The 72089-nt window shown below is 39.8% G+C and overlaps 1 protein-coding gene across 1 annotated transcript; it reads right to left on the bottom strand.

Annotated features, from left to right (window-relative positions):
* Window positions 1-11574: 11574 nt before the first annotated feature.
* Window positions 11575-51173, bottom strand: LOC130141902 (GTP-binding protein Rit2-like). The gene is made up of 3 exons (XM_056323195.1): window positions 51144-51173; window positions 29031-29222; window positions 11575-12175 (listed from the first exon to the last, which is right to left on the bottom strand). The coding sequence occupies exons 1-3, from the start codon at window positions 51171-51173 to the stop codon at window positions 11897-11899; spliced, it is 501 nt and encodes a 166-aa protein (XP_056179170.1). The 3' UTR covers window positions 11575-11896.
* Window positions 51174-72089: the final 20916 nt, after the last annotated feature.

Here is a 72089-nt window from a genome sequence, read left to right as displayed (position 1 = left end):
TTTAGAAATCAAAATTCATGCACCAAAATCCCTGCCCTGCTCCCTTGGCGTATGCTACATTTTAATCACTTTCATAGTTCTCTTAATGGGGTTTATTCCCAGGCTTCTAAGAAAACAAACATTGGGAGCCATCTCAGATGCAGAAATTTGAACCTATGGATGGATGAACTCTGCCTCACAACCCCTGAATCCTGAATTCAGAGTCATCACCACTTACTGTCCTAGTCTGATTTTCTCAGTAGATTTCAAGAAAGACTAAACACTTTTAGGTGCTTCAATACAGAAGATGCCAGCCTAAGACAGGTGTTTAACTCAGAGTTTTAAGCAGGCCACTAAATCATGAAATAAGCAGGATCTGATACACTTCCCTCTAACACTGCTTTCTGCTGAATAGCTCAATAATTTATCAGTGCTGGCCTTTAAATCCCATTGTTCGTCTCCCAGCACTGCTTACACTGTGATTAAAGAATTTAGAAATGCACTTTGGGCACCTGATTTAGCAGACTGGAAGCTAAACCTTCTCACATGAGGTCTGATTTGTTCTTCAGCTTTTGGTTATATGTGCTGAGGACAGGTCTGACATGAGGTGTTCATGGATATGGGTGTGCATGTGTGCTTTTGTCTAAGTTATTCACCTCCATCAACTGGTAGGACTTGTAGAAGTTGTGTGTCAACAAATGCATAGCTTTGCTTTTCCTTCTTTTTTTTCTTTTTATTCTTTTTAACTAGGATGCATGAGTGCTGCGGGCATTTCGGGCGAGCGGGAGTCAGATTCAAATACTCACAGAGTTCAAGATCTGATCCGTTTATTGTACAAACCAGGTAGACTTTTATAAGGCATTCTATAAGCGTGCAATAATGTGATTGGCTATTTTACAAGTGTATAATAATATGATTGGTTAACAATTGTTTACTGGGAAGATTTCTGTTTCTGCTTGTTCTGGCATGTAGGCTCCTTTCTGCGGTTTCCCAGCTCCTCTTATCACGTCCCGTTGGCCTTGGTTTTGTGCCAACATCTGCAATTTGCTCCTTTTTCTTCATCCCACTGTTCTGGCCGTAACCTCGTCTTATCTCTTCAGTATTTTTCCACTTGCTTCAGAGTTCAGTATAATCATTCAATACAGCAAGAGCCCCAACACCTCCCCCTTTCTTTTTAAATACAGCATTAATACTGCGTTCCACACAGCTCTGAAAACATTGTAAAAGGCAAGGGACTAAAAGCAACAAAAGAATAACAAACAACAATATAGACAGACCTTGTTTCAATAAATCCCTCAACCACCCTCAATTCTTGTTGAGGTAAATAAATTGATACATTCTATAACAAATCTGTTTTTTTGTAATAAAATGCAAATGTTTCATAAAATTATATCAAATCAGATTATAAAATTTAAATCCAAGCCTCATGTAATTTAGGGTCTCATATTTTTTAATAATACTACAGATGCCACCAAGTAATACAGAAATATATTAATGTCACTTAAAAAACCCCACTACAAAACACACACAAAACTGTTAGTTGGTGTAAGTAGGAGGCTCCTACAGACATTTTTAAGCAGGAACAAACAAAGTTTCTATATATCCCCTTTCTTTTAGTGCTTAGCAAAATATCTTGTGCTCAGAGACAACACCATGGGATGATGGGTGCCTTGTCTTATTTGGTGTAGGAGTGCACCTGTCTTTCTGGAAATGGTAGCACTTTCCATGAATTTTATGTTATCCTGCTCATTGCAGTTGACTCCACCCAACCTGTTAAAGGTTTCTCCAAATATCTAAGAGAAAGATTTTATTAAAGCTTGAGTTATTTAAATGCCCCCATTCACAATTTGATCAAAAGCTATATAAAGATAAACGCATTTTGGACAACTTCAGCTTTATAATTTCTTTCTGCCTTCAGTGTATGAAGCTGAAAATGCATCTACGGCACCAGAAGATCCATTATAAACTCAACTATATTACAGATTTGATAGTTGAAAAGTAGTGTGAAACAATAGGGATGGTAAGTAGTAAAAGCAATGCTTTCCTCCTGAACAATGGCATAAAAATCTAAGATATGTAACATCAAGGATGGAAGAAGTTTTTCATAATAAGCTTCCACCATTCTCTTGCATTTTGAATTGTCATTTAACCATATTTTAAGCCGCCAAATTTCTAACAAGCCCAATTAGAAGACATCATTATCTGTAAAAAAAACACACAGCCACTTTATAATTTCTTCATTTTCTTTAATATTTAAACACATTAGCCAAGCACAGAATTACTTAGGGCCCAAGGCTGTATTTCTTAGACAGTTGGAGGCAATCAAATTAAAAACTGCCGCAGCCCAGCCCTACTCCATGTGCTGGAAGATTTCAAGTGCTAAACTGGCAGAAAATTCATCATTTTGCTGCTTTTTTTTTTTTTTTGCTGGGTGACATTTCTACTCCACAGGTTTAGCTGATATGGTCCAGTTCACAAAGAGGGTCACTGAGTATCAGTTCTGCACAAAGCAGGAGGCAATTACTGTTGCTTTAAGTCCTGGCAGGTCATGTAGGAATATGGGGAATGTTACTGCTATAAAGAAAGACTGTCCAGACAAAGCCCTGGTAAATATGAAGACAGATTTTGCTGATTCCATGGCAAACATCAGTCAGCACAGATTTAAAAAAAAATAAATAAAAACAACCACAAAACAAACAAACAACAAAAAAAAAGGAAGAAAAGAAAACAAAAAGAGGGGTTTTTTTTCCCCAAAACCTTTAAATTCTGATGTGTTAGGGTTTTAGTTTTGGTTTTGTTTTGTTTTGTTTTGTTTTAATTTTCCATCAAAGCTGCCTTCAAGGGAACACGAAAACAATTCTTCAGTGTTGACTACATAAAACTTGAACTGGAAATAAGGAAAACATGCAAAGCATGTATTTTAATAATCAAAATTAATATTTTTTGCCAAGAGGTTACAGAGCCAGTTGATGTATTAATTTTATGTATAGATAACCTGACATGTTTGTAATTTTTATGTATGATCTGCAAAAATTATTTATGTTCTTAAATTCGTATGTCAGATAGCAGAAACAATGCACTCTAGGACTATGTTTAATCAGAGGAAAAGAGTCACTGAATATGGTACAGCCATGGGAAGCTTTCAAGACACCAATTTACAGCTCAACAATAATTTTTAAATCCTTTCTTTTTTCACAAAGTTTCCTAATTGAAATGGTTCTTAAGTCATCAAGAGTTGATTAAACCTGATTATTCCAGCTTAATTTGTATTTTGTAAAAAAAAAAATATATCTTCTTGCTGTGTCATGATAGTTTTGTGTTTGTGTTGTGTATGTGTTTATGGGATTTCGGGAAGGGGTGGGGGTGGGGGTAATACTGGAGAGCATCCTTGTCATAATGACTTGGGAGGTGACCTTTTTTAGACTATTGACCTCTGAGAAAAGTGATCAATTCAATGAATTTCCTGGTTTTATGTTATAACTGAATTTGAAAAAACCCTTGAAAATACGGTTTAGAGAATATTCCAGAAATATCCCTCAAGCTTAAATTACACGATGCTTCATTTTGTAATTTCTATGCTCAGATGAGAAAACCAGAGCTAAGGTAAAACAAATGTAACTGGAGAAAACCTGCAGAGTGACCCAGAGCCGATGTGGAACAGAATGTCCTTCTTAAAAGTTAAAGATCCATTCAAGTAAATGAGTAACTGCTTTAAACATTTTTTTCTGTTGGGGATGGCCTTTTTTTTAAAAAAAATATGATCTTGCTCAATGCATTGCTTCTTCTAGACTCTGTAGCACTCATTTCCACTGCAGACTCAAAGGTTACTCATGCTTCTTCCTGATGGCCTGTAGAAGCTGAACTTCTATCATATCCCAGATTAGCTGCCACAATTCTCTTGAACTTGTTTTTACATTTGCAAGGCAACAGAACATAAACATCTCTGACATAGTCTAGTGATGAAAATATGCCAGTAATAATTTTGTTGGCTGCACTGGTCCCATGCTACTTTGCTGTGTCACGCACAGCACTCAACATTCATCCAAGGAGGTACTGTAAGAAACGTGGAATAGCTTGCTGTCTTCAGAGTGGGGAATTACAGATTTTTCTATCATGATTCCTTTAGAGGGCAATCTTCTAATGTTGTGTTGGAGAAGAGTATGCAGCCCAAAGTCACAGAGCGAGGTGTATATATATGAACCTATCTGTAAAATGTATGTATCTAACATATCTCAGAGTACTGAGGGTGTTACCTGGCTTTGTATTTCTTCAGGGCAAACCCAACTACTCAGAAGCAGTGTCCTGGTGCTGTTTGGACATTGCCGTGGGTCAGGAATCATCCTGTGCAAGTATTTCACAACTGGTGCATTATGGTGGGATGGTGTTTGTCTCCTGTATTCTCAGGAACAGCTACCTGCCCAAGGAGTCCTCATGCTGTGGGGATGTCCCAAGGTATCCTGCAGGGTTTCTAGCTGCTGCTACAGAAAGACTGGGGCATCTTCATTGTGCTATATCTGCCAGCTCTCTGGGGGTCCTGCAAATGCCTTTGGGTCACTCAAGAGGCAAGAAAAGCCCACCTTTAGCTAATGAAATCAAGCCCTAGCAGTCCAAATGCTTTTTCTACAGATAATATCCAGAGAAAGTCTGTGAACTTTTATGGAATTTATAAAATACCTTTTCAACCACCAGAGAAGAAACGGAAAACCATCTGTGTTTCTCCACATTTCTCAGGAAGGTCTCATGCAATTTAGCCTGGATGCTGTGGATGCAAAAGCTTACAGGCCCAAAAGAAAGGTTTCCAGAACAAATTCATGAAAGAGGTGTGATTGAGGATCACTGAATTCACAGAAACAACTTCTGTGTCAGGAAGTTTCTGAATAATGGTGTCTGAGAGCCTAAAGAACATACCTGAATATGTTTTAGTCCTCTTTCCTGGGATTCTGCTTTGGCCTCAGCAGGAAACAGGTATTTGCTTGACTGCAGTATAAAATGTACATTCTTCTGTATTGTAAAACTTCATTTAAGATGAAGTAATCAGAAGTATACCAAAACAAGAATCCACTGAGAGTTTTTCCTCCTATAAGAACAGGGAAACCCATTACAGATGTTAGTCGTGTTATCTAAGTCATTGCAAGTGCTTAAACTCAGAAACCCAATCAAATAATATCCTGCAAAAATACTATTAATTGATCAGAACGAAGTAGATCATTATCCCTTTCAAGTTATCATTTTTTAAAGATAAATGCATTTTATTTCTAGGTAAATAATACTTGTACTTCTTTAAAATTCAGGCATTGTTTTGCAGTCGGCATCACAGCAGCCCCCTGTAGAAATGTGAAAGCTGCAGAGAGAAATGATCTATTAAGCTGGGACAGTTCTTAGTAGGACAAGACATAGTGCTTTATTTTGTCTAAATATAGGTGACTTAAATGTAAAGACTTTTACCAGTTCCCTTGGAAGCCTGGCCTGCCATCAAATGTGTCTCACCATTGGAACTTAGCCAGATATTGAACTGCTATTTACCTCTTTCTATTACTGCTGATTAATGTACATAGCCAAAGCCATCCCAGCAAACTCCTCTCTCTCTCTGGCCCACTTTTATTACAGAGAATACAACTCTAAGATAAGTCATATGCAAGTACTCCACTAAGTGCCAATAGCCTGCTCATCCTCACCATGAACTGTTATGCACTTGCACATGTTTAGTACTTCTTTTAGGTAAATATGGCCAGATGAAAGCTGTACATTTAATTTAAGCTAATTTTCCTGGCTTTCTCTACAATGAAAGTAAGTATTCTGGCTTGTAAGTTTAGGAAAACAGTAACTGAAAGACACCAAAGGAGGGTCATGATTGAATATACATGCAGTGGGTATTACCAGTAATACCATCAAGAGCATGGTCTCTCTTTTCCTCTGGTGACACAATGATGTAGAGAAAAAAATATTTTTCTTTTTATTTTTCACCCTAGCTTTTCTTCAGATACAGGCTGCATGATAGATGGGGACAGATGAAATTCTGGAGTTTTAACACAGTGTCTGTTGTGTGATTATACGTGTGTGTCTCTAAGATTATTGAGGATGTATAGAGTATATATTTTCCAGTGAGAAATCAGTCACATTGTGCCTGCCCTGCTTTACAAGATGAAAAGAATACATATAGCTCCAAAATGGCAAAAAGCATTTTATATTACTCTAGCATTTTGTCATTTTTTTTCAGGAAAAAATGTGTCAAGAAGACTTGTCATCACCCTGCTGTTTGATCAGCACAGCTGAGGGGTGGTTGGGTAAGAGCATCTGCCTCCAGATGCCTTCCCAGCGGTGCTGGTGCTCCTGCTCCTGCTCACACCCACCCCAGGGGAACGGACCAGCTGCAGCCCAGAGAGCTGTGATGGATGAAACAAGGGGAATTCCTCCTGTAGGATTCAGCTCTGTTAGCCTCTGTTCCCTAAGTGACACCCACAGGTGACCATGGGCCCAACAGCAGCTTTGTAAGGCAGAGCCTGAGGTTTAGTGCTCAGCATCAACGCAACACTGCCGGTGAAACACATGGCAACAAACAAATATATCTGGGGCTGCACTTTATATGGTATCTGGAAGGTGCTGTCCATGGAAGACAGTCTGCTTCAATATCAGGCTGAGGATCAGCACAGATACTTGTGTATCAGTGAAATTATTGATACTGATTTACGTCCATAGTATACCAAAGGCTTTTAACAGTGTTCTTCAAACCTGTTCTTAACTTACAAAATCTGACACAAGGTGGGCAGTCTGCAAGCCACTCAGACCTCTTTGGCTATGAAATGTGAAGGTCCTTTTGTGTCTTAGTGTGTCTTTTCTTCTCTTGTCTATTTGAATCACTGTGATTCCCTGTAAGGATTTTTATCACTCAGTGGCAAGTGTATTGAAAAGTCTCTGTCAGGTGAAAGAACTGATATGGTACTGACTGCTCTCAAATATCTCGGCAGTCCCTGGAGGTCTATCCTGGCTCAGAAGTTTTACCACAGCAATATTTTATAGCTTCTATAACTTAAGTCTTTCTGAAGTTTATTGTTGGCAGGTATAGCATATTCTCCTAGGCTTTGTGGTTTCATCTATTTTTCTTCTCATCTTTAATCCCCATCATGGTAATCAACTCCACACAGGTCGAAGAACTCTTCAAAGACCTCCTTTGAACAACTGCCTCCTTAAAGACATCCCTGCTGTATTCTCTGATAACTTGGATCTCATCCAGTTTTGCTAGATAAAGACTTCGGAGTAGTTGGTGAACACGTTAACTAAACAGGAGAGCAGAAACAGGTTCTTACATTTTTCACTAACATCTGGTCTGAGAGCAGTGGGAGGAAAAAAGCCAGCAGCAAATGATTTGCATGTACTGGTTGCAAACTGGTAGCTGCTGTCCCAGAGGAAACTATATATTTGAAGTACCATTTAAATTCTTCAGCAGGGAGCTATCATACCATCTTTTGTGTTAGTTATGAGGCATATAAATGAGGGGTTTGCTACTACCCTTCCAAATCACAGAGCTGAGCATCCTACCTTTCCCCCAACTTTTCAGTTGAAACCAGCTGCTCTCAGTTTCTGAAGCATACGTAATACAGGGAGGAGCCAGCAGACACCACAGAGAGATTTGTTCTCCTAAGTATCCAAAGAAGCTTCAGTGAAGGGGCAACTTATTCCATAGTCACCTATAGTCAGATTCTCAGAAACCTGATGCATAGTGCAGATCAGTTTCCCACTGACTTAAGTGAGTTTTTGTGTTGTTTCTTCCAGTTAAATTTTCCGTTCTGTGCCATGTTTTCCTATTTTTTCTTTTCATTGTGTTCCCAAACTGTCTTGCATATTCACATTTCTCTGTGAATTCTCTTCCCTTATTTTCTAGGCCAACTAAATTGCATCATCCACAGGATGAAGCAAATTATCAATTTCTATAGCTCTTAGTATCACCCATCTTCTCTTAATAGCCTCCATCAAACTCCTATGGTGTGTGCACTTGAATCAAATCTCTGGAGCTTTTCTTGTTCCTTTTTGCCATTATACCTCCTCTTAATCCCCTTCTAGAAGGCATTAAGACACATCCAGTGTGGAGAATGGTGTAAGGCATCCCAGGTTCACTTATTTTCATACATTCACTCATACTGTATTCTCCTTTACTGTTACTGTCTATCCTTCCCATTGCTAATAGTCTGTTTATTCTGTCTTCCTTAAATTGTGTTTTGCTTTGGGTTATGGCTTTTGTAAGTTTTCAGGGACAGAAACCTCACCTTCCTCTGTGTGACTGAGGTATATTCATCATCATGTGATAATGTGTAATTCTTTTCTGGAGACAGATGTGAATCAACTCTAAGGTTTTCTATTGCCTTCAGAAGAGCTGCTCACTTACACTGACTGAATACCTTAAGTGTTCAAGCTTTTTCATTCAATGTCCTAGCTAAAGAGGCATCTGTAATTAGTCAGCAGTGGAGGCAAAGTCAGTTTGCAGGAGCTGTCAGCTTCTTATTCAGAAAGCTGAGTGACTTCGCAAAACTTCATCATTAAAAATATTGCTCATTCTTCTCAGTATGAACATTGAATTAATGGGAAATTTATGAAGAAGGCAATAGATGCAGTGTCTTTAGTTTGTTAAAAGCAACCAAGACCATCTTTTACATTGCTGAGAGTGATGCAACAGACCAAGTGAAATAAAAATGAAAAAGAGTGAGTTTGTCTGGATGGAGCTCAAGGTGGAGAGGTTAGCCTTGATTTTTGAGGTTGTGGAGAAACTAATGGAAGAAACAGCTGAGGAATCTCTGTCAGGGTTGGAAGGGGCTGAATAAAGTCACAACCATCATTTACAAAACAAATCTTGAATCTAGCACTTCTCATTCTTTTTGAAGAGACAAACCTAGTGCCAAATATTTTTCAAAATATGGCATATAGAGGCTGGTTGTGGAGATACTCAGAACATGGAGATTTCATGGGCTTGGTACACCTAAAAATATGGCTATGTAACCTGTGTCTGTACTAGTAATTTGAAATTAAAATTTAGGCAGGCGCCTAAGCACATATTGTTAAATTGTTAAAATGATCCCCAGTTTGGTTTCAGACCATGGCAGATTGTCACTTTTGTAACCAGCTGCTGAGCATGGTGCAGAACCTAGCATAGTCCAGGGACCACTTCCAACAGCAGTTTGTGTGTGGTAAGCCTGCTGTGGAGTCTGAGAGTTTAATAGTATGGAAAGTTGTTGCTCCATGCCAGATGACCTTAATGTCAGAGAATGTGCATGCTTAATATATGAATCCATTTAAGGCTTAACCTCAGACTGTATCTGTGCCCTCTTCTGCAAGCTTTTCTGTATTGCAAACTGCCTTGGAGCAAGGTACCCCTGAAACTATGGAACCAAGCCAGTGTTGATACAGTATGTCCCTCAGTGGGTGAAATGACATAATAACCAATACTAAATGGTTTTCAATTGACTCAAAGCTTAGGCATCTGCCTGAAAAAGGCCAATGAGCATCCCTCAAGGTTTCTCAAAACAGTAATTTCTATGGTCTCTTACGCATGACCTTCATGACCTCTTACGAATGACTCCTTCATTCCCCCCTATGTAGTGTGCAGTATCGGAACAGTCACAGATGTTTCCCCTTGTTATTTATTGTCTCATAGCTGCCATCTGTTCAGTGCAGCCTCCTGTCATCTCTCCACCAATACTTAGCTCATAAACTCTTTGGAAAAACACATCTCTTTGTCTCTAGGATGTTTGACCTAAAATCTTTGGCAGTACAGGTTAAATAATAATAATAATTACAATACTGTAAATGCAGACTTCAACTGTTGGAGGCAGGAAACAATATTCACCTTAAATGTGTGCATGTGTTTGTATTCCTCTGAAATACTCTTTCCAAAATAGAAATATAGCCACATATTAACTAACTATATACAGTAAAGTAGTACTTTTGATGGAGAATTTTTGACAAGTCAAAAAATGTCACTGGATTTTGTTGAAAGGAAGGGAAAGTGGAGAACAAAACATCAGATTGTAATGAACTGAAATTCTTTATGAAACCATAAACTTTTTGAGTTTAACAGAGCAAAACAAATCAACTGCCCCGCAAATCATATAATATATAATTAGTTAAACGCATTCAAAATAGTAAAAGGGAAGTGAAGAAATGAACATTTACTAACAAGCATACATATTTTTCTAATGATATTAAGTGTCACTCCAGGACAGACACAAATGACACTGACTACTAGTATGGTTTCATGGAAATCACAATATTTATTTTTGACAAAATGTATGCATGTTTTAAATGTAAAATTGTAAATAAAGTCAATAGTAAAAGAAGTCTGGGAAAAAAAAGTCGATGAGACTATACTCTACTTCATGCCAGCTTTAAAAAGGGATATTTAAAAGATCTGTACAACTGCTTGATCAAATGACTCACTTGGATGGTTAAGGGCTATGAAATATGGTGACTGACCTGATGCAATCCTCTAGTAAGAGGAGAGCTGAATTCTATATTGCATGTTACAACAGGCTGGGACAGAGCTTCACTGCTCTAGGGAGGGCTATGGGAAGCATCAGACAGACAGTGCCTTTGTGCGCTCCTTGGTGGGATGCAGGACGGTGGCCAATGCTGAAACCCTGGCACAGGCTGCCCAGAGAGGTGGTTGATGCCCTATCCCTGGCAACATTCAAGGTCAGGTTTTATGGGGCTCTCAGCAACCTAATCTATTTGAAGATGTTCATTGCAAAGGGGGTGGACTAGATAACCTTAAAATTTCCTTTCCCGAAGAGGGTCCCCCGTGGAGAGTCGGCCAAGTCACGACAATCACACCAATATGGCTACATGCCATGCTCACTTTATTAAACAAACAGGTCATATTTATAACTTTAACCAACCACTCACCTGACTCTACACACAGGTGATTGGATAAAAGTCTCTGGTCACGCGGGCGTCCGTGTCACTGATTGGTGAGCATGCTGCATGTGCCTGATCAGAGTGTGCCGATGAGAGTGTGCTGATTCCGTGGTTCCCAGGGCTTGCTCTGCACCTGGCTTCTTGTTTGCGCATAGCTTGTTTTCTTTCTCACCCTGCTTGTTCCAAGGACAATTTGAAGTTGCTCTGCAGCTTCAACTAACAGGCCTGGGTTGTCCAACCCGGACAATGGTAACATATGTCCTCGGTCTTTTAAAAATCCCTCTACACTTTCCTACCCAAACTATTCTATGATTCCAATGCACTGCATGTCTGCAGGACATGGCACCTCTGCTAGCCAGTCCTGGTGAGTGGGTAGAGAAGACAGAGCAGCGAGAAGCCTGGGAGCCTCTGGATGGCTGGTGCATGACTTGTGCTATGCTTGCTAACCCTTCCTGCTAAATGAAAAGAACACAATGAGTATAGGGCTACAGTGTCAAAATTGGGAGCCCCCCAGCGTTCCCTTTGGGCCTGGTTCACACACATATTTGCACACAGACACACGCATGTGGGCTGAGCACAGTCTAATCCTAAACCTACATGTGAATGCAAAGCTGAAGGTCAAATACTAAAGTCCTTAAACAGTCAAAATGTCCATTGATATCAATGTTATTCATTCCTGGGATGGTGCAATGAACCATGCATGTAGAGAGGAGGCAATAAATGCATCCCTTGTCCTAGAGCTGGTGGAAGCTGCTTCTGCCTTGGATGCTGGCTTAACTCCTAGTGTTCAAAGACCAGCCAGGGACCACAGGTGAAAAACCACAGTATTTTCTCCACTCAGATTTGCAGAGAAGGGATGAAAGGGTATGCTAAGCGACTTTATCTGTAATACAGAGGAACCACAGGGCAACCATGAATTGGGCTTTCAGGGTGCTACTTCTGCATGAGGGCTGAAGGGAAGGAACTCCAGGACCTAGTCTGGAAGAAGCTGTGTCAGTGCTGTCTTTTTAAACTGTTACATGTTTCTGTGGTCAGCTCCTGATGGGTGGCTCATGGGGAACTGCCATAAGGTAGTACCTTCCTTTTTTTTCTTCAGAGATCCTTTTAGTTTCCACCACAGGCTATCTTTCCTTTTCATCTTCTTCTCTACCATGGGCAGTGAGGACTCTTTCCTTCGGATTTCCCTCACTAGTCCATGAAAGACATCATCAATGTAGAAGCGGAGGGCAGCTGAAGTCTCAAAAAAGGAGCAGGAGTATTCTCTGGCTAAGCTCATTCCTTCTTCAGTTGAGACCTATAAAGAAAAGAAAAGTCCATAAATATTGCCTAATGCCCAGAGCATGAATCAATACGAGAACATTACAGTATGTACAGTCTGACTTTTTGGATACTGCAAATCACTGACCTTTAATTTTATAGGAAAATATTCTAACAGCACCTGACAGAGAAGATTCAAGAGTGAAAGGATCAGACTGAATCCATGAGATATTTGAACAGAGCATACAGGCAATATTCATGTGCTCAGCTATATTATTTCCCTAATACTGATGCATCAATTTTTCCATGCACTTCCTCTCTTTAGTGCAGTAAACTTTTAGTTTGATAGTGCTGGTACCTTTATTCCATAGATTGGTACAGACTACATAGAATTAAGGTTATGGAAAATCCCTGTTCACCATTAACCTAATCCTCAAGGCAACTTGACTCTTTAAACAGAGCTTTCATAGCTTAAGTTTTTTCAGTCACATTAATTTCTGAACATGCCTTGAAGTGTTCTGGTCTTGGCAAGCCTGTAATCTTACCACTTAGTTCATGCCTGAGCTGTATGAAGATCCAAAATCTATTTGTTTTTCAGCTCACCTCCCCTAAGTGACTTCATGTACTTATTGTTCTCAGAGAACATGGACAAAATGTGTCTTTGTATTTTGAGGAGCTGTAAGGGGAGAAATCACCAGAAATCTAGAGGGAACCAAGGCAGCTGTTTTTAAATTTGCCTGCATGTTGAAACAGGGGTCTTACTCCTAAAATTTCCATATCAGCTACCTCTTGGCTTTTGACCCGCCAGCTTCTGAAATGGAAGGGTGCTCAGCATGCTGATTAACATCTGGTTTAAATAGTTTGAATGCTTATCATAAGAGTATAACTGCCGACCACTTAAGGTATTTTTCATGTTTCAGGAGTTCAACCAGTAACATGTAGCAAGGCTGCAGCAAAACAAGGAGCAAACCGTATGAGCTTCTAAATGCTAAGCCAGGTTTCCAGCTAACAGGCTATCCATCCTTTTCAGTCTCTGAACATAAAACTGAATGAATGAACTGTATGAATACCATGTATGGTGTATATTCATCCATTACTGGATGCGTCAGGGAACATCGCCACAAAGGAAGAGGAAAAGGCTGAGGTACTTAATGCTTTTTTGCCTCAGTCTTTAACAGCAAGACCAGCTTCCCTCTGGGTACCCAGCCCCCTGAGCTGGAAGACAGGGATGAAGAGGAGCAGAATGGAGTCCCCACAGTCCAGGAGGAACCGATTAGTAACCTGCTCCTCCACCTGGATGTGGGGCCGGATGGGATCTACCCAAGGGTACTGTAGGGAGCTAGACAAAAAACTTGCCAAGTTGCTTTCCATCATTTATCAACAGTCCTGGCAAACTGTGGAGGTCCCAGTTGACTGGAGGTTAGCCAGTGTGATGCCCATCTACATGAAGGGCTGGAAGGATGATCCGGGGAACTTACAGGCCTGTCAGCCTGACCTCGGTGCCAGGGTAGGTGATGGGGCAGATCAACCTGAGTGCCATCACACAGCACGTGCAGGACAACCAGGGGATCAGGCCCAGACAGCATGGGTTTATGAAAGGCAGGTCCTGCTTGACAAACTTGATCTCCTTCTATGAAAAGATGACCCGCCTAGTGGATGAGGGAAAGGTTGTGGACATTGCCTACCTGGACACTAGTAAAGCCTTTGACACTGTGTCCCACAACATTCTCCTGGAGAAACTGGCTGCTCATGGTTGGGGTGGGTGTGCTCTACACTGAATTAAAACCTGGCTGGATGGGTGAGCACAAAGGGTAGTGGGGAATGGAGTTACATCCAGCTGGTGGCTGGTCACAAGAGGTGTTCCCCAGGACTCAGTGCTGGGGCCAGTCCTGTTTAATGTCTTTATCAATTATCTGGACAAGGGGATTGAGGGCACCTTCAGTCAGTTTGCAGATGACACCAGGCTGGGGGGTGGAGTGTTGATCTGCTGGAGGGCAGAAAGGCCCTGCAGAGGAATCTGGACAGACTGGATCGATGGGCCAAGGCCAGCTGTAAGAGGTTCAACAAGGCTCAGTGCCAGGTTCTACCCTTAGGTCGTACCAATCCCAAACAGTGCTGCGGGCTGGGGGCAGAGCGGCTGGGAACTGCCTGGTGGGAAAGGGCCTGGGGGAGCTGGTCGACAGCTGGCTGGACATGAGCCAGCCATGTGCCCAGGTGACCAAGGAGGCCAACAGCATCCTGGCTTGTGTCAGCAATGGTGTGGCCAACAGGACCAGGGCAGCGCCCATCCCCTTGCCCTCGGCACTGGTGAGGCTGCCCCTGGAATGGCGTGTTGGGTTCTGGGCCCCTTGCTCCCAGACAGACCTTGAGGGGCTGGAGTGTGTTCAGAGCCAGGCAGCGGGGCTGGGGAAGGGGCTGGAGCACAAGTCTTATGAGGAGCAGTGGAGGGAACTGGTATTGTTTAGCATGGAGAAAGAAAAAGAGGTTGAGGGGAGACTGTCTTGCTCACTACAACTACTCAAAAGGAGGTTGTAGCCAAGTGGGGTCTATCTCTTCTCCCAGATAACTGGTGACAGGACAAGAGGAATTGGCCTCAAGTTGCACTAGGGGAGGTTTAGATTAGATATTAGGAAAAATTTCTTCCCTGAAAGAGTGGTCAAGCATTGGACCAGGGTGCCCAGGGAGGTGGTAGAATCACCACTCCTGGAGGTGTTTAAAAAATGCGTAGATGCGGTGCTTAGGGACATGGTTTAGTGGTGGGCTTGGCAGCGCTGGGTTAATGGTTGGACTCGATGATCTTAAAGGTCTTTTATAACCTAAAAGATTCTATGATTCTATATTCAAATTCTAGGACAGAAATTCCAGCCTTTCATTTTATTTGTGTAACATGATTTATTCAAGTAACTTTCCAACTATCTGAATAAAAAGGCAAAAAATTCCTTTGAACAGTCTTGTGAAAGGGTAAAGAATAGGTTATGAAAAGTCTTGATTGCTACTGTCTACAACAAAACTAATTTTGGCTTTCATTTTTCTTATTTCTACCTTCATGTACGCAAAGTGCCATTTATATCTATTAGGGAAATTAACCCTGATGTTTGAAGATACAAACTCTTTCATACCTACCATGGGAAAATGCCATTTATGCTCAAGTTATGACACCAATTCATTTTTTTCCATCTGTCTGTAAAACTGGACACAGTTAGAAACAGGATTTGGGATGAAACAGAAAATCAGTTCATTCCAGCCTGAAGGGAAGTCTGCAGTGAGCATCTACCTGCCTAACACAGACCACACAATTCCTACACATCACCTTTGCATTGAGTCACACACTTTGTAACATCAGCAGGATCATTCCTCTACGTTACAGTCATAATCCTAATTTAATTAAGAATATTGTAAGGGTAAGCAGGGAAGTTGTATGCCAACCTGAATAATACTGGCTGACACAATGAAAGATTGTTACCACTTTCCAACTGCTGTAATTACCAACCTTTAGCAAAAGGAGATGGGTAGCAATATGGTCCTTATTTTCCTCTGGGCAGCTGTGCAAGCAAAAGGCGTGATTCAATATGTCTATTGGGCACCATTGAGTAATTGATTGTCTGGATAGAAGACTATTTTGGTCTATTTTGGACTTTATAATCATTTTTTCCCTTGCTATGCCTTGTTTGAGCTGAAGAAGGATTTTTTAAATTATTATTTTATTTTGTTAAAGACACTGCAATTCTGAGCAAATGATTACACAGAGCTGCAGTTTCAGTGAAGATTTTATACATTCATTACCTAAAAGGAAAAAAAAAAATCCACATAAATTGAAACATCCTTATGTTAAAGAATGGTAAGGTTGTAAATATAATTAGAGTGCAAGCACAGCAATACTCAAATATTAAAAATTGCCCTTCTTTTTGCTCTGTGATTTTCCTCGTCTTTGTTCCTCTAATTCCTCCTTTTTTTTTTTCCTTTTCTTTTCTAGGATGCAAACTATGTTTTCTCCCACCTGTAAAGAAGAACAACTACAGGGAAGACATGCTATGCTCTGTAATGAAACAAGACTGCTAAGAGCTGTGAGGATGGGTGAATACTCAGGAGAAATAAATTGTGCAGAAAAACTTCCTCACAGTCTCTATGTGGTCGGAGGCTTGTGATGGCCAAATTTGGCTGAATTTCTATAAAAAACGACAAAAGTTCTGTTTTGGACTTCAGCTTCCTGCCAAATTACAGAGACAACATTAAAGTTATTAATGGCAATAGTTCATTTCAAAGCGTGGTATTTTTCTAAAATCTTGCCCTCAGGAACTGATTAACTGTTTTGGTGAAATTTTATGAACTAATCTGCATGAAGAGGACACTTGGCACAATTTCAGGATTTTCAGCCTAAGTTTTTCAGCTTCAAGGCTGAAGACAGGCTTTTCTAAAATCTAATGCTGTCATAATTCCCATTACTGCTTCCAGCACCAATGAAAATATAGATATAGTGATTTAATTAATCTGTTTGCTGAAGCAACTGTAAATATAGAGATATGTCTAGAGGAAAAACACACATTTTTCTTTTGGTTCATAATTCAGTCAAGATACTGGACACCTCTAGAATGAGAAACAAGGAACAAAGCCCTTGATGAGGTCACTGATGCCCACATAATTCCAGGGACTTACCTTGTTCCCATCTTATTGCCAGAAGAGAAACTATATCATAGAAATCCATCCCAGATCTGCACAGCTCAGTGACTTGTCAACAAATTGTAGCTCCTGCAGGTCTGTGTCAGTAGAAGATATGATCTGTCAGTACGACATGGACAGACAGGTCAGGGAGCGAGGTCATGCTATTGAATATATATCTGGGAAGCAGAGCTTTACATCTCATCTTTAGAATAACCCTCCCTAATTGAATCTAGCATTGTTTCTCAGAGCATAATTCTGGTTATCTTGATTCCAATTCAGCTCATTTCTTTGCTGGTAAACCTTAAGAAGGTATTGAAGGTGGAAGACTGGTGTAGTGAAGATAATGAAAAATAAAAATTTAAGAGCTGGCAGGAGCTTCCTGAGTTTGACACAAACTTCAAAAACTGTGACTGGGCAGGGTTTGAATCAGGACTTACAGAAGCAGGGAATGAAGCTTGCAGCGTAACCAAAGAGCAAGATTCCCCTAGAAGAACAAGTCCATAAAATGGGCAGTGAAGCCTCATGACCATGATGTGTGAGCCCCAGGAAAACAAACTTGGCTGCAAACTGCATTTTATTGCATCAAGATTCTGTTTGTGGCTTTTGCAAACCTCCCTTGGAAAATTACAAGTGAGATTAAATGCAATGCTGACAGCCTGTGAAAGCCATGATGGATGAGCTGCCATCTTTAAGACAGCCGGTTCTCCTCTAAGGTCAGTTTCTGCACAACCACAATGAGAGCACAAACCCACTTGGGCTGGGTGGTGGGTGGGGAGGCAGTGGCAATCATTGGCCCCCATAGGCAGAGCATAAAAATATCTGTATCTGATAAGGAAAGTGCAAAGAAACTAAACAGATCAATAGTCGACCTCTGCCCTTGGACTGTCATTAGCTGGAAAATCTCCATCAGGATCAGACAATTTTGTTTTCAGCTTTGTCTCTCCTTTGGTCAAGGCAGCAACAGAAGCATACCAAAGTAGTTTTCATCGACAGAGATCGTATTAGCAGAATCAACAGCATGACCTTGGGTGAGCTAGCAGTGGTCATCATGCAGGATAGCAATGCACTACCACTCGTACATCTCATCCCTGCAATAGCATGGTCTACTTCAAATGGCTTTTACATTTTTACCCCCGTGATTGGCACCTCCAGGTTGCCATGGAGATGTCTGGAAGCTGCAGGTGGAGTGCTGAGGGTTGAAAGGATTCTTCTAAATTTTTGTTACAGACTTCCACCCTGGAAGTCCTCATAAACCTTGCAATGGGAAACTGATAATTATAGACCCAAAAGCTTTGTTCTACGAATATTTTTGGGTGGTTTTTTTTTTTGTGCTGAAGACATGTGGTCTTGATCACTAATTGGAGATAGAAGGGGGCTGCTTGTCTAAAACCCACTAAGGCTAATAGGAGGAATTCCAGTGGTTTTTGATCAAGCTCTGTATTTTTGGCAGGCAATAATTTATGTGAACTGTAAAAAACAAAAGGTACTTTTTAAGAACATAAGGAGGAAAGCAGCATCTTAAGCAGTCTTGTTTGCACCACAGAAAATAATAATAATAGTGGGAAAAGCTAAAAGTACTCTGAATGATGTCTAGGAAAGATCCACGTCCTCTTCCTTCATCTCTGGTGTTTTTTTCTGTTTCCCAATGGACCCCATTCCAGAAAACAAGAACCAGATGCCAGGTTGTGTATTAACACCTGGATATCAGTTTAGAGACAGGCAGGCGACCCAGAAGAATCCACATAAATGTTTAGGTCCCTTCCCATCACAGTCCATTCCCTCAGCATATCAGTACAAACATAATAAGCTTTTAGTACAAGTGCAAACCTGTAATATAACAGAAAAAAAAAAAAGAAATCAAAGGTATTCACAATTTTCTCAGTCTTTAATAAATAAATTTGCTAGGAGAAACATAGGAGTCGTCTCATGGGTCTAGAAAATGAATGCCATCCCAGATAACAAAAAGCAAAAAATGGGTATTGCCTATCTGAAATGAATAACAATTTTGTTTAATCTCATCACTGACCATTGAGTTTATGCTGAAGGTACTCCCACACAGCACCTGCAAATTCTCTCATTAATGATGAGCAACAACCAGGACTGACCATTTTTCACTATTCTCAGTTCATCACTCTATGTATAAGGTACCAGGAAGAAATTAGGTGACTCCCAGCCACCCAGCACTGACAAGTGTCAGGGACCTCCCCAGCAATCTGGACAGGGACAAGCTCAGTATTTTGATAGATGGGACTAGGTCCATCAAAGACTGAGTTGAGCATTCCTGCATTGCCATCTGCCTTTCCTACAGCCAAAGGCTTTCACTGTAAGCATTTGATTCTTGTTTTGAGAAACATACAACCCAATCCATTAACCCCAAAGCAGGCCTATTATACCTATGTCATTTTTGACAGTTATTCATTTTTTCATTGCATAAGTGTTGTATCAACAGGCATGGTGGCAGAGACTTTCTACACACTGGTAAAAGGATCTTTCCAAGCGTGAAATGCTACTGTTCAGGTCAAAGCTCAAATACTTGGATATTACAGCAGTAGCTAGTGTTGAAAACCTGAGCAGAACCGGACAAAACAGGAAACTCAATCTTTCTGTCTTTTTAAGAGAAGCAATACTGTTGTAATTTGTTCACATAATATTTTTCATGGAATATTTTTTTTAGAAAGAAGAAAAAAATATTCCAAGCCCTTTTACCCTTCTCTTTCTTCAGTTATTTACATTTATAAACTGCCTATCATATTCTTGCCACTGAGCAATGACACCCCTGGAATGTCAGCCCTATCACTCCGTCTGGATGACTGCCCTCTGGAGACTGGAGCAGAAGCCTTCCAGGAAGACCCCTATTTGTGATTGGTTTTCTTTGTAATTCATACACCCACGCCTCCAGGAATGAGGTAGGCTTTCCATCCCACCTCATGTTTTCTCTGTGGTCCCACAGGTAAAATCACAGGGTACCCCGTGGTATCTCCTGTATTCTCCCTCCCAAACAGAAGCACTTCTACAGTTGATAGCTGAAATGTGGGTCTGTACAGGTGGAGAGTAGGATATATCCTTATCAAACCACTGGACCAGTCTCTCCACAGCTGAGATGGTGGAGGCAGAAACGCTATCTTCATAGTCCTGGAGATGGCAAACCATTTCATCCACTGTTGGTGGTGTGTTGTGTCTCCAGCCCACTATTGCCATCCAGTTAGCATATGATGATGGTGCACTCCATACCAATTTCTGTTACATGGATTGTGTGCATAGGACTTTGTCAGGATCTGTGGGTGACTGTGGATCATCCTGATCATAATAAATAATCTCTTTCACAGTTAATTCTGTCAAGTACTGGATACTTTTATTGTAGTCCACTTGCCTGGGCAACATGTAATATCCTCTTTGTAGGGATATCTTTCCTTAAACCTTGACAGGAGTCACTTCCAGAGGCTGAGAACCTGCATTCCTTTTCCAATTTCCTTGTCAATTCCTCCGTTTTTAATAAGTGATCCTAGCTGCTTGGCTTCCCTGCTGTCTAATTCTACACTATTAGCCCCATTATCCCAATGTTGAAGCAACCAGGTATTCACTTGGTTGACAGGCATAATCTTTCCACATATCTCACAGTTCATTCAGAGACAGGGATTAAGAGGTTACCTATTGTTCATCTTCTCCATCTTGTTCCTGTGATGGGCCTGCTTCATCATTCTCCTGGACCAAACAAGCTGCTTTCCATTTCCATTTCTTCTTCTGTATCAGGGCCACTGATACTGCCATGGGCTGGTCTTCTGCATCACTTGTGGGGTCCACAGCAACCACAGTGACCACCACAGGGGCTGGAGTAGCCACAATGCCTGCTGTGGGGGCTGGAGTAGCAACAGGGGCTGGAGTAGCAACAGGGGCTGGAGCAACTGTTGTTTCTGCCACAGAGGCTGGAGTAGTTACAATTAGTCGCTTAATTCTCCACCACATCGAGGAGATGAAAACCACATTCAGTATTCCTAGCAACAGGATCAGGACCTGTGCTATGGTGGTTCCAACGGTCCAAAGATAGTCAGAATATGCAAAAATTCTAAATGCTTCAGTAATTAACCCTGGGGAGAAGAGGGAGGTTTAGACCTTATCCATAGGTTGACTTTCAGGAAAAGAAAAGCCAAAGGTGCAGTTGGCATTCCTCATCAGGGACCACCCGACACACAGGGGTGACAACACCACTAAGTACACAGACCAGATCAGTCTTATGACCAGAGAGTCCACCATATAATAAACCAGTACAATATAGTACAGCACTATGATAACTAGCTCAGGTCCCAAGGACAACAAACAGCATAACAGGGAACACATAGTGCAAGTAAAGTAAATAACACCACCCTGAGACCATGGGCAGCAACTTTAAGAGCAGAGAAATCAGCGTTGTGGCCAGAAATTATTAATCCAACACAAACAATACCGACAAAAATTTTGTTCTAACAAACTCCAGTTGGACCTGGTGCTATCTGAACCCTTGGTGCCCCACATTGGGCACCAAAAAGGACTGTCGTGGTTTAACCCCAGCCAGTAACTAAGTAACACAGCCACTCACTCACTCCTCCCTCATCCCAAGGGATGGGGAGGAAAATCAGAAAGGAATGTAAAACTCGAGAATTGAGATAAGAACAATTTAATAATTGAAATAAAATAACAACCACCATAACAACAAAAAGAATACTAGCAATAACAATAATAATCGGTTATAATGAAAAGGAAGGAGAAGGGGAGAGGAATGAAATCCAAAGGGAAGGGAGAAAAGAAAAGAATTGATGCACAATTCAGCTGCTCACCACCGGCTGACCGATGCCCAGACAGTCCCCAAGCAACGATCAGTGACCCCCAGCCAACACCCCCCCTACCCAGTTTATATACCGAACATGACATCCCATGGCCTGGAATACCCCTTTGGCTAGTTGGGGTCAGCTGTCCTGCCTGTGTCCCCTCCCCATTCCCTGTGCCCTTCCAGCCCTCTCACTGGCAGGGCCTGAGAATCTGAAAAGTCTTTGACTTAGTATAAACATTACCCAGCAACAACTAAAACCATCCATGTGTTATCAAAATTGTTCTCACACCGACTCCAAGACACTGCTCCAGGTACTAAGAACATTAACTCTATCCCAGCTGAAACCAGGACAGGGGGGAAAACAAGATCAAGTGGAAATCAATTCAGACTGAAAGAAATGTTGAAGGCTAGGCTTTGTCAGAAACCAGTGTTTTATCTTTCTGGCCAGACATTCAGTATAACTATGTTTCAGGTCTAAACAAATGCACAGTAAAAGCAAAAGTAATACAGAAACCCTTGGTGTTAAAATCTCTAGTTTCCATCTCCCTCAACATAAATATTCTGCTTTGTTTCAGAATTTAAAATGGATTTTAAACAGAATTATTGCTTAAAAATATAATGGTGAAACTTTTCCTTTTTCAAACATAAACATTTTTACATTTATGTATGAACCCTTTTGTAAATGTATACACTGTGGTCATCAATTTGATTTGGCCAATATTCCACTAGAATTCACAACTGTTTCCACTGGCAGAAATCAGTATTTTTCATTCAACCAAATATGTGCACCTTATGTTTTTTCCTTAGTCCCTGGGGAAGCAGGCACCTCTTTTCAGCAGCTTGAGCAGCAAACGAGTAACCTGCTACAGAAATATGAGAGGAGAATTTCATGTCAACACCATTACTCTTAAATCTATTTGGAAGTCTTCAGAAGTAATTAGTTGAACAAACCTCACTCTGACTTCATGGCAGGCAGTTCTGCAGGCTCAGGTTTGCTGGCTTTCTAGATTACAAGGTTAGATTAGATAAAAGCTGCCGTACAATTAATCATTATCACGAGGGTATTGCAATTAGTTCTGTTCCTCTTTCTCCCTCCCCAGAGTTACATGGAAAATGGCATCTCAGAAGAGTTTTCCATGTTTTCCTCCCCACCTTGTCACTCTGTGACACTTTTTACTGATTTCACACTTAAGAATTTTTGGTGACCAGAATGGGGTCTATTGTGAATGGCCATGGGTGTAGGACAGGATTAGCAGGCTGGCCCAAGGAGAAGATGTGGTCTCGGTGTACTTATGCACTGACAGACTGGATACCAGGGAAATAACACATAGCACAGCCCTACTGTAAGAGTCGGTCTAAAGAGAATGATATTGTCTCAACATTGCTAACAGAGACCTGGAGATGGAATGTGGTCCTCATGGACACCGAGACCCAGTGACCCTGAAAGAGACCTGCATGGTACGAGGAGTACTATGCCGCTCCTTGATACCCAGCACTGAAAGGAACAACTATGATAAGGCCGCATAACAACTGTCTGGAAGAAGAATCACAACTGTTGTCATAACAACGAACCAGAACATGTGTGATAACCTTGCTCGAGAAGGCAGAGACTGACAACAATCCATGGACCAGAGGAGGAGCAACGTGTGTTGCTCAGCATAAAAGATGACTCCTTAGCAACCGAACTTTGGAGATCTTCCCCACCAAGGATCACGACGATCGGAAGGACAGTGGGACGCTGCCTAGACCTGGGACCATAGGAACGCCTTGGACTCATGGCGGTAGCTATAATCTTCTTTCCTTTTTTCTTTTTACTTTACCTTTTCCTTCACTTTCTGTCTTTCTACCTATCGTATGCCGCTTTACGGGCAAACAATAAAATTGTGCTGTTTGATTGAAGCATAACCCCTTGGCGTGGTCGCCTTGATTTTTTTGAGCTTCGAGATCATAGTAAACGAACCTTCACAAGTCCACTGAGTGGACCATGACATTAAATTGGCATCACGGACAGGATCCTGAGAGACAGAGGTGTGTAGGTTGTATGTGATTTGTAACAGGGGAAGGATGTTTCATTCTAGCCACACCTGGCCCTACACTCAGCAGGGTGAGAGGTGTCCAGAAAGCGAGGGGGATGATTCGAATTTCCTGCATACCACACACGCCTAGGACTTAGCACTCCAAACTCTGATTGAGGGCTCTGTCTGTTGGGATCCAACTAAAAGAACTCGAAGTGCAAGAGGGAAAGTGCTAAAAAGGGGGGCTGCCCTCGTGTTAATGATAATTTGTCTGCTCTGCTCGGGAAAGTGAAGGGACAACCTTGTAGTAACTATAAGCTGCCTTCTCGAAGCAGATTTTTGGTCCCTTCAACCATTCGGGGAAGAGAAGGGCGACACAGCAGTGGCTGTGTGTTTGTAACTAAGTCTAGCCTCCCTAAAGTGGGTTGGGTCCCTTCGTAGTGAGAATGGCTGAAAAGGCTGATAAACAAAATCCTTTGTTAATGAAAGATCAGGACATGTTTTACACATTTCTGGTAAAGTATGTGGATCGTCCCTCTGTACCCGGAGAAGATTAGGCTCGACATAATTGGACAAACTTGCGGAATGTAGTGGACCGAGTGACCTCTTTACAGACAAGCTAAAGTTAGATCAGATAAGGGCAAATCTATAGTCTGTGCTATTTTAGGAGCTAGCCTAGTTGAAGCAATCGAAGATCGCCTTAGAAAACGTAGCAATGGAAACAAAATTATAGAATCCCTTGAAAATTTGGTGAAAGTTCTGCAAAAAATGAATTATGACTTAGAACAATTAGAGAAAGAAAGGGAAGAAAACTGCTTATTAAAAACCACTCTGAAGGCAGAATGTTCTAAAAAGACACTGAAGCCCTGAGTGAAATAGAGCTGGAAGTAGAGGAAAAGGGTATTCACCCAATATACCCTCAGAAGGAATTAGAGGAGGCGAGAAAACGTATGTGGAAAACCCTCAAGTGAGACCCTTAATTAAAACAGAATATACTTATCTGAATGAGGATGATGATTATCCTCACATTACAACCAAAGAGATACCATATACTGCCACTGAGCTAGCCAAACTGAAAAGAGAGTATGGATGTCTTCCTAAAGAATCCAAAACAGAGTACGTGGCACATATCCTTAACTGGGGGAGTCAAGGACCCTATGGAAGTGTCAAAGTATTGGGGTGAGTTTGTACAAACCCCCATACCCACTCAGAAGTGCGACTGAGTCCTGCTGGACACATGGCAGGCTATTTGTTGTTTGCCTGCAAAGGCATGAAGCAGAAATACTGTTGCAGAGGCAGATGTGTATGGGGAAATTTAGATGCTTGGAAGTTGGTTGTGAAAGACTGATGGACGATCTAATAGGATTAGAAAAAGGTTTGAGTTGATTGTTACTAGGTAATCGTGATGTGGAAAAGTTGATAGAAGCAACAGGGAACATGTACAGAAGGTAAGAGAAGAAGAGCTGGGTCATGCTAAACTGGTAGAGGAGACAAGGCAGAGGCAGAGGAGGAATGTCAGGCAGAAGCGAAAGAGTGAAACCTCTCCTATGGGACCTGATCACTGTGCATATTGTAGGGAAAGTGGACACTGGAAGCGAGATTGCCCTAAGCTGAAGAACCATCAGGGGGTTCCGGTGACTGGATTATGAAAACTGAAATAAAATGCACTCTGTTTATTGTATTTTTTAAAGATGAATTTGTTTTAATTAGATATCTATCTACTATACAGATTTTAAACTTCAGTAAGAACCTGATGTTCATCTGGGGTAAAGCGATAAAGCTTACCTGAAATAAAAGGATTTATGGTACTTCATATAAGGTGGTTCTAAGTGTTTCTGAAACTCTAGTGACATTAAAAGACATACAGCCTATCTTTATTAATCTAATGAATTTAATGCTAGAAAACACTGAAATTAAAATGGTATCTAATCAAGCAGTTAGTGCTCTGTTTTTTACATCAAATATCTATGGGATAAAATAAATATAATACTTAAATATTGCTTAAATCAATGGCTAAAAATCAAAGAATGGAGGCAGAATGACTTAACCATTCACGCCCATTCACTTTCCCAGTTAATCTCTAAACACAAAAGAGATCAAATTCAGAAAGGACTGGACACAGCTGCAGTACAAATGGGTGGAAGGGAATGGAGGATGGAGGGAGCCTTGCCACCAGATTGGATATGAACAATGAGATAAGGAGGTTTGGTTTTTTATTCCTCCCACAGTTTTTACACACTTGTTCCCCCACATTGTTTCAGAGAAAATGGGAAGTGTTTATTCTTTATGTTGATGAATGTAATTAAAACCTGTTTTAAGGAGTACAGACAAACCCATTTCTTAAAAGTTTAAAAATTACAGGCATACTTTAAGTACAACAATAATTTCACTGAAGCCATCAGAAAATAAAAACATTATTTTAAAATAATAAATTTGTTGGTTTTGATTTTCTGTAATATTTCTCCTAACAGAAAATTGTAATTGCAGATTAATTTTATTCTTGTCATCCTGTTGATGGATTTGAGGCAAGTGACATACAACATTGAATGTATTGTGTAGGGGATCACGTTCCAAATAAGAGCTTTGTCTGACCAAGCTACTACAGTCTGTCTGATTGTTGCAGAATTGTCATTAAATGGAAATGGTGCCTTGGAATGCTGAACTTAATGTTATGTTTCCAAATATCATGAATAACATTACAGCAGCTTTAATGAATTTCATAGGAGAAAAATTTCATTTTAAAAAGCAACAATATGAGCCCTGGTGCCCTGGTTAAATTCCAGTCTGGCTAATTGCATTCTGACACCTACTGTTTCTCAGCTGTTTGAATTTTGTATGTGTCTGTACCTCAGTGTTTGTCCATGGATATGTTAGTGCCATACAGGGTCAGCTCATGGCTGTCTGTCACCCCAGAGTTAGTTGGTTACCACTCTTGACCATCCAACCCATAATTACATACATGACCTTGAAAAGATTCCTTTCAATCTACCTTCCCACAGTTCATCAAGTTACTTAGATGTTGCTTAACCTAACAAGTAAGTATAGATATTACTTATTTCGGTGTTTGTTAAACATATAGCACAACCTCAGGTCCCAGTTCTGAAACAATGAGCTGTTGAAACCTATTAAACATTTGCTTAAAGCTGGGCACATAGATGACCTCCCCCACCCTAGTACTTTCATTTAGGTCAGAGGCACTCCAAGCAATATCTTCTAATCACCTCCACTTAACTGTGCATTGCTTTGAATCGAGGAGTGGTAGCTGAGAACATGACCTGAACTATGGATGACATTTAAGTGAAGATATGCCCCAGGAGCACAACTAATCCATCTCAGCACCAAATAATCATGGAGACAAGGGGCCTGGAGTAGAGCTAGTCCAAAGTTAAAAATCAATTCCTGAAATGTGGAGTTCAGAATAAACTGTTTTGTCCTACAGCTCTGCTCCTGCTGATTCATACTACTTGCTTCTGTAGACATAGTCATATTCAAGCGCTTTATTCAAAGCAGCAGATCTGCGCTGTGTCATCTTATTAGTCTTTGGTGTCCCATGGCTCAGTGTCTGGATTGCAAAATATTTGAGAAAACCCTTCTGACATTGCCGTACTTGACAGTTGTAAAGGGCTTATGGAGGAAGATTCTGAAGACCAAAATCCCAGCTCATTGAAAGCTTTTAAAAAAATATAGGACCATGATTTGGGATTCCCTTGAGACACATTCAGGCAGAGTCTTCAGTGACAACCCTGAATAATAGCTTTTTGTGTGTTTGTCACATCTCAAAGATACAATTTCTAATATATCCAAGAGCCTCCCCATGTCCTTTAATCTTGAGTATCTTGAGTGCCGTTTGTGATATCCAATTTGGGCATTCATGCACACTAGTTTTCCTGTTTGGGAGAGCTGACAAGATCATCAAAGACCATGTAAAACATTTTAATCAGGCATAAATTTTTATATGCATTGACAGTGATTAAAATATAAAAGCCCAACAGAGCCAAATATCACTGGAAGAGTGTCTTCATATCCTTTAATCAACAGAGTAATCCTGAAAATCTCATCTATAGGTAATTCTAGGTAATCTATCATATCCCATTTCTGATGGGATCAGGTGCAATGTCCTGTTTTCTCAGCAGAGCAACTGAATCCACCTCCCTCCCCATCTGTATATAAGTAGCCCAGAAGCTGCACAGATTGGATTGCACTTTGCATATGGCACTGTTGTTTGAAGCCTCAAGCTGCGTGTTAAACTGCAGCTGGATTGTCACCATTAAGGCTTTGTCACAGTCTGATTTAGGGAGAGAAACGATGATCTGGAAACAGATGTGAAGTTTTAAATGTACATCATCAGATCATCAGGACTAATTCAGGCTTAACACTGCCTGGGATTTTCTTCAAGTAGATGAAAGAAGACAAAGAAATGGGGAGAAGAGTGACAGGATAAGTGGAAAAGAGTAGACAGGATCATGTGAGCACAGATGCTAATGAACTGAAAAACACCATTTTATTTATCTGTTACATATGTCTGCACAGAAGCCAGTCATTTGAAAGCAATCATAGTGTGTATAAAGACCCTCTTAAGATTTCCATATAGGAAAACTCCCCCCACCTCCCATTTCAAAGTTTCTGCTTAAGAATAAGGACATTTTCTGTTCAGTAACAGGTCACAGCCAAGCTGTTTCTAAGATGGTCTCTCTGTAACTCACTCCCTGGCACAAACACACACATCGATACAAACAGCAAGGGGGAAGTGGAGAGGAAGCAAAAGGAAAAGGGAGCCAAGATTGCTACAGACTTTGGGAGTGCCACAGTCAGTGCTCTCATAGTCAAAGAAATCTGCTTTATGGGTGGTGGTGGCTCAAAGCTTGTGTATAAATCAAAGTGAATTCAAGTCTTGCATGTCCCCATCTTACCTGAACACTAATAACACGGCCACTGGCTTTTCAGGCAAAGATAATCTCACATGTATTTCTGTATTTTAACTCTTTTTTTTTTTCAGTCTGAGTTTAAGAAACCTTTAATTAAATCTATATATTTATGAGAAAAAAATTAAAAATTAAAAACCTGTATTTAATGGCTGGTAACTTCCAAAGAAAACAGGGGTTTTTTCCATGAAAATCCTGACTGCATCTTTTCCCATGTTGACCATGATAATCTCCAACAAAAATAGTGTGATCCCTTTTGAAGTGAAAACAAAGAACATTTGGATGTGATTGGCCAAGGCTGCTTTAAGATCCATAAGATATGAATGAAAAATACTGTTAAGTCATTAATTTATTACCAATCGTAGTGTGTTGCTCTTTAATTAAACCACATCTTGTGCTACTGATTCTTAGCGGTAGTCTACAACATATGCTACAGAAACCTCTGAGGTAGCCAAGGAAAATCTGGCCAAAACCAGCAGATAAGTTGCTTACCTGTCTGAACTCTTCCAGATCTATTTTGTTTCCCACCAGCACCAAGGGGATGTCATAGGTGTGCTGGACACGATAAATCAGTTCCTTAAATTCAGAAGCTTCTTGAAAGGATTGGCGGTCCGTGATGGAATAGCAGATAATGAAGTCTTCTCCACCTCGCATGTATTGGTCCCTCATGGCTGTGAATTCTGCCTGTGGAATAGGATGAACACGCTCAGTAATTTCACAAACAAAATTATTCATCTGTAAATAAAGAAGTTGCTGAAAACTTCTCCCATTCCCTGCATAATTTCACATTGCTTGTTTTATTGTTTTAAATACTGCTTGCTGAAACTTGTGCATCCTTCTGGGGTCATCATCCTGCATAATACATCACCAGGATTTCTCTTAGGACCTTTTTTTCCCCTTTTCCCATCAAGGGAACTCTAAGAATATGAGCTTATTATGCCAGTGCCTGCATAGAGAAAGTACTGTCTTAAGTATTTCTAGAACCTTCTGCAGCACTTTTGGTACACAACGATGACTTGCAGTTGAATTAATACTAACAGGTGCAAAAGAAGAGCTATATTATTGTCTATGGGTCGGAGACAGGTACAAACTCCTTATTAAGCACTCAATTCAAAAGCTCAGGAATATCAAAGTGACGTTTATTGAATCCCACCAGCTTTTGAATAGTGCCTAGCAATACAGGAATATAATCTACAAAAAGTCCTTCTCTTTCCAGTGCTCTCAGAGAAGAGAGGGGTTTCAGTTCAGTGTGGGATAGTACCACTAAATGAAAACAAAAAATTTCAAATACTGTGAGAATTGGCCCAATTTTCTCCTCCTGCAATTTTCTCTATTTATGTATGTATTTATTTTCACAGCAACACTTCTGGTGACCGGTATGGTTTTTCAGAAGTATTTAACAACTGCCACGTTATACAAAAATCTAGATTTAGTTTTCAAAAACTAGTCTCAGGCACTATGGATGGAGAATATGTTTTAAAGCCAGTTTCTTTTTCAAGTTTGTTTGCTCTTCTTGATCACAGCCCAGAATAACCCAATACCATGGCAACAGTCAGTCAGGATCAGAATCCTCTCGACAGAATCAGTTCTCCAGAGATATTAAGATGCAGGAAGGTCTGATAAAGCAAGGAATACACATATCAACATTGGACCATTTCTATGAGCAGCAGGATGCAATATTAAGTCCTGCATTTTTTACTCAGTTGAGAATTTATGCTAGGATTTTTTAAACATTTAGGTTAAATATATATCTATATCTCCTCAGTTCTTGCTGAAAATTGAAGGGAAATAGATTGCTTATGCTCTTTTAAAAGTCTCAGCCTTAAATTTCTCTCAATAGTCACTTGTGTTGATTGATAATACTTCCTGTGAATAGACTTTCATGTTGACCATTATCATTTATTCTTGATGTATCTTTTACCCAAGGCCTTTCTCATATATCATTCAAAATATTTCACCTGCTACAGGAAAAAGTTCATAGACTAAGCTCCAAAATAGCAGGCTAATAGGCATTTTAAGGGTAGGATTTTTCTTTGGTATTTACTAAGAATTTTAAAATCTCGAAACTATCACCACTGGCCTCCCAGGAGAGTTTATTAACTACCAAGCTATAGCATAGAGTGGATCAAGTCACGTTCTATCCCATCCTCTTGAAACTGGATGTGTAAGAAGTAGGGCAATGATGGGGAGAAACGCAGAAGATCTAGGAAGTGCTCAGAGCTTCACACACTCCTTTATAGATGGCAAACTAAGAAGGAATTGGGTCACATATCCCTGTTTAAGTCACTCACAGTAAGTGACTTTCTGCAGCATGAGGACTCCCCGGATCACTTCACAGGAATGCTTAATGGCTTTCCTTGACTGCCAGGAGACTCTGGGTTCCTAATTTTACACACTGAATCAGTCCAAAGGGACAAAGTGATCAACTTTTAGGCACTGCCATTCCTGCGTCAGTCATTTACCTACGTGTTCTGGTTCATGCCTGGGCATAGTTATGACTTTAGGGATATGAATTAATTTACTTCTGCAATTTTTTATTATGACATGTTATTGCTGCTGATGTATTAGACTAAGCAGCCAAAATATTTTAGTGTCATGTTTGCAGTGATCCATTTTCAGAGGTATTAATTATTCTATAGAAATGGGATTGGGGACATCCACTTGGTTTTCTGTTGTTAATTCAGTTAGTCGTTCCCATTCTTATTTTTTGATATTGACTTTTACTTCTCAGCTTTTTTCCCTTGGCATGATTTCTCATTACAGAGTCAAGGTCTGCAAGGTCAAACATAAATAACCCTTTTTTTGGATTTCAAAAAAAGTGTTGTTTTTTTCTCTGTTCACCAAGAACCCCAACATAAAACATACTAAGAAAAAATAAAAAATACAATTTCCAATAAACATACTATAATGTTTGTAATAATGTATGCATATTATATATACAAGACAAAGGACTAAGATGCAATTAAATCTTTGTTCATTTTTTAATTCAAGTCCTACTTGATTTCACAGTTTATGTGTGTATCTACAGTAAGCAGAACCAAAATCCAAGTTCACCTGGGTTTTGTGGATGTTGAGAGGTAAATGGAGATAAGCCCAAAGGTTTTACAGATTTTACAGTGGTTTCATTTTTATATTTTGCCTGGTTCTCTTATAAAATAAGCAACAGTGTATCTGTGCAGCTGGCACACTAATATCTTTTTTAATTGTTTCCTAATGTAAAAATGGCTTAAAAAATATTCAGGAATTGTACTAGATGCCATTTTCTACTTAATAAGGGGAAAATATGAAACATTCCCAAGACAGTAAATGCCATAGGGAAGAGACAGAAGGAAATCACACTTCCTCAAAAGGAAATCAATTCATAAATTAAAGTGAAGATTTGTCATGCTTATAGCACTTTGCAGCTTGACATCGGTCTCAAATACTCTTGTGTATTATGACTAGAACTTAACTGAAAAGTGTGGTAAGAAATCTTTTGAAACAGAATCACCATTCTTCTTGAGAGAGATGTTATACTTGAGAACAAGCATCAAGTCTGAATAGAAACAAAATAAAACTTTTCTAAAAGTTGAAAGAAGGCAGCATAACCTTTTCCTTTTTCCATTATAATTGAATGCAGAAAACCCCTGATACTAATCCTCATATGATTATATATATGTCTGCTTGTTGAAATTTAGCAAGAAAATGTCTCAATAATTATTTTACTCCTAAATAGATGTCACATTTGCCTTTCATCGGTTACCAGCCTCACAGTTTTAGAAATGCCACTTTCTATATCTTCTTGTCTTATGTTCTGCTTGACTTTAGAACTGGGAATCTGCTAACAGATGTTCTTAATTAAAGCTGTCTCCCTGATTACCACAGGGGTCATTCTTATTATGACGGCTTTTTTCACATTTCTAGTGAACACTGGTGAAGGGGGTGAGGGGGTGGCTATGATCTTGGAAACAGGCAGTATATTGTTCATCTATGAAAATGAACAAACAAGAGTAAAATGAACAAAAAGGACACATGAAACTCAGTGGGGAAAAACAACTATTTCAAATAGCGAGATAATCAAAAGTAAAGACTGTACAACATAAAAGAAATATATGAAAATACATTGTTCACTTAAGAAAAAGAATTTTTTTTACAAAAATGTTGCAAATTTTTTCTACTTCAGGAAAGTTTTTGCCAATATGGTCAAAGATTATTTTTAGCAGCAAATGATTCTTTTAAAGCCAAAGTACAATCCTCCCATATCCTTGTTAATAAATTGTCTCGTGCACATAAACATCACAGTTGACTTAATTGGTATTACACATCATTCACTGGGCACTGCTTGTCATAAAGTGTTCTTTGCTTTGCTTTTCTCTCCTGGAATAGATTTACCTAAGAAAAGTACCCTGGTGAGAAGTGCTGTGATAATTATTTGGTTTTCACTTTTTTTTTTTTTTTTTTTTGCAGGGGGTGGGAAAGGGTATAAAAGCAAGTAACCTTTAAAAAGATCAGCTGTAAAAGGAAGCATCAAGAAACCTGCAGCAGTTACATTTTGAATGAGAAAGCATCCAGATAGGAAGTTGGGTGGATTATACCTTATAACCACCATAATACCATTACTAATCTAGATGCAAAGGGTGGGACTTCTTTCATCTGTTTTCTGCCACTGAACAGGTGGTCACCTGTTCTACATTAGTCTTCAAGTCATTCTCTACAGTCAGGACAGAGAGATGATCACCTCAAGAGAGTAATTAAATCCATCATCAGAGAAGTGTTTAAGATGCGAGGGGTGACTTTCCTTAGTCATCTAAGTCACTCCTAGGTAGTGTAGCTCTCTTGCTACCTCAACAGAGACTAAATACAAATCCTCTGAGGTCCACAATATCAGCCACAGCCCACTTGTTCTCCTCTTCATTTTAAACTTTTCATTAGTTTCTGCAAGGCAGTTTTATTTCCAATGGAGTTCAAAAGGTCGGGAGGATGTAACATCTAAAGCCTAAAGCCAATAAAGGATTTTTCCATTCGCAACACTCAGCAGTGGGAAATGTTATCCCTCAGCATGCGATAAGTTACACTAGGAGATGATAACTCCTAGTGTAAGTGTTACACTCCTAGCGTAAAGATCACTTTTTCAATCTCAGAAGTCAAAGTTCCAAATCTCCTGCCTTTGCTCACAGGATTCCAGCATGCATCAGCTGTAGGATCCCAGCAACACAACAGAAAACAAGAAAACACTGAACAATATCAGCATAACTCCACACTCTTCTTGCTTCCCTCCTATTTCCAGTCATCCTTTGCAAACAGCAACAAAAGGAGTTATATAGCAAAAGATACAGAAAAATTTGCAGCAGGTAGTACCCAGCCACCTGTGCCAGCCTAAACCATCTGTCACATCACTGGGAGGAAGGAAGAGAGCTGAAAAACAGTTCAGACACAGACCAAAGAAAATTCAAGGGCTCTGGCTTAAATACTGGAGGACAGGGATTGATTCTTCTTTGCACTGAATCTCTACACTGTTCTGGTTGTACATCAAACCCCTCTCTTACAAGCCTTTTTGCCTGCTCTAGTAATGATCCAGGAACTGTTCAAAATGGGATTAGTATAAATGAGAATTAGCCCATAAACCTGCAGTGGAAGTGGATTATTATTATAATCAGTCCCTTGATTAATGATCAGTCTGTGTCTCATGCCTTATAATTACAGGAAGGAATCTTTGCTTCTGTTATAAAACAGCAATATCCCTTTCCTTCTGTGAATTTATACCAGGGACAAAATGCACATCACTGATGATGGGCACAGTATAAAGATAACATAAAAGATGTGGTCCATGTTCCTAGTAGACTAGTGCCTGTCTGAACCTAATCTGACAGCCTTCCAAGGCAATATTTCGAACTCCACATTGTACAAAATCAGTAGGCTTTGCTTAACTCTGGCAGCGTACAAGTAAAAAGCAGAGAGAGATACTGAAATTAAGCTGTAATTTAGAAAACAACCAGCAGCAAAAATATCAACACTGTTGAAATCAGTGCTTATTTATCTGGTCACTCCCAGTTTAGGCTAATTTATTTACCTGGAAAGGGACACAGGCAGAAGGAGAATATTCATGAGAGGTGATCTTTGCTGGAAGACACAGGCATGATTTTCACTTTTGTGACAATAGCAGCGTTACTTCTTAGCTGCTCGTTTCCAGGGTTTTCTGGGGGTCAGTGTACAGGCTGGAAATGGAGGAGATAAGCTCTCCACCTAGGTAGACTGAATGACAGGGAGCAGCTCAAAACCTTGCCTATGGGCAAGGAGATGGTCCAAGCTGAGTGAGTCACCTGAATGGATCGTTGACAATCAGAAATAGGACTACACTCATACTGAACATGAAATGCAAGCAGAGTCATACATCCCTAATTTACACAACATTTTGGCCAAAAACTTTCTAAAATAGTTTCCCCTTCCTACCCTTCCCCCACACTTGCATTCCTCAGCATCAACCTGCTCCCTCTAGAAACAAGTCTTCAGCCCCAGACAGGAGCTGGTATTACACCAGACCTCAGGTCAGGATTCCTTCTGAAGACCAATGTATTTGCAGGGAAAGAGATGGTTTCCTTTCACACCGGTTAATAAATCTTTAATCTCTGACTACTGGAGAGACTTTATGAACCTTTAAAGTCCTAAATAGAAAGAATGAATTAATTGAAAATAAATCCTTTAATTTCTTAATCTGAGTTACTAGATCTGGTTAATTCATGAGGACATTAGTCTCATCTTCATTCAGATGAGTCTGAGACTGAATTAGTACATCCAAATTCTCACCCTTTCTGAAAATCACTAGTTTGTGAGGTTAGTTTGGTTATTGACTTCCTTAAATCATTGTGGGACACAATCTGTTTTCATCATTCGTGAACTCATGACATTTCCCACCTGTGGGCTTAAAGGCTTAGGTTTAACTTCTCCTTTCAGCTCTGATACCTCTCCCCATCGTATCTGGTATTGCTCACAGTCACAGACTGTGCAGAATTAAGTCCCATGAAAGGCAGGGGTAGTTGCTCCTTCACATTCTGAACGCTGCTGGATCACTATCGCACTGCCCCATTCGCTAACTGCAGAACACTTTACATGCACTTGCTATTCTGTATTCACATACTGTTCTGCATCATGGCTGGCTTATGAAGTGAGATTGAACCACATCAGCCTGGTAGGAAAAAATAAGGAAAGAAAAATAAATAAGGAAAAAAAGACAAATGAGATCAACTCCCAATAAAATAACTCGGGACTTCCAAAAATAGCATCATACACTGACCCTTCTCTCTCACTAAAGAACTACTAAATAACCTGCACTGGCACTCAGACCCTCCCTCCAGGAGAAGCCTCTCTGCACTAATGTTCCCAATGTTCCCACTCCAATTGCCCTCCTGCCTTCAGGTGATAATATATTTGCCAGTTTGTTGCAACTGTGCTTTTGTTAACTTTATTAATCCTACTCTTCCAAAGATGGTTTGTCATATGTTGTAATGAAAATATGCAGTCCATCACCTGGGAGAAGATATCTACTTTTCATACACCCCTAAATATGGATGAAATCACCGTATCAGTTTTCCACAATGCCAGTAAAAATGCCTCAGTGCTACACTCCCTAACTCAGAGAACTGTCTTTTTCTTTCATATTAATGCTAATGGTTTCTCTCTTAAACACCTTAGTAATTTTCTCCTAAATGCAGGCACTGAAGCAAACTTCATTGTTAACTACCTCTAAAACCCCCAACTGCATTTGGTTTATTGCTCACCATATAACACTTTTCCCCCCTCCTCATTAGTATGCAAGAAAAAATAAAGCTAATGTTCACCTTTTATCACAAATGCATCATAAATGGTAAAGGGAAAGAATTAATAGCTTGGTAATTACATTTTAGTAAACAGCAGAGAGGGGAAAAAAAAAAGACAACAACCCACCAGTGAAGAGGTAATGACTGCAGCTGCGAGCAAGGTCTCACCAGGGATTTAAACAAGCTCTTGTCAGCTTACATGGGCACTGCAGACTTGTCATCTTCCCCAGTGAGGCTTGTGCAGCCTTGCAGACGTGAAGCAAGAGACTGTGGAGTCAGACACATTATTGCTCTGATAAATGACTGCAAATGAGATTCTGTCTTGCATATATATTATCTCATGATGACTTCCATAACCTTAAAAATCCACAACACCGGTATTTCTTTCCCCTCCCCTGTGCCCTACTCATCACCAGAGATATAATATGAGCTAAGAATATGAAAAGAGAGGGGAGGGGTGGGGGGGAAGAAGCAAAGAATCTGCCGAGTGGTTATTTTAGACTTTTGTAGCATTTAATCAATTACGCGCTCTCTTCTGCCATTGAAATTTAGTTCAGTGTTTGTCTAAGGGATATGCTCCCTGGGGACTACACAAACCATCACCAATATGAATGCAAAACAGCTGTTACAGCTGTGCTGATTTTGTATTACTTGCAATATTAAAACCTGGTAGGATTCTGTGACACAAATGGGCTAAGTTGTCACACCCCTGTGACTGGCAGCACGAAGGAGATCCCACCATTCTTTTTTCTTTGCATTTGCACAAGTATTTTCTGGTGCAAGACAGATGGCTAGGTAGCATTATATGCACAGTGATAAGCACTGGATTGGCATCTATATATACAGTCCTGTATATATACATCTATATATACAGATATACAGTCCTGCAAGGTTGCTCTCAGTGACCTTCTGGGGGCTTGTGGGAACAGAGCCTTAGCTGAAATAGCAGGGATGTGTGTCGCTGCCACTGAGCAGTTCACAGAATGTCTCTAAGGTAACTTCATATGATGTGAACATCAGATGTTCAGTGGGACTGGGACCAATTCTTCTCTAAAAATTCAAATGAATGTCTAACTTTTTAAGGAGTTGATTATCACTTCATACATTCAACATACACTGAAGATTGCATCCAGAGCCATTTTCTATAATATCCAGCCCTTAAAGTAAATCAGGAATAATTTAACTGAGGCTAATTCACTTCTGGTGGGGGAAATGACACCCATTTTCAGATCCATAGCCTCTGTGCCTGCCTATAGAACAGGGAAATAGTTATTATTTTTTTAGAAAAAAGCTTTGAGGACAAAGGAAGAGCTCCAAAACTGCAACTTATGAGGTATCTAGCTTAGATCAATAGATCCTGAAAGATGCTGAGTAGCTTCTGAGATATGCCAAGACTGTCCAGCACAGGGACACAACTCGTCTGCAATTCTGAAATTCAGTGGAATATGACTTCTTCAGCTTGCTTCACAGTGTGAGTCAGGTACCCCACTGTAAGTAAGAGAAGATCTGATTTCCTACACAGGTACAGCTATGCAGCTACTGCTAAGCTTTTGGGGTTTGTCTTTTTAAAAGAAAAGACTGCTCCCTGGCTTAGTTTGTTTCACATCATCCTGCTGCTCTGATAATGACATGGAACTCCCATGGCAACAATTTATTCTCCTCAGCCATTAGGACAAAATAAAAGCAGGCACAAAAATCTATGCAATCTATGCAAGCTTTCTTCTGTGGAAGTAAGAAAAATACATATCTGAAATATGTTCAGTTTAAAAAAGAAAACAAAATATTCCATATTTTACTGAAGTATTTTCTTCAATTTCTACTTTGTTCTTAATTTCCTCCTTTTAAAATTTGTATAGATGCATTAACATTCCTAAGATTATGAAGGAGAGGTGACAAACAATGGAGTTCAAAATTTACTGAGGCTTACTTTTTTCGTTCTTTGTTGGTTTTGTAGGTTTTTTGAGTTTTCTTTTCTTTTCTTTTCTTTTCTTTTCTTTTCTTTTCTTTTCTTTTCTTTTCTTTTCTTTTCTTTTCTTTTCTTTTCTTTTGGGGGGTGATGCTATTTCCAGATTCTGGGGCAAAACTATTGGAACTTCAGCTATGAAAGATGTCTTTCATTTTTAGGCGTTTCCAACTCCCTCTTGCTTGTGTGAAATGGAAATAGCATCTTTAGAAAGCCTATTTCAGCCAAATATGCAGTTATGCAATTCAAAGGTTTGGGTAATTCAGATAAAACTTTGCAACATTTTGCTCTCTTGTTTTTGTCTGGAGACACCACCATTCAATGCATTGGTAGAGTATCCAGTAGCTAGAGAATAGCATAAAAGAGAAATAAGTTTTGAAAATTATGGTTCTTTGGGATAACCTACTTTTCCTGAGAAGCATTAACACCCTGCTCAGCAAAAGACCTTTCTCTTGGTCATTTGTTATTTTCAAGTCAAATGGCACCAGGAGGTCACTGTTACATGTGCTGTTTTTCTCAGCATGCAAGCCAAGTTTTTAGTCCTGGAAATACCTTTTTGATGTGAATTTTGTGAAAACTGATACAGGTAGAAGACAATTTTCTGTCCACTGGAATCCCTGGTCTGTGTACAGCTGCTTGGTAACAAGTATCTTTTGATAGATGAACCTCTGTGGAATGGAATTCCTAGTGAGATTATCTAGGATGGTTATATATATATATATATATATAAAAATCAGGACACACTTATAGCATGTCTAACGTCTGCTGGAAGTAACTTCAGAGGGTTTCAGTGCCATTCAGTAGTGGAAAGAAGTATACAATATAGTTTATAACGTTAGAAAAAAAGGCAAATTTATATAACCACAGTCTTGTGGAGGATCTGAATGAAGTTTAATCATATGGGATGTTTTTTATATAAATGCTTTCCATACAGTGTACACCAGAACACAAGCTCCCACCTCCCCAAGGAAATACTACAAGGAAAGACCTGGAAAGAAGAAAAAGGGAGTTTGCTACTTTAATCAGAATTTGTAATAAAGTATTTTTTTTTCCTTTTAAAGGTTCTTATTAAAAAAGTCATAAATCATTCAGCAGTATCACTGTATATTTATCTATTTTTGGAAGTAATTAGTAAAAGAAAGAAAAAGACCAGCAAGAGAGAAATCATTTCAAGAGAAAAAATAATTAATAGAGAAAGAACAGCCAACACTGGAAAATATTCCTCCACCTGCAATATGGAACCACTCGCATTGACTTTACTGAAGCGGAACAGTGGAGAGGGGCAGGAATTCAGCATCGCTAGACTCAATAAACCCTGATGTTCACCCTAAATGCCTGCTCTCTGCAACAGCTTATTGCACCGGTTCATCAGAATGCAGACCTAGAAATACAAACTGATTCATCCTTTATTACCCCATGATTCATTCATTGAAAAGGACCAGAAAGGAGTTTGGGAATCTTAGTTGCCAGTTGCCTCTTCTTGCTAAACTAATATATTCTTTTTTTGACAGTATATACTTAGATCTTTCCCACTGAAGCCAAAGAATATTTTGTCCATAATCTGAAAGAAATTGGGGTCAGATCTGCAATTTCATCTAGAATTTACTGGAACTGTTTTTTCACTCAATATCTGTGCCAGATAAATTTTTCTTCAAAATTTGTCCATTCCCAAATAAAATGACTTAGCAGAGATTTTAGTTCTTCCTAGAAAGTACAGAACAGCTTGCCTTGAGAATCCACCACATTTTCAGTGCTACGGTTTGACTTTCTAAGTATGTCATCATCAGCCTGTGAAACAAGAACACATAAAGAAAATAAAATTCATGTTCTTCACCTAATACAGTGTTAATGGTTGCTACTTAGTTCACTACCACTATTCTTTAAAAATAAAATGGATTTCATTTACTCACTACAGCACCTAGCAGAAAGCGCACTAAAATTATTTTCCCCTTAATAGAACATGCTGTAAAGGGCCATTAAAATATAATTACTGCCAAAAAGGCATTTTACATTTCCTTGAGATAAGCTGCACTAGTGTAGTTTGAGATTCAACTTCCATTGATTCAGGTTTAGAGCGGTATGTTTAGATAATAAGCAGAAGGATCTCAGGGAACAGCCTGAGTGAGTCATCGGACTATAGTGTTTAGGCTGAGAAAGAGTGTTTGTCTGAAGGGCTCTTGGGACTAATATGGTTCCTCTTCAAAGCTTGAAGCAGGGGGCAAAAATCATAGTCCTGGAGGCTGGCAGGATAAACGTGTCCTGTGATTTGCTAGCAATTTGAGAGATGGATTTCACTACAGAGCACACTGTTGTCAGGTTGAAAAGTGTCTGCCTGGAAATGAATTCATGTGCACACCATTCCAGACAAAGGAAAATCTCCCTGAAATGGCATGCCATCACATTTTAAGACCAGTTTTTCAAGTCTCTGGCTCACACCTGGGAAATATACTGGTGCACTAAGTTTATCATAAAAAGCTCATGTTTTAACAAGCAAAAATTGGTGCAATAATCTTGAAATGTACTGTCTCGCTGACAGGTACAGAAATCCATTTTCCTGCATACTTGCCTACTTCGTGTCTGAGAACGATTTTGCCTTTTCTACATCGGGTCATCTCAGATTGTTTTTCGGTGAAGGGAACCCTGATGCTCTTTTAAAGTTTGGTACAAGGTCTAAATAGGGGGGTTGGGTAACATGTCGTCAGGAGGAAAGCTGTGTAAGAATGAAAGTGCCTGTGTCAGTCAACAGTTTATAAATACAGCAGGAGAGGGAACTGCTGGGTCTGCTCCATGAGGAGGAATTCAAACTGGGTTCCAGAAGCGGCAACATATTTTTAAGTGAGACGAGAGAGTGGGAAAGCATAAATGAGTGAACAGAAGGTTTCTGTAACTGTGTGGAGGCTTTTTTGTACACAGTTGGAGCAGCTGGGGGTTGTCACTCTCTGAGAAGAATTGTGACGTAACTGAACACAGTCTTGAGGTCTGAGTGTTGTTTCATGTGCACCCACAACTTTCCTGGAAAGCAAAGAGTTTACACTAGTTTAAATCAACTATAGGTAAAAGCAGGTGAGGTTTATGACACATTGGATAAGGAAAGGGACATCCCAGAAATACCTCTCCCTGCCACAACACCTCTCCCAACCTTAAGGGAGAGAGAGAGGCTCATGGGTGAATTTCAGGGGAGAATTATTCAAAAAATGTCCCATCAACATGGTTGAACAAGGAAGCTCAAGCTTTATGGATAATAGTTTTCCATGAAGGTTTTATTCTCTATTCCACATGCTAAATTGTAGCTAGCCTAGAGGGTTAAAAACTAACTGCATAAAATTCCTCCTGAAGCTCAATCTCACATTTTCTCTCTGTTTGTTTTTATCTACTTTTTGATTTTGTTTTAATTGAAATGTAGACACAAAAAGAAACTATTTGGTTTAAGAGAACTTCTGGTTAAACAAGAGTCAAAGGCATCATTGATAGCATCTTCTAGAAGCAAATGCAAGGCTAAGGATAAACATCTTTTAGATTCACTTGTGCCATTGAAAAAGAAAACAAACATCCATTTTTTGTTCTTTTTCTTTCTTGCTGCACACCACGTTTTCAAGCCTTATGGTACGAACTGCTCAAATAAGTGCTGTTTATGACAATTGGGCTACAAGCAGCTACATCAGCAATATTTGCTCTTGAAACTCTCTGATGTAAACGTAACCTTATTCTGTCTGAAGTTGATTGTGGTGAGCAGAGACAGGCTACCCTGCTGGCAGGGGTAACAGGTGGTGAAAAGCAGGGGTAGTGAGCTCAGTGAAGTGTAACTACTTACACTAGCCCTACATACATTAAAAATGTGCCTCCTGTTGTATCTGCAGTGGAAAAACAATATTGGAGGAGCACTAGAGGACAAATGATGATGTAGAAAATATCTATCCAGAGTCCGTGGAACATCAGGCTGCTTCCTGAGAGGAGCAATCTGTCATATTTAATAGTGTCTATGTATACATATGAGAAGAAGAAGATCAATAACTAGATAAGAAATACTAATGGTTTATTCACATTTCTGGTTTTCACTTTGTCTGAATGTTTTTTAACTTCAGAAAGTTGAGAACCAGAAATGTATTTCTGAAGTTCTATCTATGTTTCAGTGCTCCAAACTATATCTATTAGTTAAAATAGCAAAGATTTTTATCCAGTTTTAGGTGTGAAATCAGATGTGGATTTTTAACCCTGGACTTGACAAAAAAAACCCTATATTAATTATTAGTAAATCAAAATATTTGGTCAGTTTTCTGTTGACTTCTTGTGTTTCCCAAATAGGGAAGAATTACAGTTTTAGCTCCTGGATCTTCTGAAGCGATTAAAGTCATTATTCAAAGTTTGCTTTGAAGTATTTATGACTGCAAGGACATCCAAAGAGAAATGAGATTTCCACTACATGATTTAGAAGCTGTAACATCATCTCTGCTTTAACATGAAACCCGGAAATGTACCTTCAGAGCGCACCATCATGAGCACAACTAGGCACTTTCGATTTTCACCCTGAGTCACCAAAGTTCCAGCAAGATTTCAGTTTGAACTTCAGTGAGAGCACCTTTAAGCCCTCTGTGAGGAAAGAGGCTATTTTAGCTGTTGACTTCAATGGGAATTTATTAGGTCTTGATTTATTTGGGAGCTGTGTAGGTAAGAGAGGCAGCAAATTCAAAGACATCTGCAAAGACAATCAGCTAAATCCAGGATGATTAGAATGGACAGCTTCTGAAAAATAGGGGTGTAGGGATGTGGGAAGATCTTCCTAGCAGAGATACACGGAGACATGTTTCAGTGGTGACAGTCAGCGCTGGAAAAACGGGGAAATTTAAAGCAGAGATTTTCTCATATCAATTCAAACTGGACCTTGAAGTGGAATAGCTACACCCAGGCTGTCCGGTGTCCTGGTCTGATGGTCTGCAGTGTGGTGCTGCTGCCACGGGTCTCTGCTTGCTCCAAAATCTCTAGTCATTACATGCCATATTATGGATGTTTTGGTCCCTTCTTGAAATAAAACTTACTACTCTCCAGCCTTTCTCTACCATTGTTCTCACCAGCTTTTACTGATGGCTTTATTCTGATTTCTTTTCTTACCTTACAACCCCCAGTTCTGATAAAAATCATAATATTGCAATAATCCTGTCCCCCAATTAAATATGAGGGTTTGTTCCAGCAGTTGTATATGATAAAAAAATTATATATAAGTAAAAAGAAAAAAAAAGTAAAAATTGTACAATTTTGTGGAGAATTTTTCCTAAAAAGTGAACATAAGTGACAAAAGATGAGCTTTATTTAAATTGGAAAGCATAATATTTTCAGCTACTTAAAAGTTCAATGCATAGGGTTATTTTATCTTTTTCCTGAATCTAAAACAATCTTTCAAAGGGATTGAAGATTGCGCTCATTTTTTTTAATTTAAAAAATGAAGTTAAAAATTTCAAAAAAAACTTTTTCTAATTAAGAAAAAAAGCATATCATCATATGACACTTTATGAAAGTATGTAAAAACCTGCTTCCTACCTCCACAAAGAAAAAACTAAAGCATTTGGATATGAAGGATTCTGGATGGCCTAAACTCAGCCCACTCCTGCACAAGTGGCAAGCTGTCTATAATGACATAGTCACATACAGTAGTTTCAGTGACTGTCCTGCTTGCTTTAGAATCACAGAATCATAGAATCATATAGGTTGGAAAAGACCTTTAAGATCATCAAGTCCAACTGTTAAACCAGCGCTGCAAAGTCCATCACTAAACCATGTCCCTAAGAACCACATCTACATGTCTTTTAAATACTCCCCAGGGCTGGTGACTCCATCACATCCTTGGGCAGCCCATTCCAGTGCTTGACAACCCTTTCAATAAAGACATTTTTCCAAATACCCAACCTAAACCTCCCCTGGTGCAATCTGAGGCTGTTTTTTCTTATTGTGTTGCTTGTTATCTGGGAGAAGAGACTGACCCCTCCTGCCTACAAGCGCTGTTCAGGTATTTGTAGAGAGTGAGAAGGTCTCCCCTCAGCCCCCTCCTCTCCAGGCTGAACCCCCCCAGCTCACCCAGACGCTCCCCATCATCCTTGTGCCCCAGCCCCTTCCCCAGCCCCGCTGCCCAGCTCTGGACACACTCCAGCCCCTCAAGGTCTGTCTGGGAGCTAGTGGCCCAGAACCCAACGCACCATTCCAGGGGCGGCCTCACCAGTGCCGAGGGCAGTGGGATGGGCACTGCCCTGGTCCTGCTGGCCACACCATTGCTGACACCAGCCAGGATGCTGTTGGCCTCCTTGGCCACCTGGGCACACGGCTGGCTCATGCCCAGCCGGCTGCCAACCAGCCCCCCAGGCCCTTTCCTACCAGGCAGTCCCCAGCCGCTCTGCCCCCAGCCCATAGTGCTGCAGGGAGCTGGTGTGACCCACGGGGAGGACCCAGCACTGAGTCTTGTTGAACCTCATACAGCTGGCCTTGGCCCATCGGTCCAGCCTGTCCAGATCCCTCTGCAGAGCCTTCCTGCCCTCCAGCAGATCAACACTCCACCCCCCAGCCTGGTGTCATCTGCAAACTGACTGAAGGTGCCCTCAGTCCCCTTGTCCAGATCACCGGTAAAGACATTAAACAGGACTGGCCCCAGCACTGAGTCCTGGGGAACACCACTTGTGACCAGCTGCCAGCTGGATGTAACTCCATTCCCCACCACTCTTCCAGCTCGGCCGTCCAGCCAGCTTTTAACTCAGTGCAGAGCACACACGTCCCAGCCACGAGCAGGCAGTTTCTCCAGGAGATGCTGTGGGAAACGGTGTCAAAGGTTTTACTAAGGTCCAGGCAGACAACATTCACCACCTTTCCCTCATCCACCAGGTGCATCACCTTGTTGTAGAAGGAGATCAGATTCATTAAGCAGGACCTGCCTTTCACAAACCCATGCTGGCTGGGTCTGATCCTCTGGTTGTCCTGCACGTGACTCAGCTCAGCAAATTAGAGGCACATAACTTGCTTCAAACAAATACTTCATCCCATTGATAATAGGATGACCCAGAGACTTAATTGTGTGATACATTGCCTTGCTGAGAAAGCCAGATCTCTCTAACCAACATATATTTCAGTCAATAGACCTCTTTCTAGAGATTGCTGAACAAGAAACTCAGTGCCAAAGAGGGACTGTATAGAATGAATTAGGCTAGTTACAATATAAGTAATCTATTATGACATGACAATAATGCATGCAGTAGAATTTATTTTTTTTATATCTTTTTTCTTAACTAAAAATGAAAAAGTAAATATGAAAATGTGTAAAGTAAAATACGACATTTCCTTCATATGAATTCTATGAATACTATAAGGTATTATTAATACATTTCCATGCAGGTGAGTGCCCATTTGCATTCAATTCATGCATACATAATTAACATTTGACTTGCATAAATTTAGCCTGCACTCTTGGCTCTGCAGCTGGATACTTTAAAGCTGATATGCCATGGTCCTGTTTCTCTCTTTACTTAAACTGATGTGAGTTTTAATGCAGTAGCTTTAAAACAGTGTAATGCAGAGAGACATTTGTATACTTCATTTGTACTTGGGATAAAAATGAAGCTGGAACCTAAATAAATCCTTCTTATTTGTTAAGGAAATTAATTGGGAGTTCAGAGTTAGTTATATCTAAAAGACCCATTGGCCTCTGGATGTAAGTCATAGCTTTCAGTAAGTAAATGTAAGATATCTGTATCTAATACCCTCCTGAGCAACTTCAGGTTTACCCTGATATCACGCCACTGTAATCAGTAAAGTTTCAACTTGAAAGCTGGAGCAAGGCTATTTTTATAACCCTTTTACTTTGCAAAGATAACACTGAATGTACAAACACGTGTTATTTTCTTTTGGTTTGTTTTCTCAAACTACTGACCTTAAAACACTTCCACAAAGATGTGCCAGAATCACTGTCCCATTTTCATTATTAATATATGCTAACATCTTCTGTTGGTGGTAGTGAAAAACATTCTGTTGAGCATTGACCAAACACATGAATATAAATGGTTTTCTAGGCAATTTTATTTGGAAGATGCTCTTCACTTGTAGGATTTGCCTTTGCCTCAAGAAATGTAGAGATGAAACAAGGAGATATGACTTTCCTTTGCAATATTCTTTCTTTGCATATGTGCAAAAAGCAGGATAGTACAGATAATTTAGAAAAGCTTAACAATATCTTCAATTGGGGTGTGACAAGCAGGGGTATTCTCCACCTGTATTTGAATAGAAAATATATGGGAGATTTAAGGACCACTTTTCTCATGGTGCTCATTTAAAAGGAAGTCCTAAAGCCCACACTTATCAAGGGAATTGTTATCTTAAGCAGACACCCTCAACCAGAGAACAGACCATAACACCCATTTATGACCTATCAGCTTTTAATGCTCAAACACAACCAAGTCTTTTGAGGGGCACTATCTTTCTGTTTACCATGTGTATCCACTCATCTCCTGGACTACTAGGACAATGAATTTTTCCAGCACAGGAGGTAGAAGGGGGATGCATAAATGGAAAAGCAGATTTCCCACCTCACATCACATGGACCAAGAAGACAAGTGAGAAGTGGAAGAGCTGTACCATTTAGTTCTGGTCTACTGTTAACATTTTTAAACTGAGACCTTTAGTAGGGGCTGTAGCGATAGAGCAAAGGGTGATGATTTTAAACTAAAAGTGGGTAGATTTAGATTAGATATTAGGAAGAAATTCTTCACTGTGAGGGTGGCGAGGTGCTGGCACAGGCTGCCCAGAGGAGCTGTGGGTGCCCCATCCCTGGCAGTGCTCAAGGCCAGGCTGGACGGGGTTTGGAGCCACCTGGTCTGGTGGAAGATGTCCCTGCCCATGGCAGGGGATTGGAACTGGGTGGTCTTTGAAGGTCCCTTCCAACCCTAACCATTCTATAATTCTATACTTCTATGATTTCCTCTCAGGAAGTAATGGAAATACATCTAAGTGAGGGATTACATAAACATCTTTATTGTACTGTTGGACTACGGAGTGGAGGCATTAATCTGGAAAAAAACTAGCCTCCTAGAGATCAAGAGCTGGGTATGTGTGTATGTTGGATCCAGGGTTTTTTGTTGTGTGTTTTGGTTTTTTGTTTGTGGTTTGTTTTTTTTTTTAAATTAGTAGCTATAGTGCTAAGCAGAAACCTTGTGACTTCACATACTCCCTAAGGATATCAGAAGGGACTACTATGTGGCTAGCCTTTTTAGTCCAGACATAGCACACATGATGGCCACATTAAGGAAACAGAAACTCTTGAGATCTGAGACAAACACACAGTTTTACATATGGACTGAGAAGAACAGAAGTGAAGATGTTCCACTGAAATGGCATCTGAGTGTATATAAAACACAGCAGGAAAGTCTTCATCAGGAGCACTAGCAAACTCACTGTCTAATTGCCTCTCTTTAAAAATTATTCACATTATTACAAATGCTGTCGGGTATATTTACACTAGTCAAAATGTTTGAGTACATTAAATTTTCTTTCACCTAATTAATTTATAATAGTAATATAATGTTCCCTTTAAAATTAATTGGGAGCTGCTAAGCCATGTGTATCTGAACTTTACATCCTGCAGCTCTATAGGAGTGAAATTTATTAAAAAGCCAAACTCCAGCTGCCATTTCAGTAAAGCATTAAGATAATGTACATAAAAAGAGACAAGAATAATAATCAGACATCAGTCAATAAATCAGACAATAACTATGTTTCTTATATTAAGTTCAGTATTATTCTTTTTTCTGGGTCTAACTAAGATCGCAGCTTTTGGTTTAGATAGAATGTATCAGAAAGATTTAATATTTTAATAACAAAACAAAAAAAAAGTGGAATGTTTTTATTGATAATGTCGTAAGATATAACTATGATTCAAACAGAGAGTACAAGAATGAACATTTTTTAGGGTACCAAAGATAAAACTGAAATAAACTTCTCCATCCCTATAATCTGTATAATTTGTAAATGTATGAATATGAGCTGGACAGTTAAAATATCTGGTAAAACTTTTTTTTAAAACATAATTATTCTCTTTTTTTATATAGAATATGGGCTTAAGTATTTTATTTCTTACAAACATTAAAAAAATTAAAAGAGATACAAATTTCAGCTTAAAAAATTATACTACTTGCCTTGAATTATTACTGATCATTTACTGTTTTCCAAGATGGGAAAAAAACCCGAGACTTCCAAATGGTTTCTGAATGGCACCTTTTTTTATTATTATTAATTCTTTCCTCCTTTATTGAATATCTCAGTGAAATCAACAAAGAATGGTTTTTTCAAAAAGCATTTTAAGGTGGGTTTTTTAATTGATTGTCCTTTATAGTACTATGAAAAAAAAGACAAAATTTCTTCCTTAAGCCTTTTTTTAATCTTGCTTTCTTTTTGTAAAATGAATAAATCTTTGTTTTTCAGCTTTCCTTTTTTATAGGACATCATTCTGGAGACAGAAGTACAATAATTAATGCAAGATTGTGTTGCAATCAGTTATCTTAGTGCTGGAGAAGCTAGATTCATAAAAAATATACCAAAGCACTTCTTCAGCTATGAGCAGGTAACTGCTTCATGACAAATAGATTTGGATGGTATATGATTTAAAGGGGAGTTGGAACGGGCTTTTCATCTGCATTACAGACATGTTCCAGTACCTGAAATATAGGTCAGCTGCCTCTTTCCTCCATTTCTTAATTCTACTCTATATTCCTTCTAAATAAATACTCTCTCTTCTTCTCTTAGATACTATCAATTGCAGATAAACCCAATCAGATTCTCACATATGTAGATGAGCCCAAAGATGTTTTATTTGGTTAAGGAGGTGCCAAACCAGAAGAAGGAAGTCCAAGCTCAGTCAGCCACACCTGGAGTTCTGCCTCGTTATTCTCTCTGTGTGCCAAAGAGACAGCAGGAGACCCAGCTCTTGATGTGCTTAGATTATCTGCTACATACGCATTTTAATCCAGAGACGCTCCTGAATGTAGGATGATCATGCGCCTTTGGCTGGGTGTGTGCTGTTTCTATTTATAACAAGGAATCATTAAATAAAAAGAGAGTGGATGAACAGCAACTTAAACCACTGTACCAACTACTACACGTAAACTCCTTCTATGTGAGATAAAAATATAAGTCATAGGAATTGCCCATCAAAATACATTGGTCTTACAATTTCCCTTAGCATATAATTATTTTCCTGGAGTACGAGTATGTTATAATTTGGGTGAGCATTGCTATCAGCATTTTGCAGACAAGGACACCAAGTCACAGAGGTTGCCTTCCTATGAGCTATGCACACATTATAAGCAACGAATGGCTTAGAATAGTAGAACTGGCAGCTTTGATTGCCTGGTATTCTGTAAATCCATAGATAGCTGTATCCCTGAAAATGAGTCAAGTAGGAAAATTAGTACTAGACTAGTAGCTAGGACACTTAAATATCCCATTTCCAGTTCTGTGTAGTGTTACATAATTTGACATTATACCAGCAATTAAGGATACTTCAGATTATTCTTTCCAGCGCTGCTGCTTTTTATTTCTTAGTGTTGAGCTATGTTTGCCATTATGCTGTCAGTTGTTTAGTTTGGTAAGGTCTTTGTCAGATCTTTCAGGCTTTGCTCAGTTTTACATTAACAGAAGAAGTTGCCAGCTCCCACCTATACAAGTGATGGTAACAGACATCATCACTCCAGGTAGAAGAATCTTGATGATGATTTTCAGAACAGAGAACAAATGACTGCTGCTTTGCCAAATGCAGACAGAAACCCTTCCTTCAGTAACCACACACTTTGAACATCTCTACTGTTTCTATGAAAAAGGAGGTAAGTAATGCAGCATTTAACGCAGATAGTACCTCTCTGCTAGCCTCATTCCTATAGAAAGACTATAGCAAAGGCCTTGAGAAAATTAAAATAATCTAAGAAAAACCAAAGCATTAGTCATGTTAAGTGCTTATCATAAAAGGAATTTATATATTTATTCATTATACATTCAGTTGCATGATGAGAAACACAGCCCTTCCTATCTTTCAGGTTTCACTTTAGCATTCAAATTACTATAAACATATTTTCAGATAAAATAGTAAACCAAGGTCTCGGCTACATATGTCTTCCGAAAAGATTCTGTAACATTGTTTCCAAATGGCCCTGCTAAATTCAAATGTATATTACCGTTGTACATTTCAATTCTCCTTATTAATTTCAGTTGAAGATGCAATTCTTAGTTTCCTTTATTTAGCTTTTCTTCAGCATTATGACATGCTCTTAACTAATTACTGCGTTCTGTTTTAGAGGTTCCGGTATCTTCAGTGGCACATAAATCTTTCAGTGTTCATTAGATAATTCATGATTTCAAGAAATAATGATGCAAACAGAAATACAACAAAGTATTTCTATTTTGTAAGTCAGAAAACAAAAGAGCAGAACAACTGAAATAACTTTTAGTTGATTTTGTCCTCCTTAAATAAGTACTGCTAATATCTTCAGTGGAAAGCAGAAGCATAACTAGACTATGCCTGGATGCTCAAATAAACTTCTGCACTTAATCCTGCTACCATCAAGGAAAAGTGCCTAAATACCTGGAGGTGACAGGGGCAAAATTACCAGTTGAGCATCCAGAATAAAGATTTGAGTTTAAGCCCAGTAAGTCCCTTGCAGTCTGACTATTTGTTATTAGTTGTTTTTAATGGAGACACCTTCACTGTGATACGCTTGTCTCCCTCCTCTGACTTAGGCTTTGTCTGCCATTGCCTGTACCCTGTCTGCATCTGGTTACAATAATAAAGCTAAAAGCTTCCTCAGCCTAATGAGCATTTTGTTTGGTTCTCACCTCACCGCAGTCCTCCTCTTCTAATGCCATTATGTATCTGTCTTAAAACAGCTGCTCTCAAATTAAGTTTCTCCTTCTTGTTGGGCTGCCTAATGTTTCAGATCTGTGCTCTCTGCAGGGCAAGACTGATAACACACAGCTGCTGAAGGAGCCTAATTGATTTTTAGCTTTGGGTACTTATGTGGCAGCTTGCTTGGTGACCTGAAATGCACAAAGTGCCTTCCAAACTGCAAAATCGCTTATCCATTGCACTTCTGCTGTCTTTTCTTTTTCTTTTCTTTTTTTTTTTCCTTTTTTTTCCCCCCTAGTTGTACCTATAGATGTGTACAAGCACCTCTTTTTCAATGTCAGCTTGCAGTTTCGTTACTGTGGTACCCTTTCATTATCTGCTGAAAAGCAGGGGAAGCAAGAGCAACTTAATCTCACTTAGTGGTAAGCACAAAAAAAGAAGCATCACCTGCACTCTACAAGGTTGTGTGTGAACAGAAATCTGAGTGAATTGAACTTTTGAGTCACTTAAATCTTGTTTTTCTTCTCCCTTTGGGTCCTTATTATCATGATGTTTACTAACAAAACACTTGGAAAAGGAGGCAATGGCCTGAGTGGCTTTCAAGAAGAACCAAAATTAAGAATCATTTTGTTGCGTGAAGTATTGCATGGAAGAGGTTTTAATCTACATGTGCTTGTCAAGAAGGAGGCAAAGCACAACATACAACAGAAAATCAAGGTAAGATACCAATTTCAGGCAAAGAAGGTCAAACATATAAGACCTAAGTGGCCAGCAAGGCAAACACATCACATACATACATATAAAGTTTCAGGTCTCTGTCGTCAGGGCTCAAAGCTTTTATATGGTGCAAATAAATTATAACAGTATATGTGAACATAACACCCTCAGCCTGCATTCATGGTAGCAAATGCTCCACAGAAATCAACCAAGCTCACCCATCGTTTATAACAATACTGACTACAAGAACCATCTCTCCCCTACTACTTACCCCTCATACAGTGAACACTTTCTCACTGTTGACTTGGATGCCTCAGTTCTTTTGCTTCATTTCCAACTCAGTATTCTGATGCAACAAGCCAACAGATCTTTCTAAACTGAGTACTGATATTTATCCATTCCCATGAGATGCTTCACTGTAGGGTGATTAGCCATATACAGAGAGAGATATATCTGTGTGGGGGTTTATGTGTTTGTGAATGTACCTGTGTATACAAACACAAAGATGCATATAAGACTAAGAGTATCTCAATGTGCAAGAAGAGAGTATTGTAAATGAATCCCTGTGTGGAGTACCTGCAATGTCTCAAACTACTTACCTAGTCCTGGAAAAAATCAGGTCCAGGAGCAGATTGAAAATTAAACACAAAAAAATCACTACAAATATCTTCTGCTATAGAAATGTAGGCTATTTTTATATTACTACAGTATATATATATATATATATTTTACTATTTGCAACTTTTTCCTAGTTGCAAATATGCATTTCCCCCCTTAAAATGTAATTATTAATAAAAGCAAAATGCATGTTCACAAGAGCCCATGAAAACGGAATCCTTAGGAGTTCTAATCAAGTTCTAACTACAATTCATATAAACAAGAAGAAGTCTAGAAAATAATGCACATCTCTTCCTTCCTTCCTATAGATTTGTGGATGGAGAAGCTGATTGCATCCTTATATAATAACATATTGTGAAATGTAGGATTCCCCTGGATGTAATATAGGTCACCTCCTATAAACGATGGGCTTCTGTAGAGAGGTTGGGATACATCAAACTATTGGGTAAAAGACTGACAAATTCATCTGAATAATTTGGCCTAATACAGTAGCTATCAGTCATGGCGCAAATGCTGTTATCAACAAAGCCACCGTTTATGATTTTAATCTGCAAACATGCACAGATGTGACTAAATGTGTATACACAGGATATGACTTGCTGCCCAAAAACTTCACTGAGCTATTCTTTAGGCTGTACTGCAGTCCTTCAAACTGGCTAAACGTTGCTTATAAAGTGTCCCACCCATGTGAATAAGATTGAGTAACAAATATTTTTCTCAGAACCAGCTCTCAAATAGAAAATAGGATTTCTTACAAATGTTAGCATTTTTGCAAATCAAGGCTAAAGATAACTCAGGCAAACCTTTGCTGTGGCATTTGCTTTTCTGTTAGAAACCGCTTGAAATAATGCTAATATTTAATAAAGGTATATCATTACTTTCTCTGCTTCCAGAAAAAAATGTCATTTGCTTCAAAGTTGTACATGAACAAAGTGAACAAATTACTCCTGTTTAATCAAAACATGATAATTAACAGGAGTCCAAGTACCCTTATCTTGGGGAACAAGAATAGCAGGTAGCAATTTCACTGCTCTTTCAAGTCCATGATTGTGCTACTGAGTGGGAGGATGTGATTTCACTTCTTACCATGTCAGGGGGAGTAATTAACAAGTTGAATACATCAGGGGATCAGTAGGGATGGTGCCTTGGATTTAGTAAGGTGTAGATGGCTGCTGGTTTCCATGAAAGAAAAGTTAATGGAGACATTTGTCCTGTGATGAAGAATTTTGAATTGAGCACGATAAATCATCCACCTCAGGGGTCCTCAAACTTTTTAAACAGGAGGCCGGCGCGCGGATGAAGTGGCAGGAATTCATCTGGGGCTGCTTGGTTTCCCCCCCCAACCCCAGCGGGGGGGGGCGGGGGGGCGGGGGGGTTCTGTAAATACCGGGGGCCGGATTGAGGACCCTGGGGGGCCATATCCGGACCGCGGGCCGTAGTTTGAGGACCCCTGCTCTACCTCTAGGAAACGATAGTATCTGTGCCTCTTACAATTTCAAAAATCATGTAAGGAATATTTTTACAAATCATGATATACAAGGAATAGGAAAGCATGTTTTCCACTGATGACCCTATTTATGGCTTGCAAGCTCCTTCTAAGTTCAGGATCCTAATAATAATTATCATCACTGTATGTGGGTTGTGATACCTACGACAGAACTACTGGGCTAAAGCCACAGAATGACTTAGGTGTTCACCCTAACTTCAGTCATCTAATTCCTAGGATCTTTGAATCTCCTCAGTTGCCACATAACATAACCCCTGTTTTAGCCCTAAGAAGCTAAGCTTTCCTTTAAAGTATTTCACATTTGAAAGCATTATTCATCTGACTAACGTGAGATGCAGATGTTAGGGTGAGATGAATCATGCTATAGAACTTCAGCACATTTACATTATGAATTAAAACCCACAACCTGCATGTGACTTTACTGTGGTTTAATATTCCAGATAAACATAGAAACTCTCCTGCCTTAATGTCACCAGCCAGATGGACACTTTGCTCACACTTAAACCCAGTCATGATCTATAGACTAGGAGCTGAATTCCCCAGATTGTATCAGTGGTTCAATTCAATGAGAGCATGTATATAAAACTCTACTAAAAATGTACAATAGCTAAGAACCTAAGAATGAGATGCTGTCCCAATTCTCTATGATACGTCAATGTTTAGAGTATCACTGTAGGCATGAAAAGCTCTGCTCTGAGGACAAGCTCTTCTGTGGTAAGAAGCACCCTTCAACTCCTTTTGCCACTCCAATTTATTAGGTGGATCAATTAGAGACTTGGTGAATCAAAGCACGGGGAACTGAGGGTTGTTTCACTGAGTCAAATCAAAAACACCTCTTACTGAGATTAAGGTCTTCTACCTGTATGAAGCTGATAAGAAAAAAGAATAAATGGCCTATTTTGTGTAGAAGACAGAAAAATATTTTTTAATGGTTTATAATCTTAGTGGACTGTATATTTTAAATATTATAGATATCATTATGAAATAATTCTCATAAAATTGTTTCATTATTATCATTATTACTAGTATTTCTATTATTAAAAGATATACCACATAACTGCTTTTATATTGTTACAGCTATGATAAAAGGCTTTTTTTTTCGCTTCCTAAATTTTCAGCTGGCTAATCAGTGCATAAGAATAGCAGCCACAAGGCCACATGTTGATTGTTTTTGGTTGTTTTCCTTCTCTCTCTGTTTAACAGACATACAATTAAATTTCGGAGGTTTCTAGGAGGAATAGAAGGGTTATATACCATGCTCTGATCCTCCATTGACACTTTATTCAGTGGAAAAGAGAAAATGGCCAAGTGAGGAATATACCTTACCTCTAACACAAAAAGAGTTAATGGAGGATAGAAAATAATAAGTATTAGCCATTAAGAGCTAATGTGAACAAGCAACATAGGTCTCATGGCAACATACAGGAGAAACACTTTTCTCTCATGTTCTAGCCATGGTAAGCAGATGTTTGGAAGAGATGTTTGAGGAATAGATAGAGTTGTTCACCTGTTTGTTTGCTTTCTGAAACAAGGGAGAAGGGGAAGTCAAATCACTGGCCAGATTATCAATTAAAGTCATTCAGATTAGGTAAATGCTCCAAATGAGAATATAAAAAGTAGAGCCACAGAAGATCAACAGTCCATTCAAACCATTTTCCTCTTTTGGAGAGTGACCAATAGCCCAAGAAATCCAACACAATGATTTTTGCTTGACATATTTTCTCATCTATGAGTTATTTACATCTCAAAGGACTTTCTGAGCTGGAAGCAAAATCTTCGTTTTCAAAAGCCCTTGATGGTTATCTAAATTGTTGGCACAGATAGTTATCGGTATTCTTTTTGATAAAAGACATTGACTTGAGAAGAAATTTTAGATCAAGAGCTGGTGTCTAACAGTGACCATGCATGAGATGTTTGACTCAGTTTTCACATATTGCCTGTCCCAGAAATAAAAGGATCTCTTCTCTCCTATTATTCCCGCTTATGCTCCCATTTCCCCCATGTGGTTTTATGTAGAGGGATTTTTAAAGGACCGAGGACATATGTTACCATTGTCCGGGTTGGACAACCCAGGCCTGTTAGTTGAAGCTGCAGAGCAACTTCAAATTGTCTTTGAAGGAAGCAGTGTGAGAAAGAAAACAAGCTATGCACAAACAAGAAGCCAGGTGCAGAGCAAGTCCTGGGAACCACGGAATCAGCACACTCTCATTGGCACACTCTGATCAGGCACATGCAGCATGCTTACCAATCAGCGACTCAGACACCCGCATGACCAGAGACTTTTATCCAATCACCTGTGTGTAGAGCTGCATGAGCGGTTGGTTTAAGTTATAAATATGACCTGTTTGTTTAATAAAGTGAGCACGGCATGTAGCCATATTGGCGTGATTGTCGTGACTTGGCCGACTCTCCACGGGGGACCCTCTTCATCTGGCGCCTGAACAGGGACCCATTTATTCAATTAAATGCGGTTTAGCTTAAAAGCTATTCGCTTAAATGTGGAAGTCTCCGTGCATCGGACCCGAAGGGAAGTTGTCCGATTAGGGAGCTGGAGGTCGGAGGCAGGCAGAACCTGGAAGGCGAAAAGCGGAGTCCAGAGTTTGGTGTAGAGCTGCAGATCGCAGCCCTGCCAGATGTAAGACTGCGACGAATAAAACACGGCAGGGCTCTCCACTGATACCCTCTCTGAGAGAGGGGAGGGCACTAAAGACAAAAGCGACGAATGAAACATGGCAGGGCTATCCACTGATACCCTTTCTGTGAGAGGGGGGAGCACTAAGGAAGACAGCGATGGAATTAGATGCGGCAATTAAACTGTTAACTAGTATCCTCTTTAAGAGAGGTGAGAGCACTAAAGAAACAGAAGTAGAGGCTTTAGTTCGCTGGGCACGAAAAAGGATAAGATTCCCGAGCCCACATTACTGTTTAGTATTATGGAATGGAGTGGGAAATTGCCTCTGGGATACTACGATCGAGGGAGGTAAAGAAGGAAAAGAAGCTAAAGCGTTAGGAGCTACGTGGCGGTCTATAATTAACACTCTGGAAACTATGAAGGCGGAAAAAAAAGTAGCGGCAGCAGCTATAGAAGCGTTGGGAGGAGATGTGGTAGAAAAGCCAATAGAGCAGAAGGGTGATTCGCCTAAGCCTTCTCTCTTGGCTACACTTTTTGGAGTTGGGCATACTCGTCCCATGAAGGGTATGTCAGCCCCTGCATGTTCAACAGTGCAGGAGTTTTTAGATAAGACAGCAGACAAACCGGAAGTTACTCTCCTCGGGGGTCTGTTGTAACTGAGCCGAAACCGGAAGAGCCTGTTGAGCCTCCCCAGGAAGGAGGAGCAGCGAGTCATGCTGCACCAATTGGAGCTGTGGGTGGAGCAAGGCCAAAACGGATGGTGGTGACAGCTTGTAGGTCAAACCAGGGGGGGAAAAAGCGCTGTCCGATGTCGTATCCTCCTCTTCCTGAAACATCATCAGACGAATTTGAGGTGGAAGGCGGGGAGAAGCTTTGTGATAACAATACAGAGAAATCCTTACAGGAGGCAATAGATCAATTAAGAAACCTGGAAAAGCGAGTTGAAATGAACCTGCCTACTACTTCAGTACCTGTAGTTCCTCCAGTTAACCCAACTACCCCTCCGATGCTGAACTCGAGAAAAGATCCAATTCTACAGCATTGGTCTGGTGTTGTTTGTGATGCTGTTTTGGAGGGTGACTGGCAGGTGACTAGCTCGTTAGTTTGTCCAGTAGTGGTTAATGATCTTGATACACATTACTGGGACATGATTTACGGTAGGTTAATGATCAGATGTGAGCGATGGGAGCGTTGCAACCTGGTCTTCCAACTTTTATGATGATCCCTCAGAACTGGCAAATTGTCGTGATAGAATTGAAAGACTGTTTCTTCACGATTCCCTTACACCCTGATGACACGCAAAGAGCCTCACTAATGATGATTTGCAATCGTTCCGATCCTGGTTGCATGGCACCGAAGCCAACAGTCCTTGAACTTGTTCACCAGAGCAGTGGGCTGCCCTAGAAGTTGTGTCCCGCAAGATTCAATCTGGCTGGTGTGGTCGCCGAATGGCAAACCATCCGTTATCTTTTTTGGTTTGTAATGTTGCCACTTCACCTTTTGCCCTTATTTTGCAATGGCAAAAGAAAAAGGGGGAAAATACGGCGATCGTTTTAGAGTGGTTGTTTTTGCCATTGCAACCCAGACATTGTATTTTAAGTCATCCTGAAGCAGTAGCGGCCTTGGTGAGAAAAGGAAGAGACAGGAAAATGTTGAAATTGATGGGACTGAACCGGCAGATATCAGTATTCCAGTCCGTGGTGATGATTATGAGTGGCTCCTGAGACATTCAACAGCCATATAGGAAGCCTTGATGGGTTATACAGGTGTTGTACACAACAACCAGCCAGAAGGACCTCTCTGGAAGATGTTAGAACATTACCAGTGGATTGCGAGACCATTATGCTCAAAAAGACCGGTTGAAGGGCCAACGGTGTTCACAGATGCAGGACGAAAGATGAAGAAGGCTGTGTGTGTTTGGCAATCTGATAATCAGTGGCAGAAACAAGTGATCACCGGTGAACCACGGGACAACCTTCAAACCTTAGAACTGAAAGCAGTGTGTTGGGCATTGGGAAGCTGGAACGACACACCTGTAAACATAGTATCAGACTCATTGTACGTAGTTGGTGTAGTACAGCGCATTGAAGATGCCTTGTTGAGAGAGACAAAGAACCAGCACCTTGGTGAAATGTTTCTACAACTGTGTAGTACTCTTCGACAGAGAAAACATGTATTTTGTGTTATGCGTATTAGAAGTCATCAGTGGACCATTGGTTTTGGCGAAGGTAATGCTAGAGCTGATGAAGCAGTCAGCTGTCTGGCAATAACTCCTCCAACAAATAAGTTCGAAGAAGCTCGTAACAGCCACGAGATATTTCATCAGAATGCAAAGTCTTTACATCGACAGTATCAAATACCCATAGCAGATGCAAAGGGTATTGTCCGCTCCTGTCCTCAATGCAGTCATCATGGACCTGGTTTAGGGGTGGGCACTAACCCAGAAGGTCTGAAGGCACTTCAGGTTTGGCAAATGGATGTAACACATGTACCTGACTTTGGGAAGCTTAAGTATGTGCATGTCACAATTGACACCTATTCTCATTTTATATGGGCCACTGCACAAACCGGTGAAAAGGCATTACATGTGGAGAGACACTTAATGTCTTGGTTTGCTGTCATGGGAGTACCTGTAGAAATTAAGACAGACAATAGTCCAGTGTATAGTAGTCAATGAGTCGCTAGGTTTATGACAACTTGGGGAATTAAACACATCAAAGGGATTCCTCACTCCCCAACGGGACAAGCATTTGTTGAAAGGGCAAACCGTACCCTGAAGGATTATCTTCAGAGACAGAAAGTATCGCAGGACATAGATGTAACTAAACGGTTGACTAAGGTGTTGTTTACCTTAAACTATCTCTCCCTTACGGAGGATAGAGAGGGACCACCTGTTGTTATACATCACCAAACAGCGCAAGGGAACCAAACAACTACAGTTCCTGGTTTGAATGTTTTGCATAAAAATATGGCTTCAGGTGCATGGGAAGGACCTAATCCGGTGTTATTTATCGGTAGAGGCTATTTTTTCTATCTCCACAGATAAAGGACCTATATGGGTCCCTAGCAAGTTTGTGCGACCTGTATGTCAAGATCAGAAGACAGAAGGGAGGACTCAGAGCGAGCAGACAGAATAAACTGTCTATGTTGTAAGGGATGTAACCCGCGGGTATTATGCCAATGTATGCTATGTGGGGTAAAACGGTTCTGTAAGCCAAAGCTTAAATGTTAATGGTGTAAAGAGTGTATGTGTTTGATTAGTAACCGGGCATGAAGCAAGAGAAAACATACGACTAGTGTAATACCATGCTGACTGGAGACAGTATACATCATCAGAATCCATGAAAGCACAGATTTGTGGGGTAGAATGTAAAAAAAAAAAAAAAAAAAAAAAGTGAAAATTGCGGGAATAAACATGTTTGAGTGGTGGACATGGCTTATGGTCTTGAATTTTTTACCCATTGGCCAAAGTATTTTTGACATCTTGCCTAGGACAAACATATGGGTGACATGGGCAAATATCACAGGAGTAACAGACTTTTGTTTAAGTCTGCAACAGGCAGACAACCCCTTTAGAACTTGTTTAATTGGTATTCCCCTGCAAGAGAATGAAACAAATTTTGATGGTTTTTGGAATGTTAAAGCAGTGGATCTGACTTCCAATCAGAATGGTACATGTATGAGTCCAAATGGGCAATATGTTTGGCCTTCTATGCATAATGCAGCGTGGCAGAAGACGGTTATTGAGAATTTAAATCAGCCACATCATTTGCCATTGCAGGAGTTAGACCTATTGGCTAGCGTTGTACCTGTTGAATATGTTAATGTTACTGCAACTGATATGGCAGACTGTACCCACATGTCATCACCACTTCAACCCGTGAATGGCACTGGAGTATTTGAATAGTATTTTTGTGGCAAGATGCCCCTCTCCTGATCTAGGACGTATGTCCCATCTTTGTCTTCTTTCACTCTGTCGTTACCAATGAGTTTGTATTTCCCTTGCTTTATCCTTTTTCATTATTGTACCTTGAAAACAATTATAATATTCTTTATAACAGACATTTTTTGGTACACATTTTATAACCTCAGAATATTTTCAGTCACATTTTATCTTTTTTCTCAAATTCACCCACACATTTCCACTGTCTTATTAAAGATGAGTTTAAATGTGTTTTATTTGATGCATTGGTGGATGCATTACTTCGTTAGGAAACCTCATGGAAATTCATATGCTTAATGCTAGAGTGCCTCCCATACCACACCCATTTCAATTAAAGTTTGACATTGACATAGCCTTAATGCCCTTAACTGCTCATTTGACACAGTCTCATTCAGTGGTATCTCACAAAAACAGGAAGCTGCTTTCGCATCTCGTTTGCATTATGTATTCATTTTAAGATTAGTCACATGGTTAAAGAGCATCTTGGAGGCTGTCCAGTTTCTATACTATGTCATGCTTCCTTTCCTGCCACTCTACTCACATTAACTCTCTGTGATATTGCCAAAGACTGTACTGAGTGTAAATTGCTCTTATCCATTTGTTCCAGAATGTTCCTCTCCTCTCCTCTCCTCTCCTCTCCTCTCCTCTCCTCTCCTCTCCTCTCCTCTCCTCTCCTCTCCTCTCCTCTCCTCTCCTCTCCTCTCCTCTCCTCTCCTCTCCTCTCCTCTCCATCCAGGGCCTCATTCCTCTACAAATAAGTAATGAGATGAATTCTGTGATTTGAGATTAAGAGCTGAAAAGTAGTAAAAGTAATCTCAATGTTATAAATTTTTTCAATGTACTGAGACTTTAAAATGTATTTGTTATTACAGGTCAGAGAGCAAATGATTGCTTCTATCTGGTTTTTTTGGTTTAATGTCCAATTTTGAGGGGTCATACCACAAATTTACCCAGGAGGAAATGTATGTACTTAGCCCAAGACTGTACTCTGTTGTTTAGTACCTGTTTTAGAGAACAAAAACAAATAAGCTTTTCTCAGGATGTCCTCAGCATGTTCTGAGAGACAGAAGTGCTGAGCAGAGAAAACTCAAGTCATACTTCTAGTTCTTCCTCTAGCCAGCTGTATGAGCTTGAATTCAAGATTTAATTTCCTGTTCTTTATCTCCCCCTCTTTTCTCTCGTTAGAGTGTTGATTTTCCTGAGCAGAGGCTGTCTCTTACTTAAGGAGACTTTCATCCTGACTAGGTCCTCCAGGCATTCCTGCAGTATGTACTTACAATGCATCATAAGCTTTCCTTCTCTTTATGATTATCTATTATTCATATTGTGGTAGTTTCTAGAGACCGATAAATTGGAGATTATGACAAGATACAATATATGGATAAATACAGCTGGCAGGTGAATAGTTAATAATAAAGATGGGTGTATGTACATAACTTAATGATGTCAGTAACTACTAATGTTCCTTTTTTCAAATTTGATATAATGATTGTTTTTTTCCTGAGTGCAACAAATGAATTTGTAGCAATTTCATAGTAGTTTTGTCTTCTTTAGAGTTGACACATCTCTTTTTTATTCTGCAATATTTTTAATGGTTATAAAATTACTAGTGGCACAAAGAGTTTATTTTTTTTTCATCATTAAAATATTACAATTTACTAGGAGTTACTCTACAGGAAATGTGGAATACTATAGAAATAAAAAAATAAAATAAATAGTACTGTCAGATGCTCTATTTAGCAAAGTAGTAATTTTATAGAGGTTAAACCTTAGTTTGAAATATTTTAAAATTTCAAAAATAAAAAAAAATCTTTTTGACTGAGGGGGGTGGATCAACTATTTTTTTCTAAGTATTCTTTGTATATATTACTATTTTTAGTGCATCCCACTTATCAGGCCCAGATTCTGCTATCTTCTCTTTGGCATAACTAAATATTACACATGGATATATTCAAATGATATGGAGAAATAATGTGAAATGGGGATAAAGGACATGGATTGTGATTGTATGTGTCTGATAAGGAATGTGGGTATGGTGACTAGTCATGGGTGCAGTGACAACTACAGTTTTGAGGAGACGCCTGCCCCTCTTCCTCTAACAAAGGGGAGACGCCTGCCCTTCTTTCTCTAACAAAGGGGCTATTTAAAAGAGAATGAGAAAAGATGAGAGACATTCAAATGCTATCTAGAGGGAGGGAGTGCTAAGTCTCCTTGCTGGAAAAGATTGGGTGGTCACAATCACCTGAAGAAGATCGGGTGGTCACAAGGACATGAATCACCTGAAGAAGATCAGATGGTCACAAGAACATGAATCACCTACAAACCTGCAAGACCACCACATTCCAGGCAAAGGACTGATAAGCTAATTAACGTACGAAGCGGGGTTTAGGTAACGAATATGTATAGGCGTTAATTGAATATTCATTTGTTCATTGTATAAATGTGAGATGGTTCATCACTGTGGGTATGCACGCTTGTGGAGGAGCGATCCCCCGTGCATCTGCGCGCAATAAACATACCTACTTTATGACTTTCGAGTTATAGAGTCTAATTCCGCACGTCACAAATGCAAGGACTTTTTAGTATAAGTACAACTAATAAAGCCACTCTTAAATGAAGAAACATTCAATTCTGCTGATCTCTACCTTGATGTCACATATTCTTTTATATTAATTTGTGGCGAATGAAGAGACGTAGCTTGATGCAAGCAAGATGTCGATTTATTAGTGATTCTTTTACATTAATATACGTTTCTACCTTCTACATGTTAGACACTGATTGTTTAAATCTTAAGCGTGAACTACACAGATTGGCTATCTTCTAAGACGCATCATTTAAACAATAGGTGCTGATTAGTCTATCTTATCTTAGCATCAATCTTTATTCTAAGATTAGGGGTTTTCTTTCTACTTGACTTTCCTGAATAACAAAGTTCCTTATCAGCACTATCCCTTCCCTTATCTTAATGTATGTCCCTCTTTTGTCCATAGGGTTGGCATCTCAACTGCTATGGCTCAAGAGTCTGCTGTTAATTTGTTCCTTTGTTCCAAGGGCTTATGCCCTACAAGTCCTAACAGGTCTCCATTCATCAGGCTAACAGTGCTCAGACTCTCCTCCTTGAGGCCTTGCCCTACATCTCCCCCTTCCTGTTTACTGAACCGAGGAGTTCAATTTCCTGTGGTTCCAAAGTGGCCAGTGGGAGATGGGGCTGTTACCAAAATCTCGGAATGAAGAACTTATCGACACCAATGTGATGTAGATAAGCAGACACTTCTTTATTGACGGCCAGGTGCATGAGCGAGTCCTCTCACGATCAACGCACTCCAGGTCTCAAAATTAGACACCATACATAGAACTTATTCATACATATTCATTAAGTGTTCATGCATAACCATAATATTTCCTGTAAATCATTAACATATTCTCCTCCTATATCCGATTCTGCGCAGTAGAGCTTAGAAAGGTCTAGAAATGGGTCTGGGGTACGATTTGGGTAGGTGGTATATGAGTCGGTGGTCGCGATCTCCCCCTGCCGGAATTACCTTTTACTAAAGTTCACGATTTCTTGGCAGGTAACTACAAGCTGTTCCAGTCGACTCTCCCCAGTTTCCATTAATCTCATATTCTGACATTTCAATACACTTCTACATACAGAAGACTGGTCAAAAACAAAGAAACCTTTCAAACCCTAAAGTTATTACCTAAGTTTTAACAATGGTTCTAGCCCCTTCTTCTAGCCTTGGTACAGGATGTACAGAGGATCTCATAACAGCTTTTACTGTGCAGCTATAAGTTTCATTTAAATTTTTCTTATCCTTCTATATTTTAATTTTATTAAATGATTTTATAAAATCAATTAATCAATCAAATAAAGTCAATCAATCTTAACTTATTAACAAATCGATAACAGGGTGTCCATACATCCCAATTGTCTGTCACATTTTTTGATATGTTTTTGGGTGGAAAAACATTCTGAAGGTTCTTAGGTATAGGCCACTCATCTAACGGTAAGCCCACAAGACATGTGGAAAAAGGCTGATCTGGAGTGGCCATAGCAAGACACAGGGTATCCTGTCCAGTCAAGTTTGCCAATGTGACCCAAACATTTACCTTTGGTAAAAAAGGGGGGTAAGAACTACCTTCAGTAGGCCAAGGTCCAGGTGTGAACATCATTATCCATATAAGTGATATCAACGCCTGTTTCTCCTTTTCTTTTCCCATCGTCGTTTTATAGCCAGCCAGTCCTCTAGTTGTACTGTCCACGACTGAGGTACTGCAATTGACTGACCACACTAATCCTACAATAACGTTCTTACTAATAATGTGATATCTGCCTGCTGATATAATAAATTCTAACAATAATCATGCAATAGCCCATACTTCTTGGCTTCCAATTAATGATAAAAAAATTTGCAAAAGCTAAGTCTGGTAAAATTTCAGAACCTGACCCTATAACTCCCTCTAATTTCAAAAGAGTCTTTCCCAAAAAGCATTCAGCCCAAATCATATGATAAAACCGTAACAATTGATTATTACACCCAAAACATATCCAATGACCCCATTTGTCCTTTAGTCTTACAACTTGCCAACGATCCTGATCACAAATTTCACAATGAATCTTTATCCACGGTCAACAGAATGGTCCATGTTCATAACAATATAACTGTAGACATTGAGACGTTGCCCAATCTGGTCCACAGCAGCGGTGTTGAAGGGCAGATTCTCATTTCATTCTGTAGGGTCGGTGTTGGTGTCAGCTGTCTGTGGTAAAGGTTCACGGAAAGGTCGTACATTCTTTGCTGGGATACACCTGGGTCCCTTTTCTGTGGAGACACAAGCATAGCCTTTTCCCCATGTAACAAGAGGATACGGTCCCATAATTTTACCTGTTTCTGGATCTTGAACCAATACTGGGGCTTTAACCCATGCCTCGAAGGAGGCATTTGCAGCAAAATGTCGAACTATCGGTGGGTTGTTATCTATTAAAGAACAATTTAAAAAATTAAAAACATACAATGCTTTCTGTAAGCGTTCTTCAGGAATAGCCATTCCCTTTCCCCCTTTTTGTTGTTGTAATAAACGTTTTAGAGATTGATGAGACCGTTCAATGAGAGATTGACCGGTGGGAGAATGAGGAATGCTAGTAACATGAGTTATACCCCATAGGGCAAAAAAGGTTTTTATAGTTGTTGAAATATAAGCTGGGCCATTATCTGTCTTTATTTTAGAGGGGATACCCAAAGTGGCAAAAGCACGCATTAAATGTCTACGAACATCTCGTACCTTTTCTCCTGTATGACAAGAGGCGAACAAGGCACCTGAGAACGTATCAATGGAGGAGTGGATATATTTAAGGTTACCAAATTCTGAATAATGTGTAACATCTGTTTGCCATAGCTGCAAGCTTTGTAATCCTCTAGGGTTAATTCCTGCAGCAATTGCTGGGAAAGAATGTTTTTGACAATCAGGACAGACAGCAATAATACTTGAGGCTTGTTGAGAAGTAAGGTCAAATTGTCATTTAAGAGCTCCAGCATTTTGATGGAAAAAAGAGTGGCTTAGTTTAGCTTGTGCAATGCAGTCTGGCAATACTTGAACTGATAACGTCAACAGATCAGCTCGCCGATTACCTTCTGTAAGAAAACCAGGTAGTGAGGTGTGAGACCTAATATGCATAACAAAATAAGGAGCAGAGCGAGAATCCAAAAGGAAGATAAGTTCCTGTAACAGGGTAAACAGCTGCAAATGAGAAACATTACGCAACACAGAAGCTTCAGCTCCTGTAACAATGCCTGCAACATAGGCTGAATCAGTAACAATATTAAGCGGTACATTCCATTTTCGAAAAACTCGGAACTACTGTATTTAATTCAACTATCTGGGGTGAACCAGAGACTGTCTCTATGTCCGAGTCCCATGTCTCTGTTGATCATCCCACCATAAAAGAACAGATTTATGTGATTTGTCTGATCCATCTGTAAACACAGTAAGCGCCTGTAGAGGTTGATCGCTTCTTTTGGGTTTCAACATCAGACGAAAGTCAATATTAAACAGTTTGTGTGAAGGCGGATGAGAAGTGATTTGACCTGTACAGTCGGCAAGGCCCATAACAAAGGTACCCGATTGCTGATAAAGCCATTGTAAGTATACTGTCGTTACTGGTAAACAAATACAAACAAAATCCTTCCCTGATAAGGTTAACAGGCGTGATCTAGCTTTAACAATCAGAGAGGCAAACATTTCATGTTGTGTCAAAATAGTTTTTGTAGACTGGTTAGGTAAAAAGATCCATTCAATGATTAATAAGGGGTCTGAGTTCTGAAGGTCCCATTGAAATATCAGGGCATGAGGCTGTCGAGCAGGGTTTAAAATAATCAAGTAAAAAGGTAGTTCAGGAGCCCATCGATGGGCTTGTCGAGAAGCGATAGTTGAGGCAACCTTTTGTAAAGATGTGTCTGCCTCAGAGTTAAAGCTACGTGGAGAACAAAGATTAGTGTCTCCTTTTAGTAGTTCAAACAGAGGACTCAGGTCTGTATTAGAAATTCCCAATAGTGGTCGAGCCAAATTTATTGTTCCCAGTAATTTTTGTGCATCATGCAGGTTTCTTACATTGGTATTGATCTGCAAGGGTTGAGAAACAATAGTTTGTGCCCTTATTCGCCAGCCCAGATATTTCCAAGGGGGAAACATTTGGACCTTTTCTGGTGCTATACAGAGACCTGCCGAATTCACGGCATCTGTGACAAGGGCTCCATGACTTCGTGATGTTGTGCTGCCATCAAATGGTCATCCATATAATGATACAACAACACACTAGGCATAGTGTTTCGGACAGGACTAAGTATTTTCGCAACATACCATTGACACATTGTAGGACTATTTTTCATACCTTGTGGCAGTACAACCCACTGGTATCTCTGCAACGGGGCTTGCATGTTGACACTTGGAATTGAGAAAGCAAATGTTGGGGCATTATCTGGATGCAATGGGATACTGAAAAAACAGTCTTTAAGATCTATGACAGTCAGATGCCAATGTCGAGGGATCATAGTGGGGGACGGGAGCCCGGGTTGGAGGGCTCCCATATCTTCCATAGCATCATTAATTTTTCTGAGATCATGGAGCAAGCGCCACTTGCCAGTTTGTTTTTTAATAACAAAAACAGGTGAATTCCAGGGGCTAGTAGAAGGTACAATATGTCCTTTGGACAGTTGTTCTGAGACTAAATTTTGGAGTGTGCAAAGTTTCTCCAGAGGGAGGGGCCATTGATCCACCCAAATGGGAGCATCAGTTTTCCAGGTTATTTTTAGGGTGTTGAGCACTTCAGTGGCCCCATCTAAAAATGTGTACGGATAGACATTCCCTATTGTGACAATACATCGCATCCCCACAAAACCATAGGGACTGGTAACGCAAAAGGTTTAACAGAAGCCACATGTCCCTCTGGTCCCCGAATTCGAATTAGTCCCAAAATTTGACAGCTGTTACCCGTCCCCCCAATCCCAGCCAGTGTCTGAGAGACATTAGTCAGTGGCCATTGTGGAGGCTATTTAGCTTGAGAAATTACTGTGACATCAGCTCCAGTATCAATGATTCCATTTAGTACTATTTGTTGGTCATGATAAATAAGGGTACACTGATACATAGGTCGCTGTGGAGAAATGGATTGTACCCACAAAATGTGGGGTGACCCTGTGGACCCAAAACCTCCTTTCCTCTGTGGAGGGTGGTCAGCGATAAGGGAGCCTACCCTTGCTGGGATCAGAATCAATTGTGCTATTCGACTACCCTGAGGTATCGTACAAGGCGGAAATGGAGTCCATGCCATAATTTTGATTTCATCAACACTGTCAGAGTCAACAACACCTGGCAAAACAAAGAGACCGGACAGTGTTGTGGAGGACCTGCCAATTAGTAAAGCTTGTGTATTGGGGGGTAATGGTCCTTTGACATCTGTTGATAATAAATGAACTGAGGAATCGAGCAACGTTACTGTGTGGGAGGTTGCCAGGTCCAATCCGGCGCTGCCTGAGGTTGCTGGACAGAGACTTGAGGTGTTGGTACTTCTCTCCGAGGTTGTTGAAATGTCAGCTGTGGCACTTGTGTCTCCGCGGTCAGTTTCCCTGTATCGGTTGTCCCTGAAAGTCATACTTAGATCGACATTGATTAGCAAAGTGACGCCCTTTCCGACATTTCAGACAAACTCCAAGGCCAGGGGATTCCATTCATCAGGCTAACAGTGCTCAGACTCTCATCCTTGAGGCCTTGCACTACAATTAATAATTATAGTAGTGCCCAAATGATGCTCAATAGACAGAAGTCTTTTGACAACCATTCTTGACATCACAAATTCACATAATTTCTGAGGTTGGGAGGGACCTCTGGAGGTCACCTGGTCCAAAACTCTGCTCAAACAGGGACACCTAGAGCAAGCTGCCCAGAACTATGTCTATACAGTTGTTAGTATCTCCAAGGTTAGAGGCTCCACAGACTCTGGCCAAACTATGCCAATGCTCTCGTGTACTGGGGAGCCCATAGCCAGATATGGCCTCAACAGTACTGAGCAGAGAGGATAAGTGTTGGGAGAGGGGTCCACCAGAGTCAAGAAATTACTCAATATGAGTTATGCATCTTGCTCATCTTTATTGGTTTCTAACACTTTTATATAGCCTCAATACACAAGCATGCTCCCAAAGCAAACATATAATTGGTTATTAGCCCCTAAGCGTGTGCTGCTCTCACACCACTAATTATCATGATTAGAACAAGCATTCTATCCATGCAGCTATTTGCATTAGCTATGTTTTAGCCTTGCGGTTTGTTACTCCCTTTATTCCCATTCCGCTCCCTATCTCCCTTGGCCTTGCACCTGTCTTCCCTAACAGCTGCAGCTTGTTACAGCCAAGGCCTGTTAGTACAACAAAGTTACTTGGTCTCAGGATTCAAGAATAGATCAAGGCCACTTTCTTGTTAACTTCAGCACAACTTCAGCACAATTCTAATTCCAGGCCTATTCTAATTTCAGGCCTGGATTGTGCAGATCTTTGGGGATTCTATGGCCACGCTTCTGCAGCCATTCTTCTACAGATAAGGATCACCTCCCTCCACCTGCTGTCAACCCTCCTAATGCAGTCCAGGATACCATGAGCTTTCTTTGCCTTAAGGGCACCTTGCTGGCTCATGCTCAACTTAGTGTTCACCAGGTGTCTGGCAAGATGTGCATAGATGATAACCAATGCAACAACAGCAATCCAGGGCTGCTCAAGGCATTAAATTGTTTGGGGTTATTCCCTGTAAATATTTTCCAAATTTGTACCCAAATTAAAAAGAAGAAAAACAGTTGAATTATTTTAGAGACACATTTATTGCCACAGCCTTTTTGAATTAACTGGTTTAGAAATTGAAACTCACTCAACTAGAATTAATCCCAGATCTTTCTTCCAGCTCAGACTGTCCCATTTTACTCCAGCCATATAGTCACATAACAGCCAGCAGCTAAAGTGTATTTCGGTGTATTGCAGATACATGTGAATATTTATCATTACTTGTTTATAACACAGGTAAACCCAATGGAGTCAGCAGAGTATGTGAACCCAGAGCACAAATGTAGTATATTAAATTCAGTAGTCACTTGATTTTTCTACAGAAAGTTAATAGTGGAAAACAGTACTAAAATAACAAAATGTTTAAAAACACACTTCAGACTGGAGTTTTTACATTATTTTAGTGTTTTGAAAGACTATTTTCTATCTTGTAACGTTTGTGGTTTGTATTCTGTGCTTATAATTGCACAGGGCATGAAGCCACAAATCTGTTGTTGTACAAAGCATTTCAGGAAGAAGTAACTATGGTATAACCATGACACAATCTAATTGTCAACACAAAATTAAGGTTTAATCTAAAGTATACAAATCTGGCTTCTTTCTAAGTTCTATTTAGGAGCAGCTTCTCACTGTATGACAACCTTGAACAGGCAGAGATTGAAAGGGATAAAGAAGAGAAATAATCTCTACTCACCTATAGTTGTATCATGATAGTCAGGGAACTGATGGCTTATGAACTGCATTGGCATTGCTGGAGAGAAAAAACACAGAGGGAAGATAAAAGAATGACATTGCTGTCTTTAAATTACAATAGGGAGAAGAACAAGCAGAGAATTCACTCATCCAAGTATCAGCTTGGAAAGTCAGTCAAAAGTCTGGTTTAGGTTTACAGCTGCAAGAACGCATTGACATTATAGTGATAACTAAGAGCTGATAAATGGCAAAATATGAATTAAATTTATTTATTTATCTTAATTTCTTCCTTTTTAAACTGCATTTTATCAATTTCCATATTAAAACATTACATCTTTTTAACACTTGGTAAATATTGTTAATACCTGATAGTGCACACAGATGAAAATTGGTCCTAAAGAAAACATAAAATTCAGTTTACAGGACTGATTCAGAAAAGTTTTCATGGTGTTACAAAATGCCACTAACTGCAGTATCTGATTTGATTTCTGGTGTGTTTTAGGAATACCTAACACATTAAACTTGATGCAGCAGACAAATTCTTCTGTTAACCACCTAGAGCTTGGTTTCTTCTGAACAGACTTTTACAGCTGGGTTTTACCGGCTTTCAGAAATTTTAGGAAAGTCATGAGTATTCAGGAATATTGCTTTGCATCATTTGGAACAGGTGGCACTCTGGAAGTGAAAATCTAATTTATGTAGAAAGCCAGAAACATTCTCTTATCCTGACCAACCCGTATGTTTCCAACATGACATCTAAAGTTCATGGACTTCAAATAACCACCCAAGTAGGCTTGGGTATTCAGTGATCACAGGAATACCATCAGTTATCAGAACATGGGAAATTATGTTATCTTTGTTGGTTTTCCTCAGGAGTTTGAAATTAAGCTCGTTTGAAAAGTAAAGGTATCTACCTAACACTGAAAGATGTGACGACAAGACCTTCAGAAGTGAAACAGGTGAATTCCAGTTGAACAGAAGGGAAAAAAACCCACATGATCTAACATATTTTTAAAAAATATTGCTTGATTTGTAAGCCGATTTCATAATTTTAATTTTTCATGTTTTTTTTAATGCCTGCATTAAAATTCTTCTATAGCTGCTATGTGGACATTTGTTTTAAAAAAGTACCCCACCTTAATAACTATCAGTCACAACACATTCAATCAAAGACGAGATTCTGCCTTATGACTTGAACATCTCAGTTACTTTCAATAGCAGAGATTATGAACAAGAAGTGCGACATTTTAAAAATTCTGCCTATAAACACACACCGGTTTTAAAACAACATTGTTTTAGTTTAATGTTTGTTCTTCTTATATTTTCAAGAATCAGGGGGTTAAGGAGATAGTTTTACAAAGTGATACAGACAAGGAGTATAAAATATTTATTAACATGTTAATAAATTATTCCATCTTTAGTGTAGACAAATATAAATGTTAAGAAGCAGCATTATAAATTCATTGTAACTCAGAGAGGGTAAATGTGTAAAAAAAGCTCATT

This window comes from Falco biarmicus, chromosome W (assembly GCF_023638135.1).
Source record: "Falco biarmicus isolate bFalBia1 chromosome W, bFalBia1.pri, whole genome shotgun sequence".
NCBI lineage: Eukaryota > Metazoa > Chordata > Aves > Falconiformes > Falconidae > Falco > Falco biarmicus.
The sequence above is the reverse complement of the archived record's forward strand: the minus strand, read 5'-3'. Positions and strand labels throughout refer to the sequence as shown.

Excerpts from the sequence above, each read along its gene's own strand:
- LOC130141902 (XM_056323195.1), bottom strand. The coding sequence starts at position 51,173 with ATGGCATTAGAAGAGGAGGACTGCGGTGAG. Across the intron at positions 29,223-51,143 it reads AAGAGGAGGACTGCGGTGAG|GCAGAATTCACAGCCATGAG; the intron begins GTGAGAACCAAA and ends CCTATTCCACAG. Across the intron at positions 12,176-29,030 it reads ATCTGGAAGAGTTCAGACAG|GTCTCAACTGAAGAAGGAAT; the intron begins GTAAGCAACTTA and ends TTTTCTTTATAG.